Source organism: Aphelocoma coerulescens, assembly GCF_041296385.1.
Source record: "Aphelocoma coerulescens isolate FSJ_1873_10779 chromosome Z unlocalized genomic scaffold, UR_Acoe_1.0 ChrZ, whole genome shotgun sequence".
In the NCBI taxonomy this organism is placed as follows: Eukaryota; Metazoa; Chordata; class Aves; order Passeriformes; family Corvidae; genus Aphelocoma; species Aphelocoma coerulescens.
Window position 1 is genome coordinate 47,436,217 of NW_027184085.1, and position 71,782 is coordinate 47,507,998.

Sequence of the window (71,782 nt, forward strand, 5' to 3'; positions counted from 1 at the left end):
GTATCAGTGCAGACCTGAATTCATAAGATAATAATTCATACCCAGAAGTGAACATGGGCAGTTTTCTTCTTCCCACAGTAAATATGAGACCACCAGTTTTTATGGGCACCAGTGGGTTCAGGACATGCAATTTCCTTATGTTTTGAACTATATTTGTATTGCTAGGAAGTCTAAGAGTGCTTAGTTATGCTGTCCCCTGTGCAAACATGGAATGAAATAACAGCTTTTTTAAGAGCTGATAAAGCACAATAAGGCACTGACACAGAGAAATCTGTCATGCTACTAGTGTGAGCCAGCTGATAGTAAATCTCACTAATGTGATTTGTTGATCTCCTCTGAGTGTAAGGGGCAATGAGAGAGAAAGTCAGAAGATGTTCACCTGAAAATGAAATGGAGGAAACTCTGACACTGTGAACTACTCTGCAGTATCAATCACCATATCAATAAGAGAAAAGTAGAGACTGGAATGTGAGGAACCTTGACAGTGACAAGAAGTCACCTACATTTGGTGAGAAATAAAGGAAAGTAGAGAAAGTCTGCCTAAACAAAGGGATGGCTCAAAACCTCCTAAAGACATGTGAGAGAGACCAGACAAGACTTTCTTTTTGAGAATGAAATTGGCCTAGAATAGTCTGTGGTTGCCTTGTCCCTCTCAGGTACCTTCGTCTTTGTGTAACTTTGAGGGTTAAACAGGAATATCTCATATAACCTTTCAAAAAAATTTACAGACCTCTATCAGCTCAAGTGGTCCTAATCAGACATAGTAATTTTTTTACTTATTTGAGGACATGTGAAGTGACCCAATACAAGAATCCAGTGGTGACAAGTGTAAGGTGCTCAGTGATATTTTAACCAGGGAAAAATTAACCTGAATGTAACTGGAAGCAAAACCATTTAACAAAATACATGGTCAAAATGGTAGTGGAGATGGAGAATTACATTCTGTCCTGTCCACAGGAATCCATGCCTGTACAGCAATGGATAGCCCCACAGGGACACTGCAGCTCTCTGACCTCTCCTTCCACAGCCTCACTAATTTTAGCTATGCAGGCACTGCTTCTGCATAAATAGCCTGGTTTCTGGCAGGAAACTGAGCTGAAACTGTACTGTTTCAACTCTAACAACAGTGTTCATTCCTCTCTTTTCCCATTCCTTAATAATCCTTTGCCAAATCTGAGTCAATGAAGCAAAGTTCAGAGATGTGTTTCACACAGGCAGAGGAAGGAGGCTGACAGTGAGGCTGCAAGGAGGGGATCACAGGCATCAGCCCTCACTTGCAGTTGTGAATGTAATGCTCAAGAGACCTCCCAGCCATGCACTGTCCTCTGCCCAAGCTGGGGTTTCCCCTCCTGGAAGAGGATGTGATGTGACAGGAGGGGGCAAAAGGGATGTAGCACACTGCACCAAATAGAACTGGCCTTTATTAGCTGTGCTCCTCACAAGGCAACTGCTCCACAGCTGCAGTTTTACAGCAACAGGGTGAGGATCTCCAGGGGGTTTGAGGTCTGCTTCAGGGCTATGAACAATGCAGTGTCCTTCAGTTAGCTGTCAGGAAAAATAAATAGCCATGTAGTATGGTATCCTTCTGGCTTCTGGAAGAGGAGGAACAGTTTTCTTACAGGCTTAATTCTTCTCATCTTTCACCCTCTCCCTTTGCACAGTTCTGCCAAATGTTCCCTCTTAAAGAGCCACATGTCTTTGTCCCACATTTAATTCCTGTCACCAGCTTCACTTTCTCTGCAATCATCATGCTGTTGAAATCACACTCTTGGAGGCACCTAGTGAAATGTACAAATGTACAGAAGGTTTTTGCAGTCAGACACATTAGGTTGGCTTACAAACACATGCTTGGAAAGCGGAAATTTTCAGCCCATTAGTGCCTCCCATTTCTGCTGTATGTAGGAGCTGTGCTCATATCACGGTCACTTGTGGCTTTGGAAGATAGAATGTTGTTAGATTTATTGGCACCAAAAACACAGGAGGGACTGGCATAGAAGTCTGATCTCCATGATGATCACCACTCCTTTGGTTCAGAAAGTGGTGATTGCCTCTGCCTCCTGCTCTCCTCTCTACCCTCCAGGTGGAGAATTCAGCTTTTTAATCTCAGACAAAAAGCCATGGGAAAACAAATACAATTTTTTAAAATTTAAACATAATTATTGATCAAATTCTCACAGATTGTAAAGGTCGGTACTACGTCCAGTGTCCCTCCTCAAAGCCATGCCCCCTTCATACTCATTAAACTGCATCTTTGTCATAGGTTAGCAAGCATACTCCCAGAAGGGATGTCCTTGCTAAGGGCTGCTTACAGCTTCCTCTGGGACCTGATAGAGCCTATCAGCTGGCCAGTTTGAATATGGACAATTCTTTAAGCCACTTAAAGTTGTGACCGCCTCTGTGATCCACACTTAAGAATAGACAAACTCCCCCCCAAGCTCTCTCTCGTTTCCAGTGCTGGGACAGGTGGCTGCAGGGCCCGTGTGGGGGCCAGTGGGGCCGGCCAGGCCCTGCTTGGGCCAGGCCGAGCCGGGCCACAGCCAGCCTGGAGCCATGGGCCTGTTCCAGCCATGGAACCCCCCCCACTGCCTTGCCATGGGCAGCCGGAGCAGCTCGGCTCTCCCCCCTCTCCACTGCGATAAGAAAAATTCAACATTCCAGCTGCAAAGCTGCAAGGCCGAGGTGAGATTAACCCTTTTAGTGCTGTGAAGAGCTGAAAACCTGAGGGAAGAGAGAGAGAGGAGATGCTTAAAGCTGAAAGTCTGTTGTGAAGCTATGATATATCAGAGTATCCTGTTGTAATTTCATGAAGATATGGGGGGTGGAGTGTTCAACTCGTGAGCAAAAGCACCTGCACTGAGATAGGCAGATGCTGACGCAGCTGTAATTTCATGAGAAGTTTGGACAGGGAGAGATGGACCAGATGAGGACTTCTGCTCCAAATGGGAAAGGAGAAAATCTCAGTTCCTAGAAATGCTCCCAGAGATAGTCCTAAAGATGCAGATGAGGAAGACCCTTTGCTCCCAGGGAAGGAGAAGGGCCTCTGTTTTTTGTTTCTGAAGGGCTCAACCTTAAAATTGTACCCCAAAAACTTCAAGAGTGGACTCTCGAAAGCAGTTGTGGGAAAAGCTGCAAGTCGGGGGAAGGGACTCACATTGCGAGCAGAGAGACTCCTCTTCCTAAATGGACTGAACAATATTTGGAAGTGAGTGGCTGTCTTGTTGTGATACTGTTTTCATAGCACAAGCAAGAAGAGACTTCTCTTTCTAAATGGACTGAACAAGGTTATTATGGAAGTGGTAAACAGAGTGAACATCTTAAGGGTTGTCTTTTTACATTGTCAGTGGGAGAAGGGAGGAAGGCGGGGGGAGGACGAGAGTTCTGAAGGTGGTACAATTTTTTTTCCTTCTTTTAGGTCTGTTAATAAACTTCTTTCTACACTTTCAAGTTTGTTGCCTGCTTTGTGTTTCTCCTAATTCTTATCTCACAGAAGATAAACAGTAATGAGTATTTTGGACCAAACCACTACACTAAATTGGTGTTTCTGCCCGGTTACAAACCCAACCCGCTACAGTCTTGTACCTGTTTTTCAATAGACACATATTGATGTACAGCTGATGATGAGAAAGTCAGGTAAACAAAGAGAGGCAGAAGAAATGTGAGCCCATGCAGGAGCTTGTGGTGAAGGTGAAGTGTAGTAGTTCTTCAAAACAGAAAATCTAATACTTCTCTTTCTTCTTCAAGAAGGACTTTCTCCCAAGAGACCTAGTAAACACTGGTAGGCAAAAAGGCCTGGAAGGAGTAAGTTACTGGCTGGAGAACTCAGAGGATATCAGTAGAGCTTTTAGTAGACAGTAAAATACAGCACAAGCTGCACACCAGTAGCATGAACAGCTTCCAGCCGTTTCTCTCTGATAATGTCAAGAAGGTCCAGTACTAGAGAACAAGAAAAGGGAAGCAATACACTTCAATTCCTGGCTCATGCCCTAGGCTATGCCATGGCTGAGACATAGATTACTAGGGAATGGGTGGTTTACAGGAAAAAATACCTGTAGATGTGACATGTACGATATTGCAAATCAGCTGATTGGGACGTGATTTTTGAACCCATGCACACAAAGATAATTCCCTGGTTACAGATGATTGTTTTGGTCTGTATGCATTGATACAAAAGCATATACTGATGTGTACTTACATGTGGCCATCAGGTACTCATACGAAGGCCACGGGGCAAACTTCCCAAACAAGCTAAGGTGTATGTTTTGGGCTCTGCTGCTGTTACCCACTCTACCTGTAGTCATCATGCTATTAATTTGCTCCAAAACAGCCCAGATGCTTTCTCTGAAACAGAAACACAGGTATCGCCAGGGTTAGCAGGATAGAGAATTTCAGTTTATTCCACTTACTAAATCTAATCCAGCTGATAATCACAACTACTGATGCTTTTAAGTTACAATATACAATTGTGTTCAATGGCTGCAAAACTAAAGATTGCAAAAATTCAGACATAAATTGAACAAAACACTTGCCAAATGTGAAGTCACGTATTGCATTTTATGTGATGCATGTTTTGTGAAGAGTAGACTGTCTAATAGTTGGAACACTGAAGAGAGAAACTCAGTATCAACAATTCAATGTTCTCTGACAAAATGGAGATACTACTTAACTGTTAATAGGACATCTTATATATCCAGGAAAACTGCAGATGAACACTTGCTAGGTCAAGGGTTTTATATGTTTGTCATGAGATGAACTTTTCACAAGCACTCAAAACTGTCAGGAAATTTTGTTCCTCTCTTTTCATCATCAAAGAAGAGAGAGCATCCCCAAACTTTAACTTGTCTCCTGTTTATGAAAGACAGAGAATGTGGGGTTTCTCATACTTTCAGAACCTTTCTACTCCATTAGCATGATGAAACCAAAACTCTATGCCCAGGGTCAGAGATTTGGTTGTGGTGATGCCTTTTCCTGGTCTTAAAATCAAGAGTCATACTCGTTTAGAGGGGGAAAAGGGATTTTACCTTGGTATTTATTTTAAGGATCTTTAGGTGTACACGTCCAGGTCATGTGCATCGAGATGCATCCTACCGAGTGTGTGTCCCCCCCCCAACATCGGGTATAACATTATAGGTTTTACTAATTAGCATATCTATCAAAGATTCCCCAATGAGAGGCTCAAGTGAGCCCCCCTCCCCAAGGAACCTTCCCCTGGATGGTTCTATCTTGGTTTACAGGATGTGTTCTGGAGAGGACCTTGGGGTCTGGGGCACACTGATCCCTAGCTACCAAGCTTCTAAAATGTTTAGTCTCCTAGCTTGACAAACAAGTCCAAGAATGTAGGCAAAAAGCACTAGGAATACAGAAGTTGTAAAAAGGTATAATGGGTATAAAAGAAGAGGCAAAAATCTTCATGGCATCAGTGGAACAACTCAAACATTGGCCTTGCCTCATAAAACATTCTGTGGTTAGCTTTCCTCATCCCTTCCCTCTGATCTGTGTCAGTACAAGAATAGAAATTTCATCCACATGTCCTTGGGTTTTAGTGTGTCTCAGACAAGAGGAAACTCATCAAAGACCCCTTTGTTCCTAGACTAAGAACTGTACATTTGCATAAAAAATTCGCAGTTTGCTACTCAGTGAGCTGTGGTACAAGGCCAATGTTTGAGCCCCCAAATTGCTATGCCAGAAAATAGCTGGGCTAAAAGTCATTTAGTCATACTGCTGGGACTGTTGAAGCTTCTACTTGGCAAGGAGAAAATTTTCCATGTTATTGCAATATCTTCGTGCATCGAGAGTCTTTCTTTATAGATTAGAAAAAATAACACACTAGTCCAGAGAAGAAGCATTTGAATATTGCATTCATGCTGGTATTTGCAACTCCTCCATCCAAACAGTTTTCTTTAGTCACTTAAAATTAGTTGCTACATTTAACATGCCATAAAACAACAGTAGAACCATTACTGGTAATCACAGCATATCTTCTATTAGCTTCTAATTTTTGGGGGTTTTTGTTGGGGTTTGTTTGGGTTTGTTTTGTTCTGTTTTGTTTTGTTTTGTTTGATAGGTTTGATTGGTTTACATTTCCTTTTTTAGATGCACCTGGGGCATTTTAGAAAGGCACAACTTGCTACAAACTGCTTGCCCACTCTAGCATGTTGAATGTCACTGTGTGTGCTGACACAGTATTAGAGGCATAATTGACAGGTGCCTCTAGGGGTGGGTGGAGGAGGCACAGGCACAAACTTTACAGAGCTCATCCTGGAACTTAATTATGTTGTAGAGGTAGCAAGATAAGCTCTGGTGGTGGGGAGGCATGAGCATGCAGAGGTATTGCCCAGAAAAGAAAAAAGGGTTGTAACTATACCAGGTCTATATAATGATGTTTAGTAGCATGTGCAGTGTGATCGTTTATGCAACTGTAATATATAAATATAATGCAAGCATGACAACAGTTTTTGCTATTATGGTGTAGCACTGTTCAATCCTAAGATAACTCAGAGATAACTTTGATGATGGCAGCAAATACCTACAACAGCCTTAGCAGTAGGCGGTCCTGGAGGAGTTAGCAGTACCCCACTATGGTTATGATTGCTGCAGCCAAATGCCTGGATTTTTCTGGCACTAAAAGGTCTCCAAGATCCTGCTTTTGTTCCTGAGCATCCCTGTTGATGGCTTAAGGCCTCAGGATATTGCATATGGTCATGGTAATCTGTAAAAGAGCACAGCCACCATGGCAGCTGATTCTCACGACCTGGTGGCAACAATGCTGGCCCTCTTCAGCTGACCCCACCTTTGTCATCCTTGTTTTCCATTTACCTGCTTAGACAGCATGACCTATGGCTCTCTGGCCTTCATTCACTCCATTTTCTGGACAGATTCATCATTACTGAGTCACTTGCTGAGCTGATCCAAAAGTGACAAATCATAGCATCTTCCTATTACCATGTCTTCATCCTGCAGTTCTTCCCCAGGGAAAACCATTCCCTGAAACCCCACAGAGGTCAAAGGTGATCTCTGCTTTCATCATTCCCCTATGCATCCTAACCATGCCATTTTTGCACTTTTCGTCCTAAGTTCTACAAATCATGTTACATGAGCAAGAGAATAAATCTCTTCATGACAATATCAGCCATTTAATTGTGGTCTTAAAAATATATTGATGACAGTAGAACAGAAGAAAATTTTACTCTGATAAGGACAGTAAAACAAAATAGCACAGCTTTGGATAAATAAAGGATGTAACTTAAGCAAACAGAAGACATGCAAAATGCAAGCAGGATGCCAGCTCAGCTTGCAAGGCTGACAAAGCAGAAGTTATGCAAAACAACGATACTGCACTTACTCAAAATGGGGGTTGAGGAACAGCCACCTAAAAAGAACATGGGACATTGAAGACAAACCCCAAAGAAACACGAGGACTACCAATAAGGAGTGTGACTATGTAAAATAAAGTAATACACATACATTAAGTAAGCAGGGATAGCCAATGAATGTGTCATCAGTGTATGATAAAAACTCAAGTTTTGAGCATTTACCCAATGCTCAGGGCGCTCAGTTAGAGGGAGGATTCTCCCAGTGACCAGCGCACTGCAATAAAGAATGCTGCTTTCTAATACTCAAAACTGTGTTGGGGAGTTTTTATCTGGCCAATTTCTGTATCAATATTAAGGCTTTATGGTTAGTCTGGGATAATGGTACATTAGTATATCAGTCTTTCACCACAGATAATTCTAAACATGTTGGTTATGTTAATATAAGTGAAGTTACATTAAGGTTTTATTTTGGGTCAGTGGTACTCTCTCCCCTGCTGTGAACAGAGACCCCTACAGACACTGAGTTTCCTCTTCCATATTTATATTAAGATTTTTTCTTTCTTCGATTCTTCCTAGCATCATTTGCAATTTACAAAGTATGTATCTCCTTATGAGCTATGTGACATAGCATGGACTGTTTAAAGTGGGCGAAGTTTATTTTTTTGACTAAGTATTTATAGTAAATCTGATCCTACCTAAATGGTTGCTGAGCTGGGGCTGAGCAGGGCAGAACGCCTACAAAAGAGTGCATAACTCAACAGGTTGGTTTTGCTAGGAGAGGAGATGGTTATTATTGAAGGTTCTGACAAGGAGGACTCAGGTTGCATGCAGGACCCCATCACTCGCTCAGGACACAGCTGATTGAGTTCACTGGTGCTTTTCCTCTCACCCAACCTGAACCCAGTGAGGCCAAGACCACTTCAAGCCTGATTTCACCTACTTTTAGCTGGTGTTTTGTATGCACTTACTGATATTTTCTAACAAAAACCCACACTTACTTGAATGGAAAATATCTTCCAGAGCATCTTATTAGGACACAATACTTGAGCAACTGTTTCCCTGTATATGATCTTTCAGCATTCACATGTTCTTTTTCTTGTTGTTCCAACACTCTGGAAATGAGTATCATCCCAAGCTGTAATTAGTAACGATCCCTCTGTGAAGCTAAGTACAATTTCTAGAAAAGCAATGCATATTTACTGCCTACTAAAATATATGCCATATATTGTATCGAATACATTATATTGTATCATACAATATATGTATGATAAAATATATTGTATATACTTAATACAATATATTGTATCTTTTTGCAGGTGTGTTTGTGTAAAGACATTCAGAGTTAATTTTTTCTTGCTAGTATTTCTATATTTCTATAAAATAAAGAACAGTAAATTTTCCCAAAACCTTTTTTTCCATCCCATTTCTGAAAAAATTGTGTTTAGCCCAGGCAGAACCTGTAATTTAGCTGTTGCATGGCTCCCATCACCTCTGAGTCACATTTCCAGGGGGCAGTACAGCTTGCATGATTGACTCCCTCTATTGCCTGTCAGTTTTTTAAGTAATGTTATGTCTCCTATCCCTTATCACGAAACCTCTTTTTTTCCTGGGAAGCTGACACCAAAAAAAATTTGGTCCAAAAGAATCATCAAATTAAACATAAAATTGGTGAAAAAGGTAAAGTACCCTAACATACATGAGAGTAGAAAGTTAAGCCTATCCTGAAATATATTCTCTATTAGATTTTGAATTGCACATATGCTTCAAACATTTGTTAGTTTAATAAGGTGCATTTGATAGAAGTAGACACTTTTTCAGTATGAGGAATTTGAATTGTTTTTTCTCTTTTCAATTACAAAGCATTGTAGCATTACTACTTATTTACACTTGTGTAGAATTGTCTCCCTACAATAATAATTTCTTTGGAACATGGCATTTGCATAGTGTTAAGTACATTCATTAATGTATGTATGTACCCACATTTCACAGAAGACATTAGCAGATCATTAATCATTTGCCTACACACTAATTTGGTGATTGAATTTATGACAGCCTTACCAGAATGAGCTGTCACACAGCATTAGTCACTTTTTTTGCATTACATTGGTGACAGAGGAAGCAGAACTTCTGAGAACTATCCAGAGCTCTATTAGAGGTGGCGGCGGGTCTACATGTCTTTTAAATATCTCCAGGGATGGTGACTCAACCACTTTCTCTGTTCTGGCCTGTTCAAGTGCCTGACTGTAGCGGGTTGGGTTTGTAACCGGGCAGAAACACCAATTTAGTGTAGTGGTTTGGTCCAAAATACTCATTATTGTTTATCTTCTGTGAGATAAGAATTAGGAGAAATGCAAAGCAGGCAACAAACTTGAAAGAATATAAAGAAGTTTATTAACAGACCTAAAAGAAGGAAAAAAAATTGTACCACCTTCAGAACTCTCCTCCTCCCCCCACCTTCCTCCCTTCTCCCACTGACAATATAAAAAGACAACCCTTAAGATGTTCACTCTGTTTACCACTTCCATAATAACCTTGTTCAGTCCATTTAGAAAGAGAAGTCTCTTCTTGCTTGTGCTATGAAAACAGTATCACAACGAGACAGCCCCCAACTTCCAAATATTGTTCAGTCCATTTAGGAAGAGGAGTCTCTCTGCTCGCAATGTGAGTCCCTTCCCCCGACTTGCAGCTTTTCCCGCAACTGCTTTCGAGGGTCCACTCTTGAAGGTTTTTGGGGTACAATTTTAAGGTTGAGCCCTTCAGAAACAAAAAACAGAGGCCCTTCTCCTTCCCTGGGAGCAAAGGGTCTTCCTCATCTGCATTGTTAGGACTATCTCTGGAAGCATTTCTAGGAACTGAGGTTTTCTCCTTTCCCGTGTGGAGCAGAAGTCCTCATCTGGTCCATCTCTCCCTGTCCAAACTTCTCATGAAATTACAGCTGCGTCAGCATCTGCCTATCTCAGCGCAGGTGCTTTTGCTCACGAGTTGAACACTCCACCCCCCATATCTTCATGAAATTACAACAGGATACTCTGATATATCATAGCTTCACAACAGACTTTCAGCTTTAAGCATCTCCTCTCTCTCTTCCCTCAGGTTTTCAGCTCTTCACAGCACTAAAAGGGTTAATCTCCCCTCGGCCTTGCAGCTGTGTGCCTTATCGCTGTTGGTCCCCTGACCTCTGCCGGACAGCGGTGCCGCTTTGCTGAAACCTTGGCCGCAGTGGAGGCAGGGAGGGGGGTTACGAGCCGCTCTGGCTGCCCACAGCCCTGCTGGGGGGGTCATCCTGGAGCCGTGGCCCGGCCCGGCCCGGCCCGGCCCGGCCCCCAAGCAGGGCCCGGCCCGGCCCGGCCCCCAAGCAGGGCCTGGCCGGCCCCACTGGCCCCCACACAGGGCCCGCAGCCACCTGTCCCAGCACTGGAAACGAGAGAGAGCTTGGGGGGGAGTTTGTCTATTCTTAAGTGTGGATCACAGAGGCGGTCACAACTTTAAGTGGCTTAAAGAATTGTCCATATTCAAACTGGCCAGCTGATAGGTTCTATCAGGTCCCAGAGGAAGCTGTAAGCAGCCCTTAGCAAGGACATCCCTTCCGGGACTATGCTTGCTAACCTATGACACTGACCACTCTTTCAGTGGAGAGATTTTTCCTAATATCCAACCTAAACATCCCCAGGTGAAACTTGAGGCCAGTTCCTCTCATCCTGTCACTTGTTACTTGGGAGAAGAGATTGACCCCCCTCTCCCTACCACCTCCTTTCATGTAGTTGTACAGAGAGAGAGAAACTGTCCCATGAACCTCTTTTTCTCCAGGCTAAACAACTACAGCTCTCTCAGCTGTTCCTTATAATACTTGTACTCTAGAACCTTTAATGTGCTGAGTCTTAAATCTGAATTTGTTGGGGTTTTTTTAGAAAGATTTTTTATCCAGCACTTTATCATTTACTACACTCAATAACCTCTAACTTGTCAATAAACTGGATAAAATCAGCATTATACCACTACTGATCTCTTTTACCAATTTGTAAATAGGTCTCCACCAATAATTTCAACCCTTAATCACTGAAGCCTTGCTAACAAATCTTTGTAGTAACAGCCATAGAGCTGTGTCATGTAGGACTTCCAGATCCTCCACATTTTCTTGAGCTTTATGCATTAATATGGAGGTAGCTTGTATTAATTGCACATTTTGCTTCCAGTAGTTTTACCATTCAATTATGATTATATTCTCCCTTCACAGATCTCAAGCTCCATCAATGCACTGACATATTTTCTGCCTGGAAAAGCCATTCCAGATTTGGACACAAAAGTGATCAGAATATCAACTGGTAATTATGAAGTGAATGTTTTAAGTAAATTTATTGGGTTTGCATGGCCTGATTTTGGTAGTGGGGTGGCTACACAGTTGGCTTGTATGCTGGAAGCTTCTTCCATGTGCCAGTCCCGGGTGGCTCCAAAAATGGACGTGCTGCTGGCCAAGGCTGGGCCAATTAGAAATGATGGCAATGCCTCTGTGATAACAGATTTAAGAAGAATTCAATACTAAAAGGGGTTATAGAATTGTAATTGTGACTAGAGAAGAATGGAGTGAGAACATGTGAGGAGAAAACTCTGCAGACACCAGGGACAGTGGAGAAGAAGAGGCAGGAGGTGCTCCGGGCACTGGAGCTGAGATTCTTCTGCAGGCTGTGGTGTAGACCATGCTGAGGCAGCTGTGGCCCTGCAGCCCATGGGGATCCATGGGGATGCAGAGATCCACTTGCAGCCAGTGGGGGAGGTGCTCACACCAGAGCAGGTGGATGCCTGCAGGATGCAGTGACCCCGTGGGAGATCTGTGGAGAGGCCCTGCTCCCAGGCTGGAGCAGCCTGTCCTTGACAGACTGCACCCCCTAGAAGAGTGACCAATGCTGCAGCAGTTTGAGGGGGACTGGTGCCCATGGGATGAACTCACATTTCAGCAGGTCGCAGGGAACTGTTGTTCGTGAGATGGAGCCACGTTGGAGAAGTTCATGGAGAACTGTTTTCCATGGGAGGGACCCCATGGTGCAGTAAGGGAACGACTCCTCTCCCTGAGCAGTGGGAAAAGCCTCCTCAGGTGACGAACCGACCAAATATAAAATATTTGAGTCAGTTTCCTTTTATGGAACAGTTTACCTTAAAAAAAGTTTTCCTTAAATAGTTTTTCTTTAGGAATTGCTTTTCTCCTCATGCACATTACACACATTTATGAATAGTAGTAATTTCTTGCATTCTTTTATCAGGAAATACTAATTAATCAACCAAATAGCAACTACTCATTCTGTTTTACATTATATTATGATGCAGCTGACAGCTAATTGGAGAGATAGACAGAATATTTAAATGGGATATCAAATACACTTCTTCAGCCTAGCCAGAAAAGTTGCTCTGCAGTAACAAGAAGCATTTCCCAGGATGAAAGAAGTCAGTCAAATGATTGCCAGGTAAATTTGCTGAAAATTTGTCAGGCAGTGAGTAGTTTATTTGGAATCAGTATGATCAAAAATCTACACAATATTACAGCAGAATCGTGACGCCACATGAAACAATACAAACTAAAATTTACTCCAGTGCATAATTTCTTGGAAAAAGCTTTTTGCACAAATGTATTTGCCACAGTATGGGAAATAGAGTAAGGCATAGTGACATCAAATTGTTTTCAGAAAATCTGGTTTTTTTCTGATTTTTTGGGGTGTTTACTCTATTGTTGTTATTGTTGTTGTTGTGTTCCAGAAACCTCAAAATAAATGCGGAAGAATTCATGAGACAAATTGGAAAGACAGAATGAGATGAGCAAAACAGAAGCCTAAAAAAAAAGGAAAATGAAAAGGATGGTTTAACAGTGACATTATTTAATGGTCATCGTGGTGATGCTAGGTTGATGGTTGAACTTGCTGATCTTAAAGGTCTTTTACAACCTTAATGATTATATGACTCTATAAAGATAGGAACACATGATCTGAGCTTTACAATGAACGTGAAGAAAAAAAGTACAAAAAGTAATAAAATGTGCTAATAGAAAATAAAAAAGTAATGTGGTAAATCTGTACTTCTACTGCCTAAGGATACATTTTTCTCCTCTTAGGCTGTGGTTTAAATCAATAAGAAAAAAATTGCCAGACTTTCCATTTTATTTCATATTGTCCCGTCATTACACCCTGCAGAGATGAAAAATATTATCACTGTTCAGAAAGGGTACAAGTTGCTCCTTTGGCCAGAGTGTACCTAACTAAAAAAAAAAAAAAAAAAAAAAGTAGACATCTGAGCAGCAGAAACACTGAAGACTGGTTTTCCGTACATTTCAGAAGGATTTTTTTATTTAACAATAAAACAAGACTGTTTTAGCCTTCTCCTTTGGAAGAAGATGTCAGAAATAATTGTTTATTAACTGGCTCTCCCTATTCTACCCAGCCACACGTTTTCACAAGTCTCAAAGGAACCAGTATCTTTGAGACTTCTCTCCCTCTTGGATTGGAATGACATTGGACAGTAATGTAAAAAGTCAGTAAGAGGAGGTGAGAAAGAAGGGTGCAGATAAACAGAGAGGCATAATGATCAAATATGTCCAATTCTCCCCAGGAAATTCCTCTAAAACAACTATGTGGAGCAATACTTAATATTCTCCTAACCCCATATGTCTGCTTATTCTACTTTGTAGAGAAATGTAAAGACCAAAAGCTATTGAATGGCTACATTTGTCTGTAAGGATCACAAGCCTCTTTATTTTCTCTCTCTGTACTAAGTGCAAAGATTCTTTCACATGGAACCAGCTCTGTTTCCATTGGTCTTGTCATCTTCTGCTGCAGTCCAGGACATCAGAGCACATGCAATGCTGAGCATGAGCTCATACCAAGAATACTTTGCTTTCTTTTCAATTTCTTACTGACTTAGAGAGATAACTAAAGAGAAATTTCCCCTAACAAGAATATCAGCTGAAAAATAAATCAGATAATTAGGTCAAAGCAGCTCAGCATATTAGCTGTGTATTCTAGTTTGCTGCTTGTTTTTCTTCCCTTCCACAGCCAGTATCTTTCTCTTATATAACAAGCTATTATTATTAGGCTAACTTCACTCAAAAGTCTATGACTCAGCTATTAATAATACTAAAGATAAAGGAGTACTTACTGCTGGCTTTCAGAAGGATTTTAAGTTATTCTGTTCTCACTGAGTCAGGAGTTCTCTGCCAATAGCTTTTGAAATCCTCCACTTCTGTCATTTGAACTTGTGCCTTTTTCACAATAGTAAGTGGCACATTCAGACCCTCAGTATGTACACCTACACACCATGTCCTGACTGCTCACGCATCAATTTACATTTACTTTGTTATTCTGCCAACCTTTCTTAATTCTACCAGTCATCCTTCCTTTCTGCAATTCAAATGAGTCATGGAATCCTTCGATCTGTTATAGCGTAAGAACTTTTCCTACATTCTTGTTGAAAATGGTTTCCTGAGAGCCTCACTACAGGCAGTGACTTTAAGTACTTTCTAAAGAAGGTCTTGAGAATTATTTCTGTAGATGTATCTCCATTTAGCAGCTGAAGTACCCTAACTCCATAATGCATCCTCCAACAATATTTTTGTGTTTTAGCTCCTACCTTAATTGATAAAATGTGGCATATCCTGTTTTAGGACTGGGAGAAATGCTCTTCAACCATGTGGTCCCTTAGACTGTAAAGCTCTGTATTTGGTTTGGCAGAGGTGGAGTACATTTTCCCACAGCAGCCCTCACAGTGTTGTGCTTTGCATTAGTGGCTGGAAAGGTGTTGACAACACAGCAGTGTCTTGGCTGCTGCTGAGCAGTGCTGGCACAGCACCAGCCTCTCTTTTCATTGTAGGCTGGGATGGGCAAGATCTTGGGAGGGGACAGAGCCAGGACAGCTGACCCAAACTAGCCAAAACAATATTTCATATCATATTAGGTCTGGTCAGCAGTATAAGCTAAGGGAAAGGAGGAGGAAAGCAGGGGGATGCTGGTGGGCGGGGGGACAGGGACATTTGTTATTATGATGTTTGTCTTCCATAGCAATTGCACATACAGAAACTTAACTTCGCAGGAAGTGGCTGGACATCACCCGCTGATGGGAAGTAGAGAATAAATCTATTGTTTTCCTCTGCTTCCATGTGCAGCCTTTGTTTTTGCTTTATTAAACTGCCTTATTCTTGACCCATGTGTTTTTTCCATCTTATTTTCTCCCCTCCCCCAGTCCTCCTGAGGAGAAGGAAGTAAAAGTGGCTTGGCAGGCACCTGGCATCCACCTGGGTTCAACCCACCACAAACTCTTAATTTTGCACAAATTCTAACCACAGGCCTTCTGTGAGCATACCTAAAGGGGGCTGCAATATATTTCTGCATTGTTTCCTTCTAGACCTCTGCTTTTCCTCATGACAGGACTATTAACAAATCTTCTTTATGGCTGCAGCACTGTACACAGGTAACAGCTTCTCAGTTTGCTGAAGCTTGTTAAACTCAAATGGTCATTCATTACAGTAACAAAACACATCAGTCACCATAGGATAACCCTGTCCCTTTCTTCATTTAAAGATTTGTATTAATTGCTTAGAAAAAGAAAATTATCTTGTTAAATAAATATATTCCTATTACATGAGAAAACAGGAAAAAAGTTTTTAGTAGCACGGTGGTGATTTCACAGGGCTCAGAAATCTGTTAAGCAATTCACCCATATGGGGATTTTTAGGCTCCTATTTCATTCAAGCAGATTAACTCTAGAGATAGTCACAGTCTTCTGCTGCTTCCCTTCTGCTGCTTCCCTTCTGCTTTCCACAGTTTTGAGAATTCTCTGAAGTAATTGAAATTTAAATCTGTCTTATGTTTTGTCCCAAGCAAAGTTGGGGAAGGTTTGGCAAAGCCCTCTTCTTGAGAAGGGAGGGGTGCAGATGGTTGAGCTGATAGGGGTGTGGGGGAACAATGAGTGCACAGCAGCATCAGGATGAATTCTTAACTCAAAATTAATTCAAAACTAGGATTTGGAGAACTACAGCTTGTCATTGCTTAAGGAAGCTCCCTGTCTGTAACTTAGTCTGGCTCAGTGGAAGAAGCATAGGATTGGAAGAGGTGAGACATGGGATTCTGTTTCTACGTTTTCATTGCTCAAGTATCTTCAATTGCTTCTGTCTCTCCTCTCTGCCCATTTGGATCTCCATAAACAGTAAGCTCTTTGAAGCAGAGACCATATCAACACATGCTGCACAGTTACTAGTCACTGTCTTAACACTTTTGCTCATCTACACTAAAGATTTTACCTTTCAAAGATATACTGGTGGCTACAGCACGGAATATTTTCAGAAGTGAAATGCCCTACACATTAATACTCTTGTTAATCATGTTCAACTTATTTTAGCAGCTAAAAAAACAGCAGGAAAGGATGTTGATCCCAAGAATCCTGACTTTTACTTTATAGCTGTCTCTTAAATCTTGCTCAAAGACAAATAGTGGAAATTAGATGGATTTTCTTCATAGACAGAATTTCAGCTGCTGAAAACTACTTCTGTCACATGAGCATTTGATGGATGTTAAATACACTTAGTGCAGACAGCTCAGTGTGCAAACAGCAGTGCAGGCTAAAGATTGAGCTCTGCCAGGACAAGAGCCCAAGCCTGAGCACAAGGCTGTGAACTGCCAACCCTTTGCACAACTAAGGGCACAGGGACCTGTGGCACCAGCCAGGTGACTGGACACTGAGACACAGCAGGAGCCAAGGGCTCTGGATGAAAAGGGAGACTTTGGCGCACTTAGACTGTGAAGGTTTAAAAGCCCAGGGGTTCCTTTGTTCAGGGTCCCTCCTCGGAGGCACCAGCTCAAGTTGTTATCTTGTTATTTAGTTATCACACCAAAACTACTTTAAGGATCTGGACATCTGAGACTTTGTTATGGGAAACTTGGGGTTGAGCCGGTGAGGAATCCTGGTCTGACTGTGAATGGGGGGGGGGGGGGGGTGTAGCTGTGAAGGGGCTTCAGTCCCAGCTCAGGTGGTGTAATTGTGACTGCTCCTGGGTGGTTGGACAGGGAAGCTTCCTTAACATGGAGATTCCCTGTTACAAAGAGGTTTTTTTCCCTGTGCCCTGAAACTGGATGAGACTCAGATGCCTGGGCAGTGATGTCTCAGGATGCACCTCAGTGTTTGATTGAGAACCAGAGAAGTCTCCTGAGAAACTATTTTGGGAAATCTTTTCCCTTCTCTCTGCTGATGTGCAGACCATGAAAGAACTACTTGGTGCGATAGCATGGCTCTCCTGCTCAGGTTTGCCAAATGACCCACACCGTAACAGGGACAACATGAAAGTTTTTCCTGGTACCTCTCTTGACATTTGGGGTGCTTTGATCTCACTACAAGGTGTGCAGCTCTCTCCATTAACTGATCACCTATTTAGAGACCTGAGCACCAGCTGAGATCTTCAGTATTTTGACACACTTTTTTTCTATCAACCCTTTAGACTATCATTCATAAGTAGTTTTACCATCTCATTTGGGTGTTGTTAGGAGAGTCATTTTTAAAATACTGTATGTTTCTAAATTACAATAAGGTGAATGCCACACACAACAGATACCAGCAGACATCAACTCATTGTTCAAAGCATTATCCCTTTACTCAGCTAGAAAGTAATATATCCTCTGATCGGGGGATTTATTTTACTCCTCTTATGACACTAGATCAACTTAGATCAACTAAAATATTAGGTATAAAGTTTTAAATACCTCTTTAGCTTCCTTCCAAGTATTTTGCAACAGTTAGCTTAAATTAAACTGTATTTTAAGCACTCACCTTCTCATCTCAAGCATCCTTTATTATTTTGGAAGATGGCAATATAAATAAGATGTAAAAAACACTTCTTTTTCATTTAACATGCACAGAACTAATATTTAATTGTTCTTTAAACCTGAATGATGAGCTAGAAGATGACATACACCACAGTTTAACCAACATTGCCACACAGGCTACACTAACAAAGAAGCCACCTACACAATAGAAAAGAGCTATTCTGCTGCAAGAGGTAAATCACATTGCTGAAGGACATAACCTGTACCTGCAACAGACACACGTGTAAGAGTGTTGTGGGTTTTACTTGGCACAGCACCACCACATGTTGGCTAGAAGCACCAGCAAACCTCAGAACAAAGCATTAAATGCTCGGAACATATTTACCTCCACAAAGGACCTGCTGGACCAGGGACCTAACCATAGGGAAATGCTACTGCAAGCCCACTAAATGAGAGCAGGCAGAGGCATGAAAAAGGTGAAGATCTGGTCCTGTTCCCGCTACTCACCATCCAGAGCACGGCAGTGTGGGATGGGCATGTAATAACTGAAGGATGCACTAGGGCAGCAGTGAGTACCTGCATGCCCATGGCCAGGGGGAAGCAGGGCGGCAGTCTGCGTCACCTGCCTCTGAGTCACCGCGCCTCCTAGGCCAGTCCCCTGGGAAGCAGTTTACAGTTACCAGGACCTAACTTTTAGTCATCAAGAACATACAGAAGTGATGCCTGAGCAGAGCCAAGGAAGGCACCTGAAGTCAAGATGCAGCTGAAGACGGGTATGGGTAAACAAAATCCAGATGGAGTTTGAATAACTATGCCTCAGCACAAACCAATGAAATATTTAGGCCACTCTTTTTCATTCTTCTCCTTTTAATACTTGTGTGGTGGGAGCTAAGCTGATGTGTATGTCACAAAAAATGCTGGAAGTAGAAGCATGTGGTTGAGTAGCAAGTTCCAGCAGAGCCACATGGGGAGGCAGCTTTTACTCTAGCTACCCAGATTAGTTTTATAAGCATTTCTATGCACAGGTGATATGGATGCACTCAGGTACTTTATGCACAAAACGAATTAACTGGTATGTGCAACATACTAGAGAGAATCACTCACATCTTAACACTAGCACACCAGTGCAGCTATTAGTTACAATAATGCTCATATTCTGTAACCATTTCCTACATGATCTGAGGTTCCCTTTTCTCTGTAGCACCACTGAATATAAGGGGGACTTCGAGTCCGTACATTACATTCAGGAAGAAAAGTATGACTGTATAATTGCAGAATGGATTTTATTTTCTGAACTAACTTATGTCAGTAATGTCAAAAGTCAACTTTATGAACTTCACTATTTTACCTTGAAGACTTTGCATACCTGAATTCACAGTGTGCTTCTTTGCACAGAACCTTTCAGAGTTATTGTATCAGTAAATTATCCATAAGATGAAAAATTCTCTTTTGTAAATGGCAGAGTTGCTCTGTCTGTGGACTGCGCAACCTTCATTGAATTAAGGTTCTTTAGTGCACAAGAAGCACATCACAGCTTTAAAGATGATGAGACGAGCTTCTTCATGGTTCCTTCTTGAGAAAAAAATCGTGCTAGAGAAGTAATTTTCCAGTGTTTGTTTTGCTAAAATGGTCCCTTCAAGATACTTCCACTTGTTTCAAATTAGGGAAAACCCAGTGGCTCATACAAACTACAAATAGATTACAAATCACAAACGGATCAATGCGAACTGTTACAGTCCCACATCACAATCAGTGTAAAGAGAGATGTCTTCAGCTACTGATAAAGGTCTTTTGAACTTCTTTGGTTAGCCTTTTGCCGGCAAGCTTTTTAGGGTACACAGACCTCTCTGCTCCATGAGACATATGTAGAAGCAATAAACTAGTAGTTTAGATAGTGGATCACAATAAAGACTTGGAACTTAGGTTTTCAAATATTCCTGAACCTGACTCAGATGCTTACATATGGTAGTCCTTAAGCTAATTTACACTTTAAAATGTTTTTGTCCTAACACCAAACACAGAAATTAATTTTTCTTTGAAGTCAGTTGAAATCATAAATCATTATTCTGGGGACAGGGATCAGATAATTGTTTCCAGTATACAGGAGCAAAGATGAAATTAACATGGAATGTGAAAGAGAAAGCTAGTTTCACAGCAAGAGCAAATGGCAAATACAGGCTTCCTTTTTGGGTCAAATTTTGTCTGACACAGAAGGACACAGAGGATACTCTTCCTTTAAGGTGTGTAACACTCAATCACTATTGAAAAAATGTTGCGAACTTGTAGGGCAGAAATTACAAAGTCTAAAAGCAGTAGAGCATAATGGGAACTCTTGACAATGAGATCGGCATGAATAAATAGAGAAGGTAAACTGGACTTGACTGAGGCTTTATTTTCCCTTCTTCCATGAAAATACTGTTTCTTTGAAGTAACATTAGCACAAGCAATTCAAAGCTCAGCTGTGTGTGCACAGCATTATTTCTTTACAGCAACTTTTGTTGTAATAAAAAAGTAAGACCTTTTGCCTTGATACAGTGCTTTTCACTTTCAAAGCATTCTCACAAATACATTCTAGCTAATCTGAACACTTCTTAACAGTTAAGATTCTGACTACAATTCACAATTCTGACTACAGGAGGGACAGGGTTTAAATTACTTACATGCATGAAAATACTTGATGTCTGAAGAAGGATTAAAACTCAAAGGTCACTACGTCCTAATATAGACCTTTTCTCAATTTTGATTTGTACTGTGAAGAATTATCTTCTCATACACACATTGTTTTCTATAATTAACTAAATAATATACCATTTTTGTAATTAAAGGTTGCTTACACTAACAATAATGTTTCTGTTCATTTGACCAGTATTTCCAAGCTCTATCAGTCACATGACCAAAACCATTAAGATAGTTTTGGGGAACTTGTCAGGTCTTCCCAGACTTCTAAAGACTTTCAGGGTTTTCAGGTATTGACTACATGTGGAGTCCACAAAAATTCGCTTGAGATATGAAAAATTACTTTACATTTAAGTTTGAAAGGCCTGGTACATAAACTACATATTCTCATCTAAAGGTTCTTTTGTATTTTTTGAATGGTGTAAGGTGTAAATGAGACAATTTTTACGTATTATTTTAACTTCAGCTAAGGAAACACTGTCCATGAGACACAGCCAAGAGAAATACAGAGAAATCAAAGCAGAGATATTCCAAGTAATTGTGCATTTATTTTATTTTTGAAAAAATGAAACATCAGTAAACTGTTCATTTTTATTCAGATAAATGGATTTACAGTTCATCATTTGGAATATGAAGTACAAAGTGCAATCTCTAAGAAAATACAAAGCTATCACTTAATTTCAAGGGGTTTTTTTCTGTAATGTCACAAATGAAATTGTGAACTGAAATTGCAACCTCTCTAGTAATCCTGTAACAAGTATTTTTTAAATAGTTTATGTTCACTGTGTTTTCCTGAACATTTTGGTTTTGTTGGGATGGTGTTCAATTACCTGCTTCCAATTTCAAATGGCAGCTGTAGAAAGCTGACTACTCACAATGGTAAGTGTGGTGTTAAAGATTTCTGGATTACAGTTTCCTGATGAACAGTAGTCACTGAACTGGATTCCACCTTTAAATCCTAGAACAATATTTTAATTTTAAGGTATTCAAAACCAAGATATCAAAAGCATATGGTGTACAGAAATGAAAGCATTTAAAATGTTCATTTCACAAAGCACTGTTTCTTACCTGTTACTGATCAGTTAAATAATTTTGAAGGCTTAAACACATGTATACCTTAATTTAGGTTATAAGATTATACAAGTAATGGGAACTCACTAACTGTTCATAAACACCTCACTTGAAGATGTGCAAAATTTCATATTGATACAGGTTTTCCTTCCAGTAAACTGCTGAACTGAAATTCATGTGGTATTAAATGTGAAAAGGTACTTCAAGAGCAGAGTTTTTTAGCTCCTTTTCTGATTCTGAGTCTAAGCTGTCCATCCATTGTCTGAACTGTGCCAAAACAGTTGCTCAGACTAGCTCTCTTCAGAAACTCCATCTAATGAAGCTTCTTTTGAGCTTCCAGCTCAACATTTCTTCAAGTATCTATGTCAGTAACAATCCAACATGAGCAGTCTTTTCTGCTTGCTGCTCTATGTTCAGATTTAATGTAGATATATGGGCAGCATTATGCAGAGCAATATTCCTACAAAACACCAGAGAATCCACAGGTATGGAGTTGGGAGTAAGAATCAACTTTTTACTTCCAGTCCCTAAGAGTGCAAATAGTGAATACTTACATACTATTTAAGCAACATGAGCTCTCATGTTCAAAAAGCAAATAGATTTCATGTAGTTGTGGTCAAAGATGAATACTGCAACACAACTGATACAGCTTTTTATAGCAATTCAGCAGAGGAAAATTGTAGAATTAAACAGAAAAAATTGCCAAGAATTACCCATTAAAAGATTCTGTACACCAAAAGCAGAACATATGCCTCCAACAGAATGAGAAATATGCAGTAAATTCCACTCTTGTTGTGGTATTATGGCTACACACTGAAGTCGTAAAAGTAGTTAGCTATGACTTCACCTGAAAAACTATAACTTCAACTGAAGAAGTTAACCTGTAACATCACTCATGCCCTTCTTTCTCTCTGTATTAAACCATGATTTTCCAAAGTAAATTTCTTATCACTATGATCTACATTTTGACCTGCAGTAAGGTTTCAGCCTTGGTTACAAACATTCCAGCACTGCACGAAGATTGCTAGCACACACTGAAGACAGTGCTTAAAAAAAAAAGTTCAAAAGTGTTTTTAAAAAAAGGTGTTTAAAAAGTGTTTAAAGCTGCACAGAGAGCACATTCCAGCTGATGCATGAGTTCAGCACTAGCTGCTACTGCCTTAAGTTATTGGGAATATCCTTTTTCTTTTGGTACATAAAGAACTGCCTCAAGATCTTAGCAGTTAAAATGTAAGACATGTCCAGTGACGAATCTGAGCCTGCATTTACTAGCAGATTTATGACAGTTTTTTAACAGGCAGGTAGCACTGAGCAGCATGTGAGAATGCCATGTCTGGGTGGCCAATGTGTCTCCAGTAGGTAAAGCTGCTTTAAAGAAAATACGTCAAACACTTTTACAAGCAAGTACTTCCAATTAACAAGATAATGGCTATTTTTGAAAGCTCTACATTCGACATAAATATACATATAATATTTGTAACTACCTAGAGAAATAAAATGCATAAATGTATAAAACCTATTGATGTTTCTCAAAATATAGGATTATGTTATGGTAAAACAAGTGTTCTTCCTAAATGTATGGACATATAGCAACAAGAAAAATACCACAGACAGAAAAATTTTAATTATTAGTACATAATAAAAGTGCTTACCTTTTTCTATCACTTGAAGCTCTATTTAGCTTGGAGAGCTAAACACGTGTAAACATTCTATGTTTACTTCAGACAGATTTTTCTTTTTTGCAAAACATGCTCCTATTTGTTCTCAGACATATTTTTTGATATTGAAAAGACAACCCTTAATTTAGAGCACATTAAAAGTCTAAATTAATTAGGTTTTTTTTTTAATTTAAAAAAAACCTCTTCCACTTCATTAAAAATATTTTACAGTAGGAATTTTCATGTAGGTTAGAGCTAGAATTTTGGTCTCATTTTGCCGTTTCTGGCACTCCACGACTAATAAGCACTTATTCGCTTCATGTTACTGTTTTATAGGATGCTTCAGGGATTTTGTGGTGCAGTTTAGCTCCATCTCTGCTGGCAAATTCAAGGATTTGAAAGGGGGGGGAAGTCAAATAAACCGCTGTGTTTCCAGGAATACGGAAAGGTGGTCTGACTGAAATATAAACCCTCTGAAAGTTAAGTTTCAGAAAGACCGAGCCAGTGCTTAGCAATCTAAGCACACAGTTGCACCTTTAAGCAGACAAATTATTTCCATCACACCCACCGCAGCACCGCTCCGGTTCCACGCAGCGGAAACTCCGAGTCGCAGGTGAGCGTGCAGGTCGGAAGAATTAAGAAGCACGCAAGACGGGCGCCCTGCTTGCGAATCAAGCGGCATTTAAGCACGCAGGGCTCTCATTCACCTCACGGTCCGGGCGCTCCCCGGGCGCTCCGAGACCCCGGCCCGGCGCTCCCCGGCCCGCGCCGTTCGCGGGCCACAGCGCGGGTGGGTACTGCCCCCTGGCGGCCTGAAGCGCCCTCCCGCGGCGGGCGGAGCGCGGCCCCCGCGGCGCAGCCCCGCCCTCCCGCCAGCATGGCCGCCGCCGCCTCGCTGCCCGTGAAGGTAAGTGCACCTCTGCCCAGCCGCACCGCCCGCAAACCCTCTCCGGCTGTCGCCTCCAGCCCCCGCCTTGGGGCGGCTGCGGGAGCGGGATGGCGCGGCCTGCACCGCTGCCCTCCCGACGCTGCCGAGCGCATGCTTGGAAGCGCTGCCTTCCTTCTTCTTTCCTTCCTTCCTTTCTTGCTGCCTCCGTCCTGCCTGCTGTGCCCTTCCCTGCTTCCTGCCGCCTTCCCACCTTCCCCTGCGCCGCCTGCCGGGAGCGGGCCCGGTAGCGCAGCGCTGCCGCTGTGGGCGGTGGTGCCCGCCCGCGCGCTCCCTCGCCCGGGCCCGCGCAGGGGCTCCCGCCGCCGTCCCGGAAGAGACGGGGCTTTTTGATTTTGGGGCTGGGGTTTTTTTCGGGGTTTTTTGTTTGTTTGTTGTTTTGGGAGGTTTCGGTGGTTTTTGGGGGGGGGGGTTGGTGTTTTTTGGGGTGTTTGGTTTGGTGGGGTTTTTTTGGATTTTTGTCGTGGGTTTTTTGTTTGTTTGTTTTTGGTGTTTTGTTTTGTTTTTAGGGGTTTTTTTTAGGGGGGGGGTAGGGTTTTTTTTTGTGGTGGTGGTGTTGTTTGTTTTTTTTTTAATCCGGAGAAATCTCCTTTTCCGGGTATCCGACCCGGGTGTGGGGGGTTTGTCAGTGAGAGGGACCGTGACGGGTCTGTAACCGCGTGCTGTGTTTGGAAACGTGCACGGAACTCTAAGCTTTGGCAGAAGTGAGCAGTGCAAAACTTCCCCTCTAAGACTTGTCTCCTGTGTGCTTGAAAAGCTGCTCAGAGAGGTGATGGCACCAGGGGCAAGCAGGCCAGTGGTCCGGCTGAAGCTTGGGTTTTTACAAACTACGCATTATTTTTCTGCAGTGAAGTAACTCATGGTTGTTTTGGTGTGTAGAAAACAATTACAACCTGTCTTCAATGTACAGGTTTATTGTACTAAGCATAAGTGATACACAACTTGATGTTTATCTCCTTTTAAGCAAAATTATTTGTAATGCCATCCTCACCCCTTTCTCAGTATCCCCAAAACAGAAGAGAAGAGTACAGAAGGGTTTGTTGGTGATTAGTTGTCAAAAGGACCCATAGGTGATCATGACATGTACTAGTGTTTAAGACCCTCAGACAAGTATAGGCTGTTATTGCACTGACACCTCTATGCCTTTGGCTTAAACCTACTTGGGGAAGTTCACCAAACACCAGGTGAAGAAAGGCGTACACTTCAGTGTGATTGTTACTTGGAATCACACAGAGAAATGTGTTTGATCTTTGTAGTTACTGGTGTGATAACTTTTTGCTAGGTTTCACTTCTGTTGCTCTTCATCCCAATGTTTGAGATCAACTATATCATAGTAAAATAATTTGTGTTTCACTCTACTGCAATGCCATTTTACTTGAGATTTAATTCCAGATAACCTTCGATACAACCTCCATTAACTTTTACAGGTTGTATCCTTTATATCCCTTTGTACGATGCAAAGTTTGGAATGGACAATACAGTTTTACATCTTTCCATTCTTGAGGTCGTTCCTAGATGTGAGGTCACTCCTCTGGCTTTTAAGGAAAGGTGAAACTGTTCTTCCTTGTCACATTGTCCCTGTCTTCCCATACCTTCAGTGCCTGGTCTGGTGGGTGGGAATAGAGCTGGCGTCCTCTGACAGGGTGTTGTGGTTTAGAAATGGTGCTCTCCAATTTAGTGTTCCCACTGAAACCACTCCAAACCCACTCTCTGCAGCAGAATGGAGGGGAGAGTTGCAGGCACAAAAGGTGAAGATTGTGGGTTGAGATAAGAAAAATTTACTGGAAACAATGAGATAAGAAAACAAACAGTAACAGCAACGATATAATATAACAAAAGTATACAAGAGAGGCGAGCGGCTCATATGCAACTGCTCACCACTATGCAGAGCCCAAAAATAACCAATTGTCATGCTACCCTGACCCGGGACCCCTTCCCCTGTTTCTGGAAAATGATATAAAGTGATATAAAATAACCTCCAGGTCGTAGTCATGGCCCTCCCAGGATGCTGCAAAAATTAATCCTGTCCTGGCCAGAACCAGGACGTAGGGTATCTCTCCCACTGAGCCTAGAGCATCTGCGTTCCTTTTGATAATTCACTACAAGGTTTGGAAAGCAGAATTTAGTATAGAATCAGATTTTTGTGTCTAGCTCCCAGATGCAGATAGTATTTCTGGAGATCCTGTAAACTAGGAGGAAAAATAATTGTCTGTCAGGTAAAATTAATTTTAGGATTAGAGCTGCCTGCTCTAAGTTGACCTTACAGGACTGGAGAAGCAGCTGCTTCAAAAATATCTGCTAGCCTAACTTTCCTTCCACTGGAGTAGCTCTCCAGTGAATTTTAAGTGAGCCCTGCATTTCCCTACCCAGTGTTGCCTCAGGTGGCCTGAGGGGTGTCCAGACTGCCACTGAGGTAAGTTTGCAGTGGGTAAAAAGGCAGAAGCACACTCAACATAGTCTGGGTCTTCTGTGCTTTGGATTCTCTACCCTGGGAGCTGTGAGTATTTTGCAAGCTCACTGCAGTCTGCCATTTCTGACAGCAGGGTAAAAGCCTACTCAGGAACTGAACAGTGCAGCCAAAGCACATGTTGATGCTGCTGCAGCAGCAGGATTATGGAGGCTGAGAGCAAATTTGAGAGCAACCACATGCTGCCACAGGCCAGGTGTGCTGGTTTCTGTACAGGAACAGTCTGTTACTGTGATGGAGCTATGTGTTCATAATGACCTTAAAACATTGCAGTTCCAAAATAACTTTTAATGGCATGTATCTGGAGCTGTTCTCTCCAGCATTGCACTCTTTTTCCTCAGTCCCAACAACTTTCACTTTGCTAGATGTAAAAGTTCAGTTCCCTTTTGAATCTTAAGTCATAGGACACTAGTAAAACAGATGTTATACCAAGCTAAAACTAGTAAAGTTGCTGAAGGAACCCTTTTTTTTCCTAAATTGAAAAAAATAAAAAAGGCGCCATTTTGGTCCTGTCTTCTGTTAATGTAGCAATCATCAGTGTTTACTGAATGTATGCATGAACAGTGTTAAAGATGTTCTTTTACTGATTTTGAGTTTAGTGATTGTTCCTGTTGAATACCTTCCACGATTCTTAAGGCAGTATGTTATTCATCCTAAAGTGTATGTAGTTTTCAGGATTTTTGTGAGCAATCCAAGTCGGAACCTTTATGATAGCTAAGCAACACGAGTAACGTGGGAACAGATCCATCAATACTACTGCAAACAATGATCTAGGTCTTCCGTAAAGCTTGTGTGTGTATTCAGGGTCGAAGTATGTGGGTTTTTACTATTTCCCTTTGCAGTTCTCCTCCTGGTCCACAGGGGGGTAGCACAAGGAAGTAGGAGTTAAAACTATCTCATCGTATCAGCGTTTACACCATCAGGTGTGAAAAGCTTTGTTAGAGAGGTATTTGATATGTAACGAAGACAACAGAGCCTCTACTTGTTGATGAGCCAGCTAATACAGTGGTTGAACAAATGGGGTCTCTATGAATGTGAAAGTAAGAAAAAGCTAGAGTGAGAGGCAGCTGTGTATGTGTTGTGGAAGGAGGGTCTTGTGTGTTGAAGTCTGGAGGTTTTACTTGGGAAGTTTTCAGTCTTTGTGGTAATAAGTTATGTCACAATGGTTCAGACTTTGTTCTTCTCTGATAAGCAAATCAGTCATGATATGTATTAAACTTGAAAGTGATACAAACTGTGGAACAACTGGTCACACTGAAGAAAAAAGAGGCACTATCATTTTCTTTGTGTGTGATAAATGGTGACATCACTTTTAAATACCTTTACTAAGCTTTCAGTTGTGAAAAGTTTTACAGTAATGATTCCATCCAAAGAGTTACAAGTGTTCTGAACTCAAGAGAAAACTTGACTTGATTGAAAATCTGATTATCCCTAGAGAGACAAAAAAAAGTTCCTTTCCAATGATGAACTAGAAACAAGAAAAATCAGATGCATTTTTCTTAGCTGGAATATGCAATCACAGGCAAATCAAAACACAACAGGGATTTGTGTTGGGAAACCTCTTAGATTTTGTCAAGTCAACACAAAACCCGATTTTTTTTCCAAAAGATTTTCTTTATTTTGGACGTATAATACCATATAGGAATGCCTGTGTCCTGGTTACAGCTATGGTAAAGTTAATTTCCTCTCAGTAACTGTTACAGTGCTGTGTTTTGGATTTGGAATGAGAATGATGTTGATAACACACTGATGTTTTCCTGAGTCATGTTTATCCTAAGTCAGGGACTTCTTTTTTCCCTGTCTTGTGCTCTGCCAGGGAGGGAGTGGAGGGGGTTTGCAAACAAAGCTGCGAGGGAGCATAGCTGGGACAGGTGACCCAAACTGACCGAAGGGATATTCCACACCATGGAATGTCATGCCCACTATATAAACTGAGGGAGTTACCCAGAGGGTGGGGAATGGGAGTCTGGGATCACTCAGCGAGTGGAGAGCAATTGTCTTGTGCATCACTAGTTTTTCCCTTTTTGTTATTTTTTTTTTGTTTTCATTATTGTTATAATTTACCCTTATTACCATATTTTATTTTATTTTCAGTTATTAAATTGTTCTGATATCAACATACAAGTTCGACTTTGATTCTTCTCCCCATTCCACCACAATGCGGGAGGAAAGAAGGGGGGTTTGAGCAAATGGCTGTGTGGTGCTTAACCTCCAGCTGGGCTTAAAACCATGACAGCCTGGTATTCAGTATGGTGGTTATGTGTAAGATTTTTTGTCCATATAAACAAGAAGCCTTGGTTTTAATGAGCTTTCTACACTTTTCTCAGTATTTCTACAATACTGAGTATTTCTCACTCATTAGAGGTATTCCCGAATAGCGCTCTTCATTTTTATATTGGAAATAAAGGTTTAATAGCACATCTTTGTGCATGTTTTCATAGCTTTTTTTAATTTGGTATCTTAAACAGGAAAATCGTGGGGTAAGAAATTGGTAAGCTAAATACCAGTTGTTTAAAATCAGGTATTTGAAATGTACATTCTAGGAAAATGTGATAGGCATATTATGCTCTGTTGATCTGTAGTCTTGCATTACCTCAAGAAGAAGATACATTTTGTAGCTGCCTGGTTCATTTTTCAGGCATGCAGTTAAATGTAAATTGCAAGAAGACTAATATGTACTTTTTGTATAAGATTGGAATTATCGGTGGAACTGGCCTGGATGATCCGGATATCTTAGAAGGAAGAACAGAAAAATATGTTGACACTCCTTATGGCAAGGTCTGTATAACCTTTTTATTTATTACTGAAACTTTTTGCCAGTTTTCAAGATGTTTATATGCTTTAAGAATGTTCCAATTGGTAAATGAATGTATAAAGGTGGTGCTGGCACAACTGTTCTTTTTAGTTGCTATGTTGTGGGATTTTTAGTTTGTAGAAGCAAAGTATTGCAAAGATGATCTGCAAAGAAGTGTATACCTCTTCTCATTTGTAGACTGGATGAATTTAGAAACTCAGTCCTGAATTTGCAATCAAGGGATAAACCCTTTCTCTTTCAAATTTGTGCTGGTGTGTGACCTCTATTGTCTATCAGGTCCATCCAGGAACCTTTCTGAATTGCAGAAAACTGTCCTTTGAGATACATGAGACACCATTTTCCTTGTAACTACTGAATTATGTTTTACATGCCAATGTAAAATCATGCTTATAGCCACATAATTTGAAAATTATTTGAAAATGAAGCTCTGAAACTGTTCTTGTGACACTGGTACACCTAAACAATTCTTCGTGTTGCTTCTGTCCTTTTCCTCAGCAGAAGGGAGTGGAGGCTAGGGCTGTTGCTCTATACACAGCGCTGAGTGTGTTTTGAAGGATAATTCCTGGCACAAAGCATTGTGTAAGGGGAATGAGAGTAAAACTGAGATATCATGGTGTGAATCCAAACATGAATTCAAGATAATGTCCTGAGTTGGACTGGGACTGTTAAGCTGACCTGGATGGAGTCAGGTCACAGCCAGAGAAAGAGAGCGCAGCCAAACAGCAAGCTTTTATCCTTTTAACTATAATGGCCTGTCTTCCTTCTCTCTCTCTGTAGATCTGAACTTCTGATATTTCCTCCTATATAGAATCACATTAACTTCAGCGACTGAATGCAGTTTTCATCCTCATGAGGAGCAACTGATGGATCAGCCTTAGTGTAAGATGTGCAGAGCTTAGTCCACAAGTTACAGTTGCACCAAGTGCAATGGATTTCGATTGAAGCAGAAACAAGCCTCACAAATTCAATTGGTATTATCAGCTGGATCAATATTCGCTTACATTGCTGCTAAAACTATTTAGTATTCAGGAAGGAGGTGTTAGACAACCTGCCACTCATTTTAGAACTACATAGTTGAGAGGAGCAACTATTGCTGAATGCAAGAGGGCAATTTTATTTTTATTTAAGTGTGCCTGGAAAAGTTTAGAAGTTTATTGTTTGCTAGTATTATTTTCCTAAAGATATGTTTTGTTCTTGATTGTTACTGGACTAAAGCCAAATTGTGACTTTTCTGCCACAAAGATACTTTTTCATAGAGCTGTGAAATCAGTGTAGAGATAATCTGCCTGAAATTTTAAGAAGTAAAGGGCTTAATCTAAATAAACTTCAGAACTTTGTGGTCTTTTATTTCTCAAGAGAAACTGAGATGAAATATCAATCTATTTAGTTCAGGCAAAAGTAGGAAGAATGAAAATGGATGCACGTCAAAAGAAAATTGCAAGGCATAGTTAATAAGAATGTATGTCCATTTCCTTCTGTCTTGTAAAAATGCAAAGTGTACAATTCCACTTAAATCTTGGTGTTTCATTCTTAAGTTTCTAGGCAAGGACGTAGCCAAAAGATTTTTGACTGAAAATCTTTCTGGGATAAATATTCTTGGCACCTTTAACATTTGACAGCAGCAAAATAGATTTTTCTTTAATGAAAAATGCTGTTTTCTTTTAAAAGATGAATAATAGCTTACATTTTCTTCATACAGAATCCTTGAATTCTCTGCTGCTTTGGCCTTCTTGAATCATAAGAATCATTTAACAACCAAATTTAGCATTAGGGAATGTGGGAAATATGGAAAAGTTTAAAATATGCTATTATGGTAGTTTTTTGCTGTTCTCTATGTTGACATTGGTCCTCCTATGATCTTTCAAGTTACATTAGTAATAGGGAAAATGCAGTACAATAGTTTTTTTAAAAACTAAGTAAGCTTACAGCTCTTAAAATTTCAGCTGTCTTTTCTCCTTTGTTTGCTTCCACCATTTTCAGTGCATCAAAAATTTGGTATTCTATGGAAAATACTCCAAAAATTTTTTGGAATTCTGTCTCCAGATATGGAAAATATTATTCTTCTACAGGATAACAGATGCTGTTCCAAGCAATTTTATCTTCATCATTGAATTTCAAAGCTACTAAAAAGCATTGTTCGTAATATATTTTCAATTAGATTGTCTTACTTCCTGGATGACAGATCTTGATTCTGAATCACCTTCCCTGGTGGGCAAGAGGTCTTCCTGCTCTAGAAAATTATTCTAGGAGCTCCCTCTCTTTTTCTGGTCATAAGTATATCTGGCAAACAAAGCAGGGGGTAGTTCCACCTTTCAATTGAGCATTTTTTGCTTTCATCAGGAAAATCAGACCATGTAACATAATACTTAAGCTTCTCTTCTACCTCTGCAAAACAATGTACATCGTTTGGTTCGTAAACTAGCTCACAGGTTAAATGGAGGCTTGCTCAACCTCTGAAATACTTTTTCATTGCAAATGCTCATTCTGTTTTCTGTTCCAGCTAGCTTCTGAGGTGAGACTAAGGAAAAAATTAATTCTGTAGACACCACATGAACAATACTTTATGCATATTTATGTTATAGACAAAGGGGATTTATTCCAATTGTTTGTTATTGTAATCATTTGGGGTTAATTGCCCAGGGTTCTATTCTTTCTTTTCTGTTTTGCAACAATGAGTAATATATATCTGGCTTGTATTTTGTGAAAAGAGGGAAGTACTTGTTAAATACATTTATAAATTTTTTACGTTTGAGAACTTTTTATTGGACCTTTTATTAAATCCTCCTTTAAAAATACAGTATTAGAGCTTTGAACTGAAATTGTTCCACTGAAAGTTTTTATTATCTTATCATCACTCCTGGCTATGACTGAGATAATAGTGAAGAGGTACAGCGCTTGGAAAGAACTTGTGGGAGAAAGAGAGTAGAATGGAAGTACACACTAGCTATGCTACATGGTTTACACATAGTTTGAAACTTCTGTTACTATAACTTTATGCACATATCAATAGTTGGTCCAATCTTGTTCAATCTTTTTACCAGCAACCTGGATGAAGGGTTAGAATGAACCCTAAGCCAGTTTGCAGATGATACAAAACTGGGGGGAGTGGCAGACACACCTGAAGGCTTTGCTGCCACTCAGTGGGACCTTAGGCTAGAGAATTGGGCAGAGAGAAACCTAATGGGGTTCAACAGGGGCAAGTTTAGGGTCCTGCACCTGGTGGGGAGAATAACGCCAAGTACCAGCAGAGCTGGGGACTGACATGCTGGAAAGCAGTTCTGCAGAGAAGAACTTGGGGTAGTGGATGACAAGTTCACCCTTGCAGTCAGGAGGGCCAGTGCTGTCCTGGGGTTCAGTGGCAAGAGTGTGGCCAGCAGGTCAAGGGCTGTGATTCCCTTGGCCCTGGTGAGGCCGCATCTGGAGTGCTGTGTACCAGGTCTGGGCTCCTCAATACGAGAAAGACAAGGAACTACTGGAAAGGGTCCAGCAGACCCCCAGAGGTGATTCAGGGTCTGGAGTGTCTCTCCTATGTGGAGAGACTGTAGGAGCTGGGCCACCTTTGTCTAGAAAAAAGAAGACTCAAAGGTGGGTACCAAGAGGATGGTGCCAGATTCTTTTCAGTGGTGCTTAGCGACAGGACAAGCAGTAATGGCCATAAACTAAAACACAATATGAGAAAGAATTTCTTTACATTGAGGGTGGCAGAGCACTGGAACAGGCTGCCCAGGGAGGTCACGGAGCCTGCCTTGCTGGAGACGCTCCAACCCCACCTGCATGGGTCCTTGTGTAACCTGATCTAGGCAAGCCTGCCTTGGTAGGAAGGCTGGACTAGCTGATCGCGACAGGTCTTTTCCAACCCTAACAATTCTGTGATTGTTTGATCTTTACAATCTTTAGTATCTTTTAATGAACCATGATGCAGTATCTGCAATTCTTTTCTTAAACTGTCCATTCATCCATTAGCAGTGCTTTCTTTATTCCAAGTATTTCTTTTTCTCTTCCTTTTTCTAGAAATCATGTGCCAAAAAGGTGTTCAGTATGTCACCTGAAAAATGTGCAGAATGCATTCCATGGAAATCTGTGCAAAGGTGTCAGCTGGACAGTACTATTACACAACTATCCTGTAGCCTTTTGGAGTGCTAGGATTCAAGCAGATAGGGAAGAAAACCCTGGCTACAGCAACTAGATTTTGAAGCCTGTGGATTTTAGAGCTGTCCTTTTTGCATTGTCAATGTACGCCAGAAGTCACTGGAGTTCTGTGGTAGGAATAGAAGTCAAACAGCACCTTTCTACCCCAAATCTTTTGAAAATGATGTAAACTTAAATCTACCTCTTGTAATAAACTTGCATCTGTTACTTATAAAACAGAGTGTCCAGTCATCAATATGCTGATCTTTTTGACGGGAGGCAAGAACTTTTGCTGGAAATCCTCTTTAATTTTTAAGAGTATTTTTGTTCCCTTTTGGGGACTAAGTGCTTATTACTTCACACAGCAAATGTTTGTAAACAAAACAAAATCCCAAATTCTAATTTTTGTGAACCTTCCTTTTTATGGAAAGTTGCAATGGCAAGTTGCCTTGACCACTAGACAGCAAGGCTTTTGCCCTGTGTAAAATTTCACTTTTAAAGCCATGATTGCTTCAGAAGAGTATATGTAAGGTAAACACTTAAATATTGATAGTTTAATATTAAATGGAGACTTGAAAAAAAAGTCAGAATAACTACAGTTCTAAACATAAATTTTCTGGCATGTTCCTTTTTTTTAAGAAAAGGTAGTAAGTGTCTGCCAGAATTTAAGCATTGGTGATAGAATAAATTATAGTGCTTTGGAGAGCTTTCACATGAATAATTACCAGAAAGAGCTGTACAATAGGAAGTAGAAGGTGATGTTTTGTATTAGAAATGAGAATCTTTAACATGGGACTCCCATATCACTTTATTGTCAATCTCTGCAGATTTTCAAGTGTGTAATAAAATCAACAGCTGTAAAACTAAACACTAACTGAAATCTTGAATCTAGCAGTATGATTTTATATGTATTCTATCAAGTAGCTGGCAACAGAACATTTTTAAATGCAAATGTGTGATTCTTTCAAGACACTTGCAAACTTATGATCAGTAGATAAACCATTATTTTGTTAGTAGCTGTTTTAAGAAAAAGGGAAGCTAGAACATAGTGTATTTCAGAAGGCCAGGAGCAGAACACAGCCCACAGAGGAGTTGATTTATTGTAATGGTGGTTGATGACTTGGAGGCTGCCTCTCATGGGCAGGATGACCCATCTCCATGGCAGGGGACATGTTCCAGCTGCCTAGCTAAAATCAGAATGCTCTGTTGTCCTGGCTGGTTGATAGTCAGGAAGATTGTATTTTCTTGTTGTGTAACTGTGAGAGAAGTCCCTGGGCTGAGCAAATACAACACTGCTTCTGCCACTTATGTACCAGAATTTCTCTGTTATATCACATTTCATTTCCCAAAAGCAGGACTCCCAGCAGCAGGGAAGAGTGAGTTTTTCAGGAAGCTGGAGGTGAGTGAAGGGTAGGTTAGAGGAATGCAGAACTCTTCACACCCCTACTACAAGCCTGAGTTAGAAGGAGGGCAGAGAAAAGAATGGCAAGTGTTATGAAAAAGCACAGATTAAATGCGATTTATGTTTAAAGGGAGCTTTACTAGAGAATGGCACCTATTTAGCAAAAAGAAACTGAAGTTTACCAGAAAGTGAATCATGCTAACCAATTTAATGGTAACATGTGCATGCTACTATTTTTTTGTGTTTGAAATACTCTCTTCATATATCACCGTTTGAAACCCCAAAGTAAAAAGTTACTATGTTAATGTTGGTATGAACACAGAAAATTTGTGATAATCCTTCTAGTCTCAAGTTTGCTGTTCCTGTTCCAGACTGTTTTACTAATCTGCCATATCAAATTACAGAGCTGAGCTCAAGAAAATGTAAGAATACAATGGTAACCTGTATTTTCTTCTGTAACTGTTGCGCTTATTTTTAGGTAGTAGTAGAGGTTTGCAATGTGATTGTCAGGCTGTAACTCATGTGCTTGTTTTGCAGCCATCAGATGCTTTGATTTTGGGAAAGATCAAAAATGTGGACTGTGTGCTCTTAGCAAGGTAAATGAGCATTTTAAGGGGGTTTTTATTATGTGTCGTAAAGTTTTCTCGGAATTTTTTCTCTTTTCATTAGGTGAACTGAATTTCTTGTCTGATACTGTCTTGCTCTTTGTGGTAGCAAAGTCCAGCACAAGTTTAGGTTTTTCATGAGCAAATTTGATGCTGCAAGGACTGAGAGTATTAAAAATGCTGTGTAGGTTAGATATAAATCTGGTGGGAGGTGTTGCCCTAGTAAGAATGGCAGCCTGCAAGGCCACCTGCTCTGATGGTAGATAGGTGGTGCTGATAACCTTACTTATTAATTCATCTGCTCACTGTGTTAGCAGATGTCCTTTGTGAAATAGGGAAATTGTCTGCTTCCGGATGAACTGTCTCTGGTACCACTATAAACTCCTCCAAATCAATCCCTTAGATTATTGAGTCCTCCTGCTGTTACAATTATTGCTTAAGGTGCTGCATCCCCTGCAGTTCTCTCTCGCTGTGTAATTTTTATTCAGACATCGTTTACTATACTTGAAGAGACTCTGGAAGCAGGATCTGCAGATGAATGTGTGGAAATTTCACGGTGGTGTTAACCATGGATGTCTAGGACCAACATGCTCCTAGATTAAATATAAGAATACTAACACAGTTCGCAGCATCTGGGCAGAATGGACAGAGCGGGTGCTGATGACACAGTCCATCTTCAGGCCCAGTCAAGTCAAGGTGATTAGTCAAGCACAGGATCCATCCAGGGAATCCAGGCAGGAGCAGTAAGAGGTGAGAGACAAGGCTGTAGTGTGTGTCTAACGCCCACCCCGCTCTGGAGATAAACCACAGCATAGGTCTGAAGGCCGTGGGGGAGACAGGACTGAGGACAGGCACACTGTGACACAGCTCAGGCCAGGAGGGAAGACTGGGGCCTGAGCTTGGAGGCAGGAGCACTCAGGCTCAGAGGCATCAGGAGTTTGTGTGGAGGCCCAGGGTGAGACTGGCCAGGGCACTTAGGACCCAGTGGTGCACTCAGGGCCCCAATTCTTCTCATGCCAGTGTTTTTCCATTAAATCTGCTGACTGCTAAGCATCTCTGCAGCTACACTTCTGTCTGTGGTTTTACTTTTCTTATCTTTCATGGACTTTGCTCATGTGTTTTATTGCACCTGGACAACATTTTTCTCATTTTCTCAAATGAAATGCTAAGTCATGTTCTCATAGCTGTGCTGTTTCAAACTAGACCTTGGGCAACAGGTGCCTGAACAATTTGGCTGTGGTTTACCTCCTCACTGGGATTTATGGCCGTTTATATAGAAACCTTGTGAGTTTACTTTTAGGGCTAAGGTACCTGCAAATTTTACTTTGTGTTTTGGCTTCTGAATCAGGTTGAAAAAAAAAAAAAGGCATGTATATTGTGTAAGAAAATTATGACAGCAACTGCAATAAAGCAATAAATCCGTGTGCCTAGTAGCTTATCAGAAATGCTAATGACAACATGGGAATCCTGCCATCCTGCCTGACAGTGCTTGGCCATGTTGTGTGCAGTTCCTGAATGATCAAATTCTTAGGACTTTTTGGCCTCTGAAAAAAATCAGTTGAGAAATTAAGTTCCTTCTTTTCTCTTACATGGTTGAAAATAATTTTCCAATGTGTTTAATCGTGTAAGTGATGTACTTCTGTAGCAAAGACAGAGATAGCACAAAAGTTTGTGCTTATAAGACCAAGTATTTCCTGTCTTGGTGAAAAAGAATACTGCAGCAGTGTGAAGTCGTTCTTTTAATTTATGAAAGTTGTCAGATCACTTTAAGATCAAAGAGAAAAATGTGATGATTCTACTGTTTTCTTTGGAAAGATGACAGATTAGAACACAATGTGCTGTGATGTGCCACTCTTTGTGTGGGAGAATACGAGCAATGCTTCTGGGCAGAAAATTCATGGAGGTGTATATAAATCTTAAAAATTTCCTGTAGTGTGTGGAAAAGGGATTTCAGAATCTATGGAACTGGCTTAGAAAATTCAGAGGAGAATACTTATTTTACTCTTGAAGCTGCTGAAGTATATTTGAATTGTATTTTTAAGATCTGTTTCGTTGCAGTCTTGGACTTAAAATTTTGCATTTAAAAAGAAAATTATACTATTGCTTCTTAAATTGAATTCTGAGAGAAGCTTAATACATTTAGGAAAACAAAATATACCGGAAGTAGCTGAAATGGTCAGTTCCATTTCCAGTATTGTTAGGGAAAATATGTTTCCTGAAATTCTCCTTATTTGGGAGAAGGAGGGCAATTTCAGTCTTATGTATTTTACTCTCTTGCAATGTGTATCTTTGCAGACATGGAAGGCATCATACAATTATGCCATCAAACGTCAATTACCGTGCCAATATCTGGGCATTAAAAGAAGAAAATTGTTCCCACGTATTAGTGACTACTGCCTGTGGTTCATTACGAGAGGAAATACAACCTGGTGATCTTGTCATAATTGACCAGTTCATTGACAGGTGAGTGAGAGGGAGGACAAATGGGGATTAAACCGTATAGTTACATGTTCATGTTAAATGAAGTTTTTGTAAAATGAGCTGATATCCTCAGTTCTTCAGTCAAAAAGCAAGATTCATACAAGAAAATATGATAGGAAATGGGGATGCAGTTATAAAAAGTTCCATTCTAAGAGAGATAGAAGTACCGGGCTTTGAAGAATGGCCATGAATGAACTAATGTATAGCTCCATGGGAAAACTGTTCAGAAGAAGAACAGATCTTTTATTCTCAGAGCACAAGCCATTCCAAGCTTTATGAAGACTCTGAAATGAGATGGAGAAGTACAAGAAAGCATAGTAGGAATCAGCTAGGAAAGTATATGCTATAATAATGAGATGCTGCGCAAGAGACATAAATGCAACACAGTAGCAAAAGAGAGGAGGTTGTTTTAAAACAAGGACAGATGCTTGCATATGTTATTTGTTAAGAATCATAAGGAAGTAAATTTGTTTCCAAAGTTTTCCTACGCCAGCCAGTCCTATCCTCCATGATTATCTCACTAGAAAAATTCAAGCAAAGCTGGGGGCAAAATAAAAGCTACATTTAAAGATCACCAGCAACACCAATAATTGAAAGATCTGGTTGCACACTTTAAAGGTAAATCTGTTTTTATTACTTGGAGGTGTATTATATCTTGAAGTCTTATTTGGGTATTCCACCTAATTTAAAGTATTTTAAATGGTTTATGCATCTTCTTTGGGCATTTGTGGCGCTACTAGTAGTATTTCATTGCCAACTGAACATGTAAACCTAGATTTGTTCCTGTACTAGTTTGAAAGAAAACCAGAGATACTTGAAAATCAGAACTACAACTTAATAGGAAAATTAAAAAATAAATACAGTAGTACAGAAATACTGCCAGAGTCAGAATACAACCTGACACCCTGTCAGGGTGGTGGTAGCAGTCCAATTAAGTGGTGGCTGCAATCCTCTTGAGGTGACAGATATGGTTCTGTTGAAGGGGTGATCCTGTAGAAGGGTCTGCTCTTCCTCAGAAGGTCCAGTGGTGGTTATGTAGCTCTTGTCCTCTGGGAACCCTGGAGGTAAGGGGTGAGTGTGGTGTTCCAAACCTCAGATCATATCATAGGTAGCAATGCTTGGTTCCTCCCCCTGGGCGGAGCATCTCACAATGGGATGATGTAATTCTATGAGTCATGCAGTGAGGTTAGGCAGCCCATAAACAGAAGATATCCCTCAGAGGGAGTTATCAGGCATGTGTTATGGAAGAGACAAAGAACACTGCCCCACTTGGTTTTAACAGATGGTGATAGAATACACTTTTGGTTACATTTTACGTTGTAACCTAAGACAGTTCCCCGCAGTTCAGTGCTACTCAAATTTTGACTTACTTTTTTTTTGCACGTGTAAGTGAAATGCTATTTTTCTTGTAAGAGTAGGGTTTAAATGTAGTGTATCTAAGTTACTAAGTACTGCAGGGGCAAGCCCCATATAAACTGTTATATATTTTCCTGTTATACTAGGTTGATTTATGGGTGGATATCAGGTATATTGCTGACAGTGCTCTTTTTTTAATACTGATACTGAGTTTTGTAGGAAGGATATTAAACAGACTTGGGGACATGGTTTGAATCATTGTGAGTCAAGCACCAGTTATTTTCGCAGCATTATCACTTGGCAGACTCCTGGTTAAGTGAGGGGAGCCTCTGCTTGGCAGTGGTGAATGGCACCTGGAGTACTGTATCCAGTTCTGGGCTCTGCAGTGCAATTTGGACATGGACATACTAGAGAGAGCCCAGCAGAGGATCACGAAGATGCTAAAGGACTGGAGCATCTCTCCTGAGAGGAGAGGCTGAGACAGTGGGACTGTTCAGCCTGGAGAAGACTAGACTCAAGGAGAATCTCGTTAATGTGTAGAAATACCTGAAGGGAGGGTGCAGAGAAGAAGAAGCCAGGCTCTGTCCAGCAGTGCCAGGATCAGAGGCAGTAGGAACAGACTGAAATACAGGAGGTTCACTTTGAACATCAGTGAACACTTTTTACTGAAGGTGACTGAGCACTGGCACAGGTTGCCCAGAAAGGTGGCAGAGTCTCCATCCTTGGAGATACTCAAAGCCATCTGGATATGGACCTGGAGAGCCCATTCTAGGTGGACCACCAGGTGACCTCCAGAGGCCACTTCTAGCCCCAACTGTTCTGTGATCTCTGTCTTCATTTAGAGTTCATTCAGATGGTCACCAGTAGTAATGGTATAGCCTATTTATGAGCAATGTTTCATTTGGGCTAGTAAGTATTTGTTTTGATGTAGGCAAGGGGAAACTTTTTGTGACTTGTTTAATGGCATCAGGAAACCAAAACACTTCTCAGTAAAGCATGTTGAGAATATTTCAGTGTGGAAAATGATACGTAATATGAATCATCCCCAATTTACAGTTTAATTCAGAAAATTGGAATGTTGTGATAGCCTGTCTCTATTGACAGCTGAATTTCTATGTCAAGTGTTTTTTTCATAATGTTCTATGCCAGGGAGTGTTAGACTGCCAAGTCTTTGGAGATAGGGTCTGTATCAACAGCAGTGTAAGAATGATTGCATTATATAAGTCATTATGAAAACAGCGCTACTGATTGGAAGATATTTTCATAGGACAGAATATTTTCGTTGTCCACCAAAATCTGAAGATAGAATAGATAGAAAAGATAGAATTTTTCTGAAATACCTTCTAATGAAAGGTCAGGGTCCTGCAAACAGTCTTAGAAAGAAGATACTGGTTAAATTTGCAAAAACAGTCAGTTATTTTTCTTGAAAGGTATTCTGGCTTCTATAGAGTGGCTAATCCATGCCAGGCACTACATAGGAAAGAAGATGGGATCTCGGTGGCAGGGATTTACTCAAGCCACCATAAAAATCAGTGCCTTCTAGTGTCCAGGTATCTTTTAGTATCTGGGCTCTCTCTATATATATTCTCAATAGGGAGCATTCCTGTTCTCAATTCTCCTTACAGGTGAAGCAAAATGAAGGAATAGTAAATAGGAAAGGGAAAAGAGCTAGAACTGAGCAGAAAACTGTACGTAGCTATTGTAATTTGCTCTCCTTGGGCATGCACACTGTGAAATGAGTGACAGGATTGCAATATCAGGAGTTGTGTAGGATTTCTGCCTAGCATGGGTTTGACTTACAGTGTGAAACACTGAATAGGTGTAATTAGAACTATATAAGATTTCCTAACTTTGGAGAGCTTAATTCTGCAGCTCATTACCACACCTAGTGTTTGACTCCGTATGTAGTCTTTGCTTTCTTTATGTTTGTTATTTTGTGTACTTAACCACAATTAAATAAATACAAAAACACATATGTTGTGTTCTCCTTGCTTCCAAATCCAGAAATAACCACTTGTTATTATAGTTTGCAACAGCTCTCTTCTTTAAAAAAGTACTTTAAAAATCTGGGATAATTTTTTTTCTGCCTTTGACTCCTATTAGTTTATTGCAGCACTGTTAGTCAGTTGACTACCTCAGACTAATTGGGGGCTTTTGAATACTCTCTGGTTTGCTGTTGATATTTGCTAGGAAGAGAAGAGCAAGACGGTAACTACTTACTTGAATGACTGAGCTCAGTTGGGGAGATGTAGAAAATAGCTTCCTGTAACAGCTGCCAGTTTTATTGTTTCTGTTCTCTGTCACAAACACTACTACAATTACTGCAGTATTGTTACACTCTGTAAATTTTTTTGTAGAATTTTCTTCTAGTGTCCCTGAAGATGCAGACCATACTGAGACTGCTTTTTATACAGCTGATGCCAGTGTGAATTTACATTTTATTCTTTTATTACCAATAGTTTGGTAATTCAACACTACTGGAAGAAGGAGGAAGGTGATGATAAAAGTGGTAGAGGGCTGTTTGTCACAGATGGAAATGACTGGTTTGTTCATTTATTTGAGTTGGATTTTGCTTCCTAGATTCAGTCATAGTCAGAATTGCCAGAAAACCCTGTGTTACTGTGATAAAAACCAAAATGAAGGAGCAAAAGTCACCTTACTGTCTGATTAAAAGTATGACTGTTGTTGCAGGTACAGGGGCTTAGTGGGGTTTAATTTCCAGGTGGGTTTTAAACTGCAGCAGATGCGGAACAGAAATTGTCTAACTGCGAACACGTGTGGTCCACTGCTCAAAGCAGTTATAGGTCTTACTGTTTTTACTTACTCCCGTGCAGTTTGTATGAATGGTGCAAAATGTAGTGGTGTCTTCGGTTAAACGTAAAATGTAACCAAAAGTGTATTCTATCACCATCTGTTAAAACCAAGTGGGGCAGTGTTCTTTGTCTCTTCCATAACACATGCCTGATAACTCCCTCTGAGGGATATCTTCTGTTTATGGGCTGTCTAACCTCACTGCATGACTCATAGAATCACATCATCCCATTGTGAGATGCTCCGCCCAGGGGGAGGAACCAAGCATTGCTACCTATGATATGATCTGAGGTTTGGAACACCACACTCACCCCTTACCTCCAGGGTTCCCAGAGGACAAGAGCTACATAACCACCACTGGACCTTCTGAGGAAGAGCAGACCCTTCTACAGGATCACCCCTTCAACAGAACCATATCTGTCACCTCAAGAGGATTGCAGCCACCACTTAATTGGACTGCTACCACCACCCTGACTGACAGGGTGTCAGGTCATATCCTGACTCTGGCAGTTTAAGCCAGTGTTTCTGTATCATTGCCTTGTTATCTATGGTAGTAAAGAACTGTTATTCTTATTTCTCATATCTTTGCCTGAAAGCCCCTTAATTTCAAAATTATAATAATTCAGAGGGAAGGGGGGGTTACATTTTCCATTCCAAGGGAGGCTCCTGCCTTCCTTAGCAGACACCTGTCTTTCAGACCAAGACAAGTGGGATTTCTTTATGATGCCATGTAGTGATGTGACCATTCTCTTCAAAGAACACAGGGCATCTGAAAGTCAGATACTAATATTTATAGATATGAGATCTTTTCTCGGACTTTTCTGATTGAAAGTGTCTCACTAATAACATCGGAAATACTATAATGCAGGAAATGGATTATGGCTTTTACAATTTCCTCCAACTCTAAATAATTCATTAGCAGGCAAAATGGAAAAGTGTGAAGAATTTAATACATTCTCTTTGCAGCTTTTCAGTATCCCATAAAGGCAAAATTAATATTAGTGTTTCATCTGATTTTAACAGCTGTGTCCCATTTTCCAGATGTTTTTAATTCATCCATCTCTTTCCTATTTTATAATCTCATTCTTAAGGCTATCCTATTGATGCTTTTTTTTTGTCCAAACCTACTCTAACATGTAACTTGTATTTAAAACCTTCTTTTAAATATTTTCTAGTGATTTTATTGGAGAGCTGTTATAAAAAGCATTACCAGCAGTTACTTTGTATTTCAACTGTGGATTGAATTTGGCTATTGTCTTTATTTTCTCCTGTAAAGCACAGTATGTGACACACTGCAGGGAAGAAGGGAGTGTCTAAGAACATTTTTCCAGATGGTTTGCACCATCCAATTAGTTGGTTGATTAGCTTGAGGCAATGCATTTGAGGGTAAAGCGGTAGTGGGTAGAAGTTCCATGTGTTCCAAAATGGCATGCTGGATGGTAATTTCAACATGTTTGACCATTTCCATCCATTGAAAGAAAAGAGAAAAAGGATTCTTCTACTTGGAAGCTGGCAGTGCATGTGCATGTGATCTTTCTGAGAACATGAAGACATCCCTGTTCCAAGGTTTTTCTGATTGAATTCACACTTCCTTCATGCTGGAAGTTGTTCTTATAAATTCCCATCCTTTCAATGTAGGAATGCAGTGATATTAGCAAGTTCTATTTTGACTAGCCTTGTGGTATTTGAGATTTTATTCCTTCCCTTCTTAGAGCATACTTACACTTTTTTCCAGCAGTTACATGCCTGACTGTTAAATTAGTTGATTGTTTTGCAGTAGAATCACAGCACAATGTGGCTGTTTGTGTCATTTAGGAACAAATCAGTATTTCAGTGTCTTGGTTTAACAAAAGATTTTGATAATGAATTGACAATGCACTAGTGGAGTAACAGTTTTATACTCTTGAGCTCAATTCTCAAAGGTTTGTACAGAGGCAGAACAAGATTACAGGTGGTGATTAATATCATACTGGTTTTTTCTTCCACTCCCAGGGATGCTGTGTTTTTTGATTTGTATAATTTGTTGCTTTCTTTTTCTGTCGTTCTCTCTAAGCAAGTTTTCTGCTTTTCTAGGACAACTAAAAGACATTGTACTTTATATGATGGACAGCATTCCAGTCTCTCAGGAGTATGTCATATTCCAATGGCTGAGCCATTCTGCACCAAAACCAGAGAGGTTAGTGAATTCTGTAATAGTGTTAAGAAATGTTGTTTTTATGGTACTTGTGATATATTAGTCTAATTGTGCATTCTTAGAATACAGAGGAAGTATGCACCTCTTCATCCTGTTTCTCAGATACATCATGGTATTAAGGACAAATGTAACATCTGGAAGGCATGGGAAGTAAAAGATCTTGCGTCTGTCTTCCTAAGGGAGGTATGCAGAAGAAGTCAGTTGGCAACATAGATTTTCCCAGAGTGTTAATAACAGGACAAAAGATCTTTATTTATCAAGTAACCAGCCAAGAAAGCAACAAACTGAACAAAGCAGTTAGGATTAGAAATTAGTTCCATTTTTTTCTGAATAAAGCTACACCTATGGTAGAGATGGTAGATAAAGCTACACCTATGGTACATTCTTAAATATTTAAATAAGTAGTGGTTTAACATTCACAGAAATTGCAGTATTGCGTTTGTGCTTTTGTGCATGGTAGAGGAGGGAGGTGGTGGAGAGTCAAGGCTTAGGATGTTAAATATAAACAAGCCAAATTAGCTTTATATTCTTAGTTGTTGCTCTCAGTTGTGTCACTTCATGATTTTCAGGCTTCTCAGACTAGAGAGTGTGAAACACTTCTCTATTTTTCAGCACCTTTATAAGCTTCTGGGAGGAGTGTATCTGATTGAATATGTCACCTTAGTGTATTCCTAGAGTTGAGGAAAAAGGAAGGTGAAGATTGAACCGCCTGTTTTGTGATGTTGTGGAATGCTCTGATCAGAAGCTTCAAGGAGGTACATTCTTCAGAGGAACAGGAGTACTTAGAGAATCAGTCATATTCATCTAAGAGTCCTGCTCTCTGCCGTCAAGAGAAAGCTGAATTGTGAAGCAGGTGGCACAATCTATACCCTGAGCACATACAAACATTTGGACTACTGAGCTATTCTGCTTTTGTCACCAATTCGTTTCAGTGTCATTATGGGCTATTTTTGTTAATTGGCCGCACTTTGGTTTAGAGATGTCCACACTGGGAACCAAGGTGTTTTACGATGAACTAAAGTCTCATTAAGAAACAAACCCCTGCATATTATACAAGCGCAGCCTTTTGCCCTTCTTCCACTGAGCAGCAAATTATGCAAAATACTTTGCACTTTTCTTGCAAAAAGAGCCTAGCCACATGCTCTTACCAAAGATTAGTTGGCATTTAGTTGCTTTGTAACTGTGGGCATGATGTCATGTCACAGCACATGCAAGGAGTTTATTAAGAAATGTATTAAAAAGTTTTATTACTTTGGTGATTGGTGGTACTTCACACTGTCATTTTTTTTAAAAAGTAAGTACTCATACATTAGACATTTCCTGAGACTGCAGGAAACATATGCCAAGACTAGTTTTCTTTCAGTAGTTAACTGAAGAGATAACATTATTTCGGTTTTACATTTTTTGAAAAACCAGCAGAGAAATGTGCCTTTTCAAACAGAGGAAAAACATTTAGGTACTTCCCAGTCTCACATGTGATCATTATCTCATTAGCCTGTGGATTCTAATCAGCCTAACAGATGTTTTAAAGAACATGTGGGCTCTTTGTGAGGCTGAGAAGGAATGTTTTCACTTCACTTGAAAATACCAGATAAAAGTGACTTAAATTTTTTCCTAAAACTATCTCTGAAAATTGTTGGGATAATTTCAGCCCAGTTTATCCCAATTCAGAGGAATTTCATAGATAAATGCAATAATAATGAAGCCAAGATTGTGTGTAACATATTTAAGGAATTTTGCATCAAAACATCTGAAAACTTCATATTATATTGCATTTGTGCAAATACATTAAAATACTCTGGTTTAGTTGGTTTATGCACTGTAAATTAAATGAGAATCTAAATGGAGTTTATCTTTTTCTCTGTAAAGTTTCAAATAACAGGGTATTTTGGGTATTGCTGCTTTTAGAAACTGAGTCTCAACACTATGTCTTATAGCAGTAAAGTTGGAACTTCGTGAAAAATTTCAGAAAGGCACTGCTCACCTGTGGTTTAAGTCATGTCAATTCATCTATTGATTTATTAACAATTTAATTAACTGGCATTCAGCTAAACATATATTCAGAATTAATAGCCTCAATAAACCAAAATATTAGATCAGCTTACAGCACAGACTATTAAGGGGTTGTAAAGGACCTTAAAGGTTATCGAGGCCCAACTGCCGCTGCCACATGCAGGGGTACCTTCCACTAGAACAAGTTGCTCAAGGCCTTATCCAACCTGGCCTTGAACAGTCCCAGTGTTGTGGCATCCACAACCCCCCTGGGCAGCCTGTCCCAGTGTCTCACCACCTTCATGTTAAAAAATTTGTTCCTAATACCTAACCTAAGTTTCCCCTCTTTCAATTTGTGCTTGTTACTCCTTGTCCTATCACTACAGTTCCTGACAGAGTCCCTCTCCACCTTCCCTGTAGAACCCTTCACAGCCAGGTTGCTGTGCGTTTTCCACACAGCCTTCTCTTAAGCTGAACAGCCCCAACTTTGCTCAGACTGTCTTCATAGGAGAGGTGTTCCAGTCCTCTTATCAATTTCATGGCCCTCCTCTGGACTTGTTCCAGCAGTTCCATCTCTGTCTTACTGTAAGGACCCCAGAGCTGGATGCAGTGTTCCAGGTGAGGTCTCACCAGAATGGAGCAGAGGGGCAGAATCCCCTCCCTCACCCTGCTGCCCACACTGCTTTGGATGCAGCCCAGGATCCCATTGCCTTTCTGGGCTGTGAGTGCATATGGCTGGGTCATACTGAGTTTTTATCAACCATCAACCCCTGCCAAATCCTTCTCAGCAGGGCTGCTCTCAATCACTTCTCCTTCCAACCTGTAGGTGTGTCAGGTGTTGCCGCAACCTAGGTACAGGACCTTGCACTTGGCCTTGTTGAACTTCATGGGGTTTGCACAGACCCACCTCTCCAGCATGTCCAGGTCCCTATGGATGCCCCATCCCTTCCCTGCAGCATGTTGACTGTCCTGAACAGCTTGGTGTCAGTGGCAAACTTTTGAGGATGTCCTGTCCATGTCAAAGATGTTGAACAGTATCAGCACCAGTCCTGACCCTTGAGGACACCACTGGTCACTGGTCTCCACACAGACAAGGAGCTGTTGACCACAACTCTTTGCCTGCAGCCATCCAGCCAGTTCTTTATCCACCAAGTGCTCCATCTATCAAATCCATGTCTCTCTGATTTGGAGACAAGGACAATGTCACAAAATAAGTTAACAAAAGCTACAAATTTCTATATATCTTTCTGTGGCTAATCCCTAGAAGCTCTGCTTTACTCCTACAAACATTCAGGCAGTCTCATGCACAAAGTAACCTTCTTGAGCACATGTGAGTTATGTACACAACCACCCTCTTCTGGGAGTGCAGACTTACCTGTTTACATGCATCTGCAGTGGCAGATGTGGATACTCCAGCTTTATGTTGTGCTGCTCCACAAAATCCACTGCTCCACACAATCCACTGATCCACGTGCCAGGCACCCCGCAAGGTCATGTAACACACTTGAGCTGTTGCTGCTTGTTGCATCCATTTATGTTGAGTGTAGGTTTCTCACGGTGTTTTGCAGGGAAGCTGCTCCACATGGCATAAATCATGATGCTCAGAAGTTGCTTCTAATGGTGTCAGACTAGGTTTTTCACTGCTGCTGTGTTATGAAGACCCCTCCTGGCCTACCACAATTTTTGATGCTGCTTTCATTTTCTTTCCTAGCTTTTCTTTGTTGTTGATGGCCATTTTAAATAGATGTCATCATAGTTCCCTACTCAGAACAGTGATGGGTATCCTAGTCCCATTTATGTAGGCTGGTACCCTCTTATTCCAGCTGTATCAGCTGGCATTATCCAGGCCAATTGCTAAGAGCGAAAGTCAGGATTATTCTGCCATATATGAGGTCCTAGTTGGAATTATAAAGACGAATGTGAAGTACATGCTATATGTCAAGTGTACAGCTCAGCCACTGGCATGGGAAAATGTGGTAATAATTCCTACACAGATACCCAGGGTAGTCTTTGAAGTATGTGCTTGTAGAGTTTAACTTTCAAAATGTAAATTTCTTACTACTGTTCTCACTAGCTCAGCTCCACCATGTGATAATGTAGTGCTCAGTGGAATGCTTCTACCATTCTGCTTGCAGTGTAGGCACAGTCTAAATGTGCAAAAAAATTCTGTTTCCCAGTCTTCTTGGTCTGCATTGAAAGCAGTAATCCAACTGCTACTAACAAAACCAAATGAGTTCAAGTTCATCCCTGTTGATAGGACTATTAATTTTTCCTGTTGGGTGAAGAAAACAAAACGGATCTTTGGTGTTGGACAGCTGTAGCCATATGAAGTATGACTACTTTGTATAAAGCTAACTTCTTCTGTATGCAGGTTTTTGATGGGATGCAAAAGCACTGCAAGGGAGGAATTATTTCCTTTCCCTGACACTGGCATGTTTTGCAGGTTCTTATTGAGACTGCCAAGAAGCTGGGGCTCCAGTGTCATTCCAAGGGGACAATGATCACAATTGAAGGCCCACGTTTCAGCTCTCGAGCAGAAAGCTGTATGTTTCGTGGCTGGGGAGCTGATGTTATCAACATGACTACAGTGCCTGAAGTGATTCTTGCAAAGGAAGCTGGAATGAGTTATGCTAGTATTGCCATGGCAACAGATTATGACTGCTGGAAGGAACACGAAGAAGCAGTGAGTGAAACTTTTTTCCTCTGGTGTTGTCCTGAGGGATTTGGATGAGAACGTGTCGGTTTTAATAAGAGATGGCATACTGTACTGAATCTGTACTTACTTACGTTAGTATCCCTGAGTTATTCTTGATGAATGATTGTGAAAGTAAGATTAGAGTCAATTGTTGCTATCTCATTCATTTTCATAAACCTGCCTCACTACTAGCAAACCTTTTGTTTCCTGTTGTCTGAATCCGGGGGGTCTGTGAGTACGAAGCTCATGAATTCTGTGTATGACTTGTCTTCTTGTGATTGGTCTGGTGTTTTTTCTTTTGCAGCTCTGTGCAAAGCAATGTATATACTTTAGTTCTCCTGTTTGTTTCCAATACACAAGTATAAACCATACACACACAGAGGAAAGACATGTACTATCTAAAAAGTCTGTGTTATTCGAAGACTTCACTTTTACACTTCTGAGTTAAATTTATTTGAGTGTTTGCAATGCATGCCGTCAAAATTGACAGACACCACTCAGCTGTATTGTATTTCTAGGTTTCAGTGGATAAAGTTTTAAAGACGCTGAAGGGGAATGCAAATAAGGCTACAAGCATACTCCTTACTGCTATACCTCAGATAGGCTCTATGGAATGGACCAACACCCTGCACACTCTGAAAGTAAGTATGCAAGTGAGGCTGATGAGTACCTGGGACAGTGTATGTCTATGCACACATAAGACAGATGTGTGTTACAGGATGATTCTACTTAAATCAAAATATTTCAGAGTAAATGCTTCAAGAAACCAAATCCATTCAAGAAGGGCAGACAAATTCTACGCAATTCTCGCAAGTTTTATTGCCAAGATCTAGCTTCAGTTTTACAATAAGTTTTGGAAAAGGTTAAAAAAATGGATAGCTATATATGGTTGATGAAGTGTTATCCTTCGTAAGACACAAATAAATGAGATACAAAGTAAGATACAAATATATGTGAGTATCCAAATGAAACCCTGATCTAGGATCTTAGCACAATGGAGAGTCAAGTGGAAGAGACTGAAACAAACCAAAAACATTATGCTCACTTCAATATGTAGAAGAGGAAAAGTCTGTTAGAATGTATGGGTAATAACCAGTTTGAAATTGTTAGATTTGTGTTCTCCCATAGGTTTGAAGTCCAAAGTGCATGAAAAAATATGGAAAAGAAAAACATTTCAAATATATTGACGAGGGAATTCTTAGGCAGAAGTTTCCTTAGATAAGGTTTACTTATGTTTTTTATCACCTGTATTTCACAGGCATACTTGAGATTCGTTTGTGGCTATAACAAAGAGGGGAAAAACAATGTTAAAACAGTTGGGATGTCTATCCCACTTACCAATAAGCTTTTTTTGACTGGGTTGAGATAAGGACCAGGAAAGATCATTCGTCAAATACTGTCACGAGCAAAACAGGCTCAGCTTAGAGATATTAATTGAATTTATTGCTAACAAAGTCAGAGCAGGATAATGAGGAATAAAATAAACCCTAAAAAACACCCTCCCCCCACACCTCCCTCTTTGCACCTCTACCTCCTACCCCAGCGGCACAAGGAGACAGGGAATGGGGGTTACAGTCAGTTGATCCCACTCCTTAGGGAGAGGAGTCGTTCTCCTGCTGCACGCTGGAGACACTCCTCCCACAGGAGACAGTTCTCCATGAACTTCTCCAACGTGGCTCCATCTCAAGAGCAACAGTTCCCTGCGACCTGCTGAAATGTAAGTCCATCCCATGGGCACCAGTCCCCCTCAAACTGCTGCAGCATGGGTCACTCTTCTAGGGGGTGCAGTCTGTCAAGGACAGGCTGCTCCAGCCTGGGAGCAGGGCCTCTCCACAGATCTCCCACGGGGTCACAGCATCCTGCAGGCATCCACCTGCTCTGGTGTGAGCACCTCCCCCACTGGCTGCAAGTGGATCTCTGCATCCCCATGGATCCCCATGGGCTGCAGGGCCACAGCTGCCTCAGCATGGTCTACACCACAGCCTGCAGAAGAATCTCAGCTCCAGCACCTGGAGCACCTTCTCCCCCTCCTTCTCCACTGACCTTGGTGTCTACAGAGTTTTCTCCTCACATGTTCTCACTCCATTCTTCTCTAGTCACAATTACAACTCTGCAACCCCTTTTAGTATTGAATTCTTCTTAAATCTGTTATCACAGAGGCATTGCCATCATTTCTAATTGGCCCAGCCTTGGCCAGCAGCACGTCCATTTTTGGAGCCTCCAGGGATTGTCTCTGCCAGACATGGAAGAAGCTTCCAGCAGCTTCTCATAGAAGCCACCTCTGTAGCCCCCCTACTACCAAAATCAGGCCATGCAAACCCAATACATCTTGTCAGTGGTTCTCATCTCTGGTTTAGTCAATGGCCTGAAGGAAGGGCGTATTTAGTTTAAAATTCACCTCAGACAGTTTTTAAGCATAAATGCCCAGGTCAGGTTTTTAGAATTCCAGCCCGAATTCTTGAGATTAGTCTTTTGCCGGTTATTCTTTGGAAAACTGACTTTTCATTAGGAGTGCCTGAATTATCTTTTTGAATCTTCCTCACCTGGTTATCGGAAACAGTTATTTTAGTGTTCCCTCTATACATATGAGAGGGGTAACTGACTTTTTCCTTTCCCCTTTGCATTCTTTAGGAAGTTGTATCATGGGTGGATAGGGAAGGCAACACAATTGGTATTGCTTCTTCCCTCTAATCCACAGAAAACATTTTCAGAGCATGGGACTGCACTTTTCAGTACAGATGCACAGCTATAGAGCAAATTCAGAGTTTGAACAAATAATGTAAAATGTGCTAGATATTCCTCAGGCACTTTTTTTCATACTGGCATGAAGGGAAATGGTTCCCAAGTGTATTATGCTGCTTAAATACTGAGGGATCTGACTTCGTTTCTGGCAGGCATACTTCAGTGAGCAGTGTCCTCTTGTGTTCCTTTGCGTGATTGTCTTGAATCTTCATTGGGAGTGAAAGAGAGCTGGCACTATGTTTGCAATGTTCTCCTTTAATAAACACCAGCTATTCTTCCAGTTCGTTGTCAAGTGCTTCTTCCAGCTCGGTCCCCTAAGTACTGTTTGCTGAAAGAAGAAAATATGATGTACCAGCAGAAAGGTCACTCTGTCCTAATATTGCTTCTTTTCTTAAATAAACACTTTTTAAAAAACTTATTTTCTTAAATATCTACTGCCTCATAATATTCATCAATGATGAATACTAAGATAGTTTCACTTGCAATTCTTAGGTGTTTATGTTCTTTGCAGATAGTGGGTTGGGTTGAGTGACAACGTACTGAGAAAGGGAGTTGATCTGAAGGCACTGGAAGAGCTGGAAACAGGAAGTGGTGATTGAAATTTTATCTCAAGAAAGTAGGAGCCACAAGTGTTAATGACTTAACACAATGAGGACTCTGGAATAGTGAGAAATTCTGAAGCTCCAGAGGCTTTGGAGGTTTCCTCTAATTTTGCGTAGGAACATCAGGAAAGGCTAAATGTTTAGGCAATTAAATGGTGATAAAGCAGATGAAGGATTGGTCCTAGACTTCTGTGTTAACAAATGAGAGAGGCAATTTTGCAGAGAAGCAAAGAGAAAAGTATATGTATGTGCCTCTGTACAAGTGTGTAATTGAACCATGAAGAGTTTTTAAAAACTATTCTCTTGTAGTGTACTTTAGTATATTTTATTGTGGGAGTTTTGAAGGCCAGATGATGGAGTTTTTTGTACTGATCTGTTTCAGAGGCACCTTTTCCTAGGGCTTGAAGGCAGCACCTCTTGCATGGCATGTGGAAACGTGTTAAGGAACACAGGCAAGGAGCAAGCTGAGTAAGAGTGCAGCTGGTACACTACAATCAGTGACAGCATATATCCAAGCCACAGCTGAACATCTCAGATGGGCATTTGCAAATGTCTGTTCTAGTGCTGGGAAAGCATGTGAAACAGTAAAGCTCTACATAGACACAGCTTTTCTTTTCCAAGATCTGTAATCTGGCTGCTATGATGGGAGGAACTTCACCAGGCAGGAGAAAATGTGCTGTCAGTCTCTACCCACCTGTATTTCTCTGTCTCCTTCCATGGAGGTATTCATCCCAGATCAACACACATGTCAGTGGTGTCACCTCTGAATCTCACAGTAGTCTTTAGGAAAGACTGCAGTGTTGAAACAAAATGTCCAAGGGCTGTTTTTTGATAAAGGATAGGCTGCTTGCCATTCCTTCTCTTTCATGTATCATTTAATCTGTGATATGACAGTGAGTTTAAGTGTACTGTGGAAGTTACTGGTTTTTAACTGTCTAAGATGTCTTTAGGCCAGTATTTTGTGGCTTTCTTGCTGTAAAGAGATCATTTTCCAGTGTCAGGTTAAAGCCCTCACTCTTACAGAACAGGGTATTTATGCCACGTGTCAGGAAACACAGATCATGCTGTTGATCGCAGTGATCCGAGTGATTTCTGGTTGTTGTCAAGGAAATTTCTGCATAGGCTGGGTCAGTCATGGGTGATATACAGCAGGATGTGCTGTTAAATGAGAAGAGTTGTTCAGTGAAGTGATAATTAATGGCAGTTTTTGCTATAATCCTCATGAAGTTGTGGCATTCAACATCCTGTGAGGAGCAAGTAAGGCAAATAACAGTATGGTTGCTGGAGTTCAGGTGAGCATACTTAGTTTTAATTAATGAACTAGTAGGTATCATCTCAAAGGAGACAGCTCTGGAGAGTCAAGGAACTCCTGAAAGTTGTCAGGTCTTTAAGGGCAGCGTTCTCCAAGCACAGTACTGATCCACAGAAAGACCTTGCTTGATCAGGAAACAGAGCTCTAGTACAAAAATGCAGCATTCAAGGGTTGGAAGCAGGAACAAGCTACAAAGAGAGAACCCAGAAGGAAGTGCAGGTATGTTAGGGATGCTTTCAGGACTATGGGGGCTTGTCTGTAGTTAACAATTAGTAGAGATGTCAAAGGCAACAAGAACTGCAGCCAATGCATTTATAACAAAAACTTTCCATGTAAAACATGGGCTCATTGCCTATTAAGTGAATGAATTGGTGAGAGCAGACAATTTCATATGGAAACTGATAAAGCAGACATTTTTTATCTTTGCTAAGAAAAGTATTAGTTAGGAAAAAACCATCCTGTTGAAAAGAATTTTAGCTCATCATAACTGGAAATCGAGCTCTATACCTTTATTACACTAAGGTGCAACCCCATGAGTATCATGTATCTCATCCCATGAGAGAATCTGCACTATAATGGTAAAAGGAATGTCCTGTTAGAACTGATATTTTTTTTTACAGTGTGGCTGTAAGATCAGCTTGTGGTAAGGTGTCAGAGCTTTTGTGAGTGCTCCTCAGGTAAATTTTTTGGCTCTGTGAGGAAACGTGCTGGTATTACCTGCCTTTTTCTTGAACTTCTGTATTAGCCTGTGTAGTGGTTTGGTCTAAAATACTCATTACTATTTATCTTCTGTGAGATAAGAATTAGGAGAAATGCAAAGCAGGCACCAACTTGAATGAATATAAAGAAGTTTATTAACAGACCTAAAAGAAGAAAGGGAAAAAAGAAAAAAAAAATTATACCACCTTCAGAACTCTCCTCCTCCCCCCATCTTCCTCCCTTCCCCCACTGACAATGTAAAGACAACCCTTAAGATGTTCACTCTGTTTACCACTTCCATAATAACTTTGTTCAGTCCATTTAGAAAGAGAAGTCTCTTTTTGCTCGTGCTATGAAAACAGTATCACACCGAGACAGCCCCCAACTTCCAAATATTGTTCAGTCCATTTAGGAAGAGGAGTCTCTCTGCTTGCGATGTGAGTCCCTTCCCCCGACTTGCAGCTTTTCCCTCAACTGCTTTCTAGGGTCCACTCTTGAAAGTTTTCTGGGGTACATTTTTAAGGTTGAGCTGTTCAGAAACAAAGAAACAGAGGCCCTTCTCCTTCCTGGGAGCAAAGGGTCTTTCTTATCTTCAAGACTATCTCTGGAAGCATCTCTAGGAATTGAGGTTTTTCTCCTTTCCTCTTTGGAGCAAAAGTCCTCATCTGGTTCATCTGGTTCATCTCTCTCTGTCCAAACTTCTCATGAAATTACAGCTGCGTCAGCATCTGCCTATCTCAGCGCAGGTGCTTCTGCTTATGAGTTGAACACTCCACCCCCCATATCTTCATGAAATTACAACGGGATACTCTGATATATCATAGCTTCACAACAGACTTTCAGCTTTAAGCATCTCCTCTCTCTCTTCCCTCAGGTTTTCAGCTCTTCACAGCAATAAAAGGGTTAATCTCACCTCAGCCTTGCAGCTGGAATGTGGCTTATTGCTGTTGGTCCCCTGACCTCTGCCGGACAGCGGTGCCGCTTTGCTGAATCTCGGCCGCAGTGGAGAGGGGGGGGTTCCGAGCCTCTCTGGCCGCCCATGGCAAGGCAGTGGGGGGGGTTCCATGGCTGGAACAGGCCCATGGCTCCAGGATGGCCGTGGCCCAGCCCGGCCTGGCCCAAGCAGGGCCTGGCCGGGCCCGCTGGCCCCCACACGGGGCCCGCAGCCACCTGTGCCAGCGCCGGAAACGAGAGAGAGCTTGGGGGGGAGTTTGTCTATTCTTAAGTGTGTATCACAGAGGCAGTCACAACTTTAAGTGGCTTAAAGAATTGTCCATATTCAAACTGGCCAGCTGATAGGTTCTATCAGGTCCCAGAGGAAACTGTAAGCACCCCTTAGCAAGGATATCCCTTCCAGGACTATGCTTGCTAGCCTATGACAGCCTGTGGGAAATGGTATTTGTCAGATCTCTGATACAAGGAATAATGCTATATTTTGAGAGTTGTGGTAAGTGACTACTGTAGGATAGTTTAGATTGGGTATCTGTAGATGTGTTTCAATACACTTCATCAGTGAGTCACTTGGGCATTTATGTGTTTGATAGGTAACAAGTTGAAGGGCATAAAGTTCAGTCACTTTTTCTAGTATATCACAAACTGAAACTGACATTCCTAAGTTCTCTATGTAGAACTCTAGCTTTGTAAATATTTTTGAGTAATTTTCTTCCTCAAAAAATATGTCAGTGAAATCAGTGAACATACATATGTGACCAGAGTATATTGGCTCAGGTGAATAAGGTGGAGGAGGAAAATTCATCAAGGCTTCACTTCAACTGTAGTTGCACTGGTGCAACTACATGCAGGGGTACTTGCAGGCCTAGGACTTCTCACAAAAGCTGAGATTGAAATGTTTCTCAGACCTTGCCCTTTAATGTGGCTAGCATCAAAGTTGCCTGTCCCTACATAATTTGAGTATTTGGTTTGCTCCTAGTCAGTGCCATCTGACTGGTTTCTGTTCCTGATAGCTGTATTTCAGAACTGAGAGAAAGTCATGTAGAAGTCATAAAAAGCAAGCTGCACAATTTTTCGTTTGTAGTCTGTGAGCCCAAAGTCCATAATTTACTGTTTCTGCAATATGGTTATTTTTTTCGATGCCAATAAGCCTATCACCTAGCTTTCCAAAAGTTGTAATGAAAACTCCCTGTGTGTATATGCCCTCCTTGTAATGATACTGACTTTTGTTGTGTTAGAAGAAGTTGGAGTTACTATGCATGTGAAAGGAGTTACACCTGTTTATAACCCATATGGAAGCTACATAGTCTACTTTTACAATGAAAAGTAGTTCTCTCTGCATTGGCAGAAGAAGCATTTATCTACTGTGACTTTGTATTTCAGACAACAGTGCAGTGTTCAGTCATCCTGCCAAAGCAGTAACAACCTGGATGGACCTTGAAGTTCGAGTGCTTACAAGGAAGAGTGGATCACTTTCGAACTTTCAGAGGTTATATTATCTTCAAAAATTGTTACAAGCTTAAAAGAATGGACTAAACATTGACCAGTGATCATGTGTAAGGCTGCTGTTAAAATTTTTGTCAGTTTGATCATATATAAGATGGTTAAAATTAGATTTTGAGTATGTTTTCAACTATGAGTAGCTCTACTGACAAACTGTATCTGACAGTCATCGGAGAAAAAATGTCAGTACTCTATTCAGTGGTACCTTTTAATTGATGGTAGAAATGAAAGTCTAAGTAATATTGTTGTTGGAGTTATATAAAATAAGATCTAAGAAAGCAGATTCACAGGCTATTTGTGTTGCTGTTTCTACCTCCCATCTTTTCCTTCAACAGGACACACAGTTACAATTCACTTCAGAAACTTAACAGAAAAACTGAACAAACAATTTCAAATTAAAATTATACTATTTTTATACATTATCCATATTTTTTATTCCAGTGATTTTTTTAAAGCAGTGTATTTGTTTTGTGTGCTAGAAGACATGGTTTAATAATTGTAGTGGTTCTGTCACAGCAGCAGTTGTGTAATGAGTTAGTGTTAGACTGAGGTAATGCCTAAACCAAATTTGTGCCTGAAGATGTACTTATGTGACTTACAGAACTGTCAAGAAAAGGTACTTTCCTGCCAGTGTCCCAAACACTCTGCTGGCCTTTTTCTGCTTCGTTGAACAGCTCCAATATTAGTTCCTGTATTAAGTGATGAATGTGCTTGAGTGGTTTGAATGTATGCATTTCAATTTTTTTAATACAGTTTTATTTTAATAAAATAACCTGCTGCTTCTTGTCTAGTAAATAAAACAAATGAAACATATGCTTCTCAAAGATGTGTGGAAATCAGGGGGGGTTTTATTTACTTCTAGCCATTATGTCTCACAAGTACTTTTGCCATTCATGGAACAGGTTGGTGATGATACCGTGTAAACAACACTTTTAGAAGGACACTTTTTAGAAAGTACTGTGCTACTCAGAACTTCAGGTTCTAAGTCCCTGAACAGCAGGGATTGCTGAGGCAGAAGTGGATCAGAATGCAAGGAAAAGATCAGAAACATGAACGGTAAGGATTCTCATAGTAATGTGTAAAAAAAAAAAAATCCAAAGGAAAATAGAAGAAAGCAGGTACATAAGCATTTTAGCTTCCTAGGCTTTTTCCATTAGACACCCAGTCTCCTCCTGTGAAGGCCTTTAGATTTGGATGTATTCTTCCTAGCAAAACTGGTAGAGGTGATTTTCAGATACTGGGGAAAATAGCTTAACCAATTTTCTGTATTTCCTGATGGTTTTTTAAGGACTTGGATTGCAGGAGCCAGAGCTTGAACATACCTTTCATTACCTTCCACTAAGCCAAATCATATATCTGGCCTTCTTAAGAATGGTTTCCATTTTTATCTTTCTTCCCTAGGCACTTTTGGTGAAATGGATCAGAGCCAGGAAATTCGTATCTGGGTGTTCTCAGAGAAAGTTTTTCCTGGGTGTCTGTTTTCAATCCTTTGCATTTGGTAGTGAAATATAATGGTAATTGTTAGGTTAATTTCTTTTGGTTTATACACTGGGTACTTAGTGTCACAGGAGAGTGTGACAGAGCACAGAGCAGGCCCACAGGTACTGGTTTCTGTCATACCTTTCTGTTACAAATTCTTTGTATGCAAGGCTAGATGAGAACACTAGGTAAGGATAGCTGCATCCAAAGAGTTACAGTCAACAACTCAGTGTCCATGTGGAAACCAGGAACACGTGGTGTCCCTCAAAGGTCTGGGACCAGTACTGTGTAGTATTTTCATCAATTAAATAGTGGGCTGAGTGTGTGGAAGGCAAAAACATCAAGCTGAGTGCTGCAATTGGTTACCAGAGGGATGGAATGCCATCCAGAGGGACCCTGACAGGCTCAAAAAGAGAGGCCCAAGTTCAACAAGGCCAAGTGGAAGGTGCTGCATTTGAGTTGAGGCAAAGGTGATTGAGGTCAGCCTTGTGGAGATGGAGTTGGGAGTGCTAGTGGATGAAAAATTGAATGTGGGTCAGCAATGTGCACTCACAGCTCAGAAGTCCAACTGCACCCTGGGCTGCATCAAAAGCAGATTGAGGGAGGTTATTTTCCTCTCTTCTCTCATGAGACCCTGTGTGGAGTACTGCATCCAGCTCTGGGGTCCTCTGTAAGAAAGATGGGGACCTGTTGGAGAAAGGGATGAAGCACCTCTCCTAAGAGGACAAGCTGAGGGAGTTGGTGTTTTTCAGACTGGAGAGGAAAAGGCTCTAGGGAGACCGTAGGTGAAAGGTGGCCTTTCAGAACCTAAAGGGTGCTTATGAGAAAGATGGAGAGAGACATCTCACCACAGCCTGTAGTGACAGGATAAAGGGCAACAGTTTTTAACTCAAAGTGGATATATTTTGATTGGATGTAAAAACTGTTCTTATGATGGGACTGTGAGACAGTAAAACAGGTTGCTCAGAGAGGTTGTGGATGTGTTTGGAAGTATTCAGAATGAGGCAGATAGAGTTCTGATCAGAAAAGACTAGTGGAAGGTGTCCCTGCTTGTGGTGGGAGAATTGGGCTATATGTCTTTGAAGGTGTCTTCCAGCTGAAACCATTTTGTAATACTTGCTTGTTCTGTCAACACAGGCTTGGTATCTAAAGGTATCTCATACAGAATTTGCCTATGAAGTCTGTAAAACTGGTAGTGTGTAGTGTGTTTTTTGCAAAGTTCAATGTACATTTTACACTCAGAAATGTGTTGGAAGTAATTTATCCATAGAACTACAGACAAAGATGGTAATTGGCAAGAAAAGCATAGGATAATGTTTAATTATGTAAAGATAGGACCAAATATAAGTGATTTTAATTGTCTTTCTAAACAGTCCTACAGTTATTTCCTAACTTCCTACAGTTATTATAGGAAGAACTGCAGGTGGGATAGTGAGGAAGGAGATTTTTTTTTTTTTTTTGCAACTGTTACTTAGTCCATTTGCTGTGAAGAATTTGGAGTACTGCCTTCTGGTGCAGAGTATTGACATTGCTGCTATATGATAACATCAGGATCAGTGTTAGCAAGTACTAGTTTGAAGCTCTTAGAAAATTGCATCTTGGGCTGGTGAATGACAACCAGTTAGAGGATGGTAAGTTGTGGCTGTTGCCTAGTTTTCAAATATCCCAGGTTCCAATGTGTGGCCTCTCAAGCTTGACTGATACCATTGCTCATCTTACAGACACTTCATGTCTTCTGGTTGTTAATTATAACATGATACACTTCTGGTTTTACACGAACATCTCTTATACCAAATGTTGTCTTCTAGAAAAATTAACAAAGCTTTCAGCAGGAAACCTGTCTGGTTTCTATGTATATGTTTCACAGACCACTTTGAAGCCTCCCCTAAACTCTGGTCACTTCAAGACAGGTACCTAAATAGTGAGCCCTGAAGCAAATAAAGTAGCTTCTCTGTGGGTGAATTACATGTCATACAAAATGGGGTAGAACCATGGAAAGCCTAATAAAGTATTAGCTAGTGAAATTTTACCTTAAGTTTCCCAGGTCTGCTTCTCATTCTCCAGTGGAATTGTCGTAAACTTACTGATCTGTGTGGCCTGAATGCTGTCTTGACTTTGAGTCAAAGAGAACATCTGTAGAGCTAACAAGAACTGCTGAAGAACAGATCAGTCTCGCATGCTGCGCTGCAGGATATGCCTTGGGGAAATAGATAAATGCAGCTGGGAAAAATTGGGTATGTTAGAAATGAATGCTCAAAGCCTAATTTTCTTTCCCACATACACAGAGGGGAGACTGAGTGGAACTGAGTACTTGCAAATAGCACAGATGCACAAAGCAAGAGGCATGCCAATATTAGGCAAGTACCAGGAAACACAGCCAACTGATGTCTTACTAAATTTTCAGCTGGCATCCAAAGTCAGATATAAGAACTTCATTAAATGTCCAGATCCACACCAACCACAGGCGGAAATGTCACAGCAGGGTAAGTTCAACATGCAAATGACATGCAAGAGAAGACATACACCCACTCAGAGGAGCTTTTGTCCAACTGTCCCTTCAGTAATGTTCATTAAGAGTTCTGTTTCATCTTGGCACAGGTGTCACAGGCAACAGAACTCCTGCTTGGACTGAAGAGACTTCTTGATTTGGACTCAGTAGCATTCAGATGCCTTGTCTATATTCCAAGCCACGCTTGCTTGTATCATGAGCGCTTGCTCTCTGAGTGTGGAGTTGCTATTATCTCCTACCCTATTCTTCACTGATTGATTGGATGTTGTATTTTGCTTAGCCCAGCTGTCCATGGCTTTTGAAGTCCTTTTATCTTGGATGAGATCTCCTTTTATTTTGCTCAGAGCATCCTCCAGTGTGCATATTAGCAGTGTAATGTAGTGATGGCAATGCAATACTGTGGGTTCAAATACGGCACAAACTGGACTATGAGGCAGGCCATTAGATTTACTCTTTTTCTCCTTTCTCTCTTTTCTCTAAAGCATTCTTTACAGCCTAACATGAGATTTATCTTGCTAACATGAGATTGCCCACTCATATCTCATTTTCACTTATCTAACACTTCACACTCTTTCATGTTAATATCCAAAGCATCTCTCAGCATCCGCACAGGTGGCATATGACATCAGAATTGAGTTTTTGTATTAGTATTCAAAACAGATCTGAGAGCAGTTGGTGTTCCCAGAACGGTAACCAGCAAGAGAATATTTTGTGTATTGAAACCAGCTGAGTATCAGCAAGAGGAGAAATTAATTCAGGAGGTGCTCAGCACTGGGTGAGATCAGCCTTCTAAGACGGAAATTCTGGCTTAACTGTTTTAACGACTGCTTCCTCTGCCCACTGCCATTGCAGTGTTGGCTGAAGAAGGACAGTTCAAAAGAACTGAAATTAACATTTGATGACGCTTTTGCAAAAGTTTGCTATTTTTTATTTAGATGGTTGTCAATTTCTCCACCGCCTTTGCTGTGAATTGGCTCAGGCAATTTGTGGTGGAAAGACCTGTGTGATTAGGCATACTTGAAAGTATGTTTTCAATCTGAACATCAGAGTGTCACAGATGAGACCTAGCTGGAACTAAGAATAGTGCCTGTTATAAGTGAAATATATTTTAGAAGACACATGTAGTCCAGTTGTTTGGTTGGTTTCCTACAGTGTGGTTCCTCTAGCACAAGAAGGAAGACATTTCAGCTGAAGTCTTTTAATTTGACCTTAGAATCTGTTTTAATAATGAGTGCTTTATAGGAAGTAGCTTTTGTATGGGCTTTTATCAACTGAGTAAGAAGGTTCTGAGATATATTTTCTGTGTTTTCATAACATAGTCTATCATTGAAATAATTCTTTTGCATCTGTCTGAAGGTAAGCCAGCAAGATAATTCAGTAGGAGGATGGTAGTGGTAGGAGTTTCTTTCCACTTACTTGCATCTGAGGACAGAGGAATTTTCTCTGTCCTGGACCAGAGCTATATTTAGTACAAATTCTCCACTCCATGGTGTTACTGGTACCGTGGGTTGACTCTGATTTTCTTCTCTGGCCCTTAGGCTGCTCGCCATCTAAAGAGAAAACAGATGTAAAAAAAAACATAAAGCCAGCAGTGTTCAAGTGCTTGTTCTGTATAGGCAAGGACTGCCCTCCAGCCCATTATTTCCACCAAGCAGAGTCTGCTGTCTGATCTTAAGTGCCACTGCTCGTCAGCCACATGCATTGGATTTCTGCAAGGATGAGTGTTAAGAAGCCAAACAAAATCATTGACCCAGGCTGGCATGGAGTGGGTAGGGGTAAATGCCCCTGGTGCATCCTTTCAGGCACAGGCAGCCATGTTCATCTCCCCTTTCCCCAGGCACCTCTTTCTTGAGCTGGACTTGTGTCTTTTCTCCCCTGGATACCCTCCTCCCAGCTCTCAGCATGCCTGTTTTCCTACCTGTCAACAACCAGCACCATGGAGAGTAGAAGGTGCTGATGCTGGCACTTTCCCCACCTGGGAGGTCAAACTCTCATATTGTAGATTGCCACTCACCTCCTCAAGTAAGAGTGTTTTTGTTTAGAATTCACATGTAGGAGGCTGCTTCCTGAAAGGAGTGACAACATCAATGGCAGCAACAGCTACCTAGTTTGGTGGTGGGAAGTAGAGTATTTCTAGCACCATGACCTCTGCTGATGGTGTCAGCTGAACCCTAGATGTCTTATCCCTTTTGTCCTTATTTGCCCGAAGCTGTAGGTGCAAACAAGGCTTCTCACAGCCCACCCTCAATCCTGAACTTACACTTGATAACAAAAGCAATGCTGGATTGAGTGGCAGTCGTCTGTGTACCTTTCTGGGAGGCAGCCTGAAGTCTCTAGTTGCAAGATTCTTGGTTTTCCACTCCTAAGGACCACCTCTCCTTTCACTATCCCTTCTTGGACTTTGTCCAGCACAGAAACACGTTGTTTGCAATTGTTTTTACCAAAAGCAGGAAGATGCTTACAAGTGCATAGTAAGAGTCAGGAATGTAGAGACATTGGTCCTCTAGGGACATTCCCACAATGAAGAAGAATGTTCTGTCTTCTGTTCATACAGTATTTTGAAGTACTTTTACCTCTTTTTCTTGTGAGTTTGGGGAAAAAGGGAAATGTTTAATTACTTCAGTGAGTGTCAGTTTAGGATTGATTGAAACCTGGTTTAAAAAGAATAAAAATAGAACCACTAGGTAAATAATCTCTTTCCTGGAAGTGATAGCCCCACCAGGGCACTTAAAAGACACAAATGTCTTCAGAGGTTCCCTCTCTGGCACTTGGTACTTTGGCTTGCCTGTTCCATCTTCAAATCCTCACTTTCTTCTGTAAGAGCTCTGAGCATTTCCATTTTTATCCTGAGACTCACAGTACATGAGACTTACTTTCTGTGTAAATAGGCAGTGAAGTTAATGTATTTTCACACCTTTGTTCCAGGCAAGGTCAGGTGATGACTTCCTTTTCTAAAACACTTTTTGTTTTTCCTGTTTTTCCTGAAGCTTTCAAAGACTTTGAACACAAGATTTAAAGCCTGTGGACCCTTAGACACAATAAACCTGGGTGAATTTGAAGGGGATGTTACCTGTTGTAAAGCTTGGGAGTCATGTTCTCAAAGAGCAATTTTTCATAGCATGTAATAGCAAGCTCTGTTTTTCTAAGTGCCATTACACCTGAAAGTATTTTTATTAAATATTAAAGTTTGGCAGAGGACACCACAATTGAAAAGTATCTTGTCAGATTATTCAGATGCTGGCATTCACACACAATTGAGGTGTGCTTTTTGTAGCACACAGCTCTGCTGGCTTCTGATCCAAGCAATGAAAGGCGCTTACACCACCTCTGAAATCACCATACATAACTCCATGCCTAGACCTTTCCATCCTCTTGAGGCAACTCCCCCCGGAAGTTTTTGGCTTTGGCAGCTCTGGGAAGGTTGCACTCTTTTGGCACAGCTTTCCCGAGTGGGGAGAGGCTGGTGAAAACCCCGTGGGCATCCCGGTGTGAATACCACTCCCCCTGCCGGAGGGGACTCCCCGGAGCCCTGGCCCTCCTTCCCACGGGGTGGGCAGCCTGCAGTCAGGAGGAGGGAGCCCAGAGGCTGGGATGGATGATGGGTGAATGGATGCTCCGCGCCCCGCAGCGCCAGCCGAGCTCTGCCGAACACCTGCTTCAGGCCCCAGCTCGCGAGGCTGAGCTGGGCTCCCGCCCGCTTGGAGGATCGGGGGAGAAAATGAAAAGCTCATTCACAGAATTACAGACTATTCTGAGTTGGAAAGGGAGCAGTTACTTGTTCCACCCGCCCTGCCCCAGATGGGTTTGCTCCCAGACGCCAAACTGTGATGGAAGCTCACTCTCTATTTGTCCCCCAAAGAGCAGGAAAAAAGGAAACAACCTCTTTTTTTTTTTTTTTTTTTTTTGGGGGGGGGGGGGGCGGGGCGGGGGGGAAGATAGTGGTTCCTCATCCCTTCTTCTATTTTAAAGAAACAGGTCTGGCGCTTCTTCGGGATCTCTGCCTTGGCCAAAGTGCGGGCTCCCAAACACAGACATACCAACAGCAGTCTTCCTGCAGGGGTCAGAAAAAATAGCCTTCAGTTATAGTATGCATCCGTGGTGCCTGATTCCACAGTGTCGGTTGTTTCTTTTTTTTCCTTTGGCAGGAAAACCCTCGCACTTTTAAAAATAGATCACAAAGTTAAGCAAAGATACAAAGTGCAGGTGAGCTTTCCTGTTGCACTTTAAGAGTTGTTTTCAATAAGGAAATAAACTATTTGGATATTTCTAATTCGCGTGTGTATGTGCTTAAATAATACATATCTGTGAAATGTCCTGTTGTCTGACCTACGTGATTGTGCTGTGCATCCATATTTATTCATGCAGAAACACACACACAAATATTGAAAGCAATAAACAAAGCTGAAATAAATAACACCACCCAACTGAGTAGTGCTGCATACAGAACCATTAAATAGTCGAACACGAGTAGTGAAGTATTTTTAAGACAATCTTTTTTTTGTTTTATTACTGAATAATAGCAGATATTTCATCACACATAAGGAGTATGAACATCGGGTAGATGATAGAAATCACATGGGAAAAACAGAAAACAAAAACCAAAAAGTGTGAAAAGATCCAGATCTATAACCAAATTCGGTCATTTGTTGTTGTTTCCAAATATCTGGTTTAGAGACCCAGAAAACTGTCTTTAAAATAAGAAGTTCATTGCCCATATCTTCTGAGCAAATGGGGTTTCCAAATGCAAAGAACGATGCAGTAAGTAGTTGATTGCCAATTGTTTTCTCACATGAACAGCTTTCCATGAATACAGCTACACAAAATATGTGTAGTTCCCAAACTGTAATGCTTATCAGCGTTAAAATTTTTAACATTTGATCAGTGTAACATCTCGATGTTAAAATTGTATTTTGAGTGGGCTGGTGAGGGGAGACTATTTGGGGATTAATTAAATTTTTGGATGAGATAGCTAAGGTGTTCACTATTTCGGAGTACGACAACTTAAAGGAATCTCGAAGAATAACTAAAATACAAAGCCTTGCAGAGCAGTGAGCAAACCAGTAAGGGAAACAGAGTGTTCTTACTTCTCTAAGCAGCTTTATTGTAACCAAAAAAGAGAGAAAAAGAAAAAAATAGAGAGAGAGGGGAAAAGGCGAACTCTTTCAAATCCTTTTAAAAAAAAATTTCCCCCTAGAGCACAGAAGAGCAGTCTTGCTTGTGGTCTACCCGCCGGAGAGCATGAGAGGGAGAAGCAGGAGTGCTAGCCTTGATTGTGTTCTGGTTTTTTTCCTCTTGTTCTCAGGAAATTGAGTAGCACGTGTCTTCTTGCAGAAGCAGCAGCCGGAGTGCCCGGGGTGTGCGGGAGGAGCCCTGGGGGTAACGGCACAGAGGAAGACTTTTCCCAGCAGTCGGACATCGGGAGCGCCGCCAGCCGCGATGGCTCGCTGGTGACTCGGCGGCGCGGATACGGGCTGCAGGGGACGAGGGGACAGGGACTCGGCGGGACGACCGGGGTCGGGTCAGCGCGCAGCCTTCTCGGCGGCCCCCCCGGCTCCCGGAAGGGGCGGCGGGTCGCGCAGGTACCGCCCCACCGCTCCGTGCGGGCCCCCCGCCGCCACGTCGAGGGGCAGGCGGCCGCGGCCGTCGGGCAGGTCGAGGCGCGCCCCGGCCCGGTGCAGCGCCGCCAGCGTCTCCAGAAAGCCGGCGCGGGCCGCGTCGTGCGCGGGGCGGCAGCCGGTGCGCGGGTCGGGGCGGTCGGGGTCGGCTCCGCGCCGCAGCAGCAGCTCGGCCACCCGCGGGCTGCCCAGCATCATCACCTGCGGGGAGAGACAGCGTCAGCGCCCGCCGCCCCGACCACCGCCGGGCGCCGCCTCCGCCGAGAGTCCGGGTGGCAGCCGGGGCTAGGGGCGGCCGGACCCGCGTCTCTTTCGGGGCCTAATTCTGCTTTGTCGGCTACTTGGAGTGGTGACCTGCATGTATGCTGGCAGCCGTTTGCGATGATCTGTACGGGTCCCTTCCAACTCGAGACAGTCTATGATTATATGATATATTTAAAATATGAGCTATGATGTGTGTGGTTCCCAGACTAGGTACGACACGTGTACATTCTGCTTCACTTTTATGCCATTTATATACACCATGGTATAAACGGTACTCGTGGTGTGTGTATAAGCATATATGTGTACACACTCACGTTTATACGCACGTACAGACACAGCTATGTGTGTACAGATATATACACACAGTATAGATACCGCTTGTGTCATGTACCCTTTATTATATAATAAATAGTGCATGTATATGTATTAGAAATATATTCAGGCGTACACACATATAAAAATACTTTAAATATATTTATACACATAAAGAGTGTGTATTTGTGTATTATATATACACACAATGCATTTCATGAGAGCTCTGAGGGACCTTGCATTAAGTTTCCTGCCACTTAGAATACATTATTGATTCATCAACGGTGAGCAACCGACGGGGCAATGCAGCTGGGTATGGTTCCTTTTGGCATTCGGTGTGTATTTTTCCCCTTATGAATTTTGGACCAGTATGGTTTTTTTTTTTCTCTCTCGCCTCTGTCTTCTTCTCAGAAGTGAGAGCAGCTGCTGAGCACTCTTGAGCAATGCACAAAACTTAACTGATGGAAAATTCCGCATTATATTTTGTATCTAAATGTCAAATTCCCAATGACATTCTGCTTTTCTGCCAATGGAAGAAACTTGGCAAGGTTTGATCACACACGATTGAACAAAACCCAGCAGAAACCCCCAATTAACCAAAAACCAAAATAAACTTGCACCTGGGATTTTACTTCCCTCAATGTCCTGGTCATTTTCAGTGGAATTTTAACCTCCCTAAATTGTCACTAAACACTTTGAAAAAGATCTTAAGACAATAGGTTTTTCTCATCATTTTCTTTCTCGGTACTTTGGTTTGTGCACTTCAAATAATTGGGTGTAATTATAATAGAAGTGTGAATATGCTTATAAATGTCATAATTTATGAATTCCTGATATTAATCTTTTTCAGGAAGAAAAAGAGGGTCCACATATCCAATGTGTCAGCCATTTTCTAAATTGCTGACAAGGGAAAGAGAACTTAGTCTCACCCTGAAATGAGGAAAGCAAAGAGATAATTCATGAGAATTTGGAGATTCTTTTCATCTGGAATGTGAACATACAAAGGAAATAAAACAAATAACTTTCTGAGTAACATACTTCAGAAAAACATTTCATGTAAAGTGCAAGGACCAAAATGGCTGTTCAGCTTAGCTGATGAATCATTAAATATGTCTCTTCAAATGACAACTCGAAATATCTTCTTCATGAGATACACAACTCTAGTTTAAATCACAGTATATTAATCGTTCAACGAACATTAAAAAGCTTTCTACTTGAGTATGTCGATTGATATAACACACTTTTAACTCTCAAACTGCCTGGAAAGCAACTCTACATACTGCTACTTCTAACATCTATGAATAAATTCTGCCACTATGTATGAATAGAGAATATTAATATTACTACTACTTAAAGGGAAAAAAAAAAAGAGGTGACTACTAATATATACCTAATTTCAAGTTACAATTTTTACCAGCACAATTTCCAGGTTCTTTGTTCAAGAATATACTAGTAAGGGACCCTGCTTCGATTTACTTGGGGAATAAAGACCTGTTCGGTCTTTATTTTAAAAATCAAGAAATTTGCTCGAAGTGCAGATAATTCCCCAAACCCATCTGGAAAATGATTTTGCAGTCCCACTTCTTCTTTTGAGTACACCCTAGAAAAATTCGTTTGCTGCCAGCAGTTCCTCACTGAACTCCATCTTGCATTTTCAGGACGGCAGGGCTTAGTAAAAAATAAAGGGCTCGTTTGAATTCAGACAGCTGCTGCTGGAGTATGGTTCCGTTTATAAAAATAAAAATTAATTCTATTCACAAAGTACCCACCCCTCCCCGCCAGCGTGGCAGAACACAGCTTCCCCCCCGCCCCCTCACCCGATTACCCCTCTTCCCTGTGCTCCGTACCTGGAGCGGGGTTCTCCCAAGGGAGTTGGTCCCGTTGGGATCCACGCCTGCGTCCAGCAGCCTCCTCACCTCTTCGTGGTCCCCGCGGGCGGCGGCGCTGCACAGGTGGTCGCCGTCGCTCCGGGGGGACCCCTCCATCGCCCCCCGCCGATGTGAGCCGCACGACGGCCTCTGGCTTTCCCTCTGCCCTGGCTGCGGTCTCTCCCGTAGCCGAGGCGCAGCTCCTCCTTCCCCGAGGGCAGCGGCCGCCCCTTCGCGTCCCCCTCCTGCCCCCCCCCGTACCCTCCCCGCGCCACGCACTCCGCCGGCGGGGCGGGAGCTATGGCATCCGCTCTCCCCCGTCCCCCAGCGGCTGCCGGAAAATCCGCGCACCCGCCCGGGGCGAGGGGCACCGGCAGGGCGACGAAGGATGGCGGGATGCCCGCAGTCTGGTCCTCAAGCACGGCACCTCGGAAAGCAGCCCGGTTTCACCCCCACCTGGAGCGCGGGCGGCTCTCGCAGGGTTTTCCTCTCACCGGGGAGAGGGGATGGCGCCCCATAACCTCTGTCCGTATAGGGGCGGGTTGCGAAGGCGGGGAGTGGGGCGCAGACCCACCGACAAACAGCCTCCACGGCAGCTGCCCCGACCCGGGCAGGTGGGACGCGCCACGCGAGTATCTAACGCGACATGAGGGGAACAGAACCTTCCCGTGACAGAGAGGGACTTTTGTGCGAGTGATGGCTCTGGTTTCTGCCTCCGAAAGGGGTTCTGCCCTGCCGGACTCCCTCCTAGGTGTGAGTCGGGGGTCCATCCCTCCGTCCTGCGCCGGCAGAGAGCAAGTGGACCGGATGAGGAAGGGAGCCGTGCCCCCACTGTCTGCGACCAATCTCATGGCACCGGATAGAGGAGGATCGCTTCAGCCTAGCCCTGCCAGAGCCTTCAGCGAGCTGGAAAACCGTGGCGACAGTCCGCCAGGCTAAGGTGCAACTCCAGCCGCCCAGTGGGAGGCTAGGCAGAAGAATCTCGCCTGGTGGCTGTAAAGATCCTCAAAAATCCTGGCTCCTCCCCTTGGCTTTCCGCCCAGCGCCTCCCTGCTGCAGGCCCCAAGCACGCCCGTGACACATACCCCCACCCCGAGCGATCCCCCCCGCGGCAGTCGCGGGGGGAGCGGGTGGTCGGCACCCACGACCCGCGGCGTGAAGTTTTTATTCCGCCGCCTCAAAGTTCCGGGCAGACCTGTGTAAGAGGCAAGGGGAATAAGGGTGATTTTCAGGGTTTTGTTTTCCCTTTTCTTTGTTGTTCCCCCCCCCCCCCCCCCGGCCCCTCACAAAGTCAGCTCCCTAATCTTTTTTTTATTTGCCGAAGACCTGTGCGACGCCACAGAAGTATCCGCTGTGTAGATACTTTGTGCCCTTAGGCGTTAACCCCCGAAAAGCTCTGCTAAATGAGAAACACGGTGATTTATTCTACATTTACTACTAGCCGAAAGACAGTAACATCATTGGATGAGCAGAAATAAACACAGATTTATCCCTGAATAGACAAGTCAGAGGTTCACCAAAATGTCTTAGTTTAGTGGCTTTCTTTCCCTTGCAAAGTTTCTGGGGCAAGCGGCATTGCAAGATGAGGGTCCAACATTTGAAGGGGGTTTGTGAGGTGAGACCCTTGCTTGCCAGGGACTGGAGGTGAGGTCCCACCACACCGTGGTTTTTCTACAATGCATGGTGCAAAGTGGCCCTTGGGACAAGTAAACAATTAAAACCAAATAAATAAATAAATAAATAACGTTTAAAAGAGTGGATTTAAAAAAATCTGTAAAGTCTAAGAAATTAAGAGGGTCCCCCACCCAAAACGCAAAGTATCTTCCAGTTCTTCTTGTGCTCTTTGACATTAATGACAGCCACATAGAGATAAATCTAAGCAGAAAACCTCATTGGTTATGTCTGTCAGGTGTCTTAAAATTTCAAATCAATAGTGATGCGTGGCAGGATTGCAGGTTATCACTGGCTAGTCTTGCTTTCTGTGAAATAGTACTGATCGTGGATTTTATGCATCTGTATGTATAAATATGGGAATATGTGTCCTTTTGTGAGTATATAAAGATAAAAATAGGTTGGACTCAATGACCTTAAAGGTCTTTTCCAACCTAGTTAATTCTGTGAAGAAAAAAATGCACACTCACAAATCAATATACTTGCAAGTGAATACATTACTATGAGTCAGAGGGCCCATATCTCCATCTCCCCTAAATTAAAAGCTAATGGTGTAAAACAACAAATACTGTCCCATTATTATGTCTCAACATTACTGACACTCCAAGTCATGTATTGAACTACTAGAACATTCTTAAATCACAGAATTTTAAGTTACATTATTGAAACAATGTGATTTCTTCCCCCTCTAAAAGCAAATCTTATATTATACAATTCTAATGCCAACAAAAGACCTCAAATTAATCAAAACATAACAACATGGAGTCATATCTGAAGTTAGGAGAATAATAAAGCAGCCTGTGCTAGTGTGTTTTAAAAAAGAACCACGTATTGCACTTGTATCTTGGTGGGGAGGGA

General features: G+C 41.5%; 2 protein-coding genes across 4 annotated transcripts; one reads left to right on the forward strand and one right to left on the reverse strand.

Annotated features, from left to right (window-relative positions):
* The first annotated feature begins 24,342 nt into the window (after positions 1 to 24,342).
* Positions 24,343 to 58,010, forward strand: MTAP (methylthioadenosine phosphorylase). Of its 2 annotated transcripts, XM_069002203.1 has the most exons (8): positions 24,343 to 24,412; positions 29,610 to 29,696; positions 35,801 to 35,859; positions 38,164 to 38,331; positions 44,590 to 44,692; positions 49,146 to 49,385; positions 49,916 to 50,038; positions 57,087 to 58,010. In XM_069002203.1, the coding sequence occupies exons 1-8, from the start codon at positions 24,383 to 24,385 to the stop codon at positions 57,123 to 57,125; spliced, it is 849 nt and encodes a 282-aa protein (XP_068858304.1). In that variant the 5' UTR covers positions 24,343 to 24,382; the 3' UTR covers positions 57,126 to 58,010. The 2 variants fall into 2 exon arrangements, with proteins under 2 accessions (XP_068858304.1, XP_068858303.1); XM_069002202.1 differs by lacking the exon at positions 24,343 to 24,412 and having other exon boundaries at positions 29,409 to 29,696.
* A 7,675-nt stretch (positions 58,011 to 65,685) lies between these two features.
* On the reverse strand, positions 65,686 to 69,424 carry CDKN2B (cyclin dependent kinase inhibitor 2B). 2 transcript variants are annotated; one of them, XM_069002283.1, is made up of 2 exons: positions 69,302 to 69,424; positions 65,686 to 67,010 (listed from the first exon to the last, which is right to left on the reverse strand). In XM_069002283.1, exons 1-2 carry the CDS (start codon positions 69,368 to 69,370, stop codon positions 66,714 to 66,716), a joined length of 366 nt encoding a protein of 121 aa, XP_068858384.1. In that variant the 5' UTR covers positions 69,371 to 69,424; the 3' UTR covers positions 65,686 to 66,713. The 2 variants fall into 2 exon arrangements, with proteins under 2 accessions (XP_068858384.1, XP_068858382.1); XM_069002281.1 differs by having other exon boundaries at positions 69,233 to 69,424.
* Between the last annotated feature and the right edge of the window lie 2,358 nt (positions 69,425 to 71,782).

Coding starts and splice junctions, on each gene's coding strand:
- MTAP (XM_069002202.1), top strand. CDS start 29,559: ATGCAGTTAAATGTAAATTGCAAGAAGACTAATATGTACTTTTTGTAT. Junction 38,332..44,589: donor ATTGACCAGTTCATTGACAG/GTGAGTGAGAGG, acceptor CTGCTTTTCTAG/GACAACTAAAAGACATTGTA. Junction 50,039..57,086: donor ACACCCTGCACACTCTGAAA/GTAAGTATGCAA, acceptor TTTGTATTTCAG/ACAACAGTGCAGTGTTCAGT.
- CDKN2B (XM_069002281.1), bottom strand. CDS start 69,370: ATGGAGGGGTCCCCCCGGAGCGACGGCGACCACCTGTGCAGCGCCGCC. Junction 67,011..69,232: donor TTGGGAGAACCCCGCTCCAG/GTACGGAGCACA, acceptor CTCTCCCCGCAG/GTGATGATGCTGGGCAGCCC.